At 45.6% G+C, this 70446-nt stretch overlaps 1 protein-coding gene across 1 annotated transcript; it reads left to right on the top strand.

The window, feature by feature from the left end:
* Positions 1 to 32528: 32528 nt before the first annotated feature.
* LOC129831650 (immunoglobulin superfamily member 10-like) lies at positions 32529 to 59354 on the top strand. The gene is made up of 10 exons (XM_055895006.1): positions 32529 to 32679; positions 33534 to 33815; positions 35659 to 35788; positions 41836 to 42226; positions 42367 to 43137; positions 43401 to 45293; positions 49470 to 51161; positions 51865 to 52765; positions 55733 to 56099; positions 56246 to 59354. The coding sequence occupies exons 2-10, from the start codon at positions 33613 to 33615 to the stop codon at positions 57794 to 57796; spliced, it is 7899 nt and encodes a 2632-aa protein (XP_055750981.1). The 5' UTR covers positions 32529 to 32679; positions 33534 to 33612; the 3' UTR covers positions 57797 to 59354.
* The last annotated feature ends 11092 nt before the right edge of the window (positions 59355 to 70446 follow it).

Here is a 70446-nt window from a genome sequence, read left to right as displayed (position 1 = left end):
ACTACCACACCTGTTCACATCTGTAATACACTACCACACCTGTTCACACCTGTAATACACTACCACACCTGTTCACACCTGTGATACACTACCACACCTGTTCACACCTGTAGTACACTACCACACCTGTTCACACCTGTAGTACACCAATACACCTGTTCACACCTGTAATACACCAATACACATGTTCACACCTGTACTACACTACCACACCTGTAATACACTACTACACCTGTTCACACCTGTAATACACCAATACACATGTTCACACCTGTAATACACTACCACATCTGTTCACACCTGTAATACACTACCACACCTGTTCACATCTGTAATACACCAATACACATGTTCACACCTGTAATACCCTACCACATCTGTTCACACCTGTAATACACTACCACACCTGTTCACACCTGTAATACACCAATACACATGTTCACACCTGTAATACACTACCACACCTGTTCACACCTGTAATACACCAATACACCTGTTCACACCTGTAATACACTACCACACCTGTTCACATCTGTAATACACCAATACACATGTTCACACCTGTAATACACTACCACATCTGTTCACACCTGTAATACACTACCACACCTGTTTACATCTGTAATACACTACCACACCTGTTCACACCTGTAATACAATACCACACCTGTTCACACCTGTAATACACTACCACACCAGTTCACACCTGTAATGCACTACCACACCAGCTCACACCTGTACTACACCAATACACATGTTCACACCTGTAATACACTACCACACCTGTTCACACCTGTAATACAATACCACACCTGTTCACACCTGTAATACACTACCACATCTGTTCACACCTGTAATGCACCAATACACGTGTTCACACCTGTAATACACTACCACACCTGTTCACACCTGCAATACACTACCACACCTGTTCACACCTGCAATACACTACCACACCTGTTCACACCTGTAATACAATACCACACCTGTTCACACCTGTTCACACCTGTAATACACTACCACACCTGTTCACACCTGTAATACACTACCACACCTGTTCACACCTGTAATACACTACCACACCTGTTCACATCTGTAATACACTACCACACCTGTTCACACCTGTAATACACCAATACACATGTTCACACCTGTAATACACTACCACACCTGTTCACATCTGTAATACACTACCACACCTGTTCACACCTGTAATACACTACCACACCTGTTCACACCTGTACTACACCAATACACATGTTCACACCTGTACTACACAAATACACATGTTCACACCTGTACTACACCAATACACCTGTTCACACCTGTAATACAATACCACACCTGTTCACACCTGTACTACACCAATACACCTGTTCACACCTGTAATACACTACCACACCTGTTCACACCTGTAATACACTACCACACCTGTTCACACCTGTAATACACTACCACACCTGTTCAAACCTGTAATACACTACCACACCTGTTCACACCTGTAATACACTACCAAACCTGTTCATATCTGTAATACACTAATACACCTGTTCACACCTGTAATACACTACCACACCTGTTCACACCTGTAATACACTACCACACCAGTTCACAACAGTACTACACCAATACACCTGTTCACACCTGTAATACACCAATACACCTGTTCACACCTGTAATACACTACCACACCTGTTCACACCTGTAATACACTACCACACCTGTTCACACCTGTAATACACTACCACACCAGTTCACACCTGTACTACACCAATACACATGTTCACACCTGTAATACACTACCACACCTGTTCATATCTGTAATACACTAATACACCTGTTCACACCTGTAATACACTACCACACCTGTTCACACCTGTAATACACTACCACAACTGTTCACACCTGTAATACACTACCACACCTGTTCACATCTGTAATACACTACCACATCTGTTCACACCTGTAATACACCAATACACATGTTCACACCTGTAATACACTACCACACCTGTTCACACCTGTAATACACCAATACACATGTTCACACCTGTAATACACTAATACACCTGTTCACACCTGTAATACACTACCACACCTGTTCACACCTGTAATACACTACCACACCTGTTCACACCTGTAATACACTACTACACCTGTTCACACCTGTAATACACTACTACACCTGTTCACATCTGTAATACACTACCACACCTATTCACACCTGTAATACAATACCACACCTGTTCACATCTGTAATACACTACCACACCTGTTCACACCTGTAATACACTACCACACATGTTCACACCTGTAATACACTAATACACCTGTTCACACCTGTAATACACTACCACACCTGTTCACACCTGTAATACACTACCACACCTGTTCTCATCTGTAATACACTACCCCACCTGTTCACACCTGTAATACACTACCACACCTGTTCACACCTGTAATACAATACCACACCTGTTCACATCTGTAATACACTACCACACCTGTTCACACCTGTAATACACTACCACACATGTTCACACCTGTAATACACTAATACACCTGTTCACACCTGTAATACACTACCACACCTGTTCACACCTGTAATACACTACCACACCTGTTCACATCTGTAATACACTACCACACCTGTTCACACCTGTAATACACTACCACACCTGTTCACATCTGTAATACACTACCACACCTGTTCACACCTGTAATACAATACCACACCTGTTCACACCTGTAATACACTACCACACCAGTTCACACCTGTAATGCACTACCACACCAGCTCACACCTGTACTACACCAATACACATGTTCACACCTGTAATACACTACCACACCTGTTCACACCTGTAATACAATACCACACCTGTTCACACCTGTAATACACTACCACATCTGTTCACACCTGTAATGCACCAATACACATGTTCACACCTGTAATACACTACCACACCTGTTCACACCTGCAATACACTACCACACCTGTTCACACCTGTAATACACTACCACACCTGTTCACACCTGTTCACACCTGTAATACACTACCACACCTGCTCACACCTGTAATACACTACCACACCTGTTCACACCTGTATACACCAATACACCTGTTCACATCTGTAATACACTACCACACCTGTTCACACCTGTAATACACTACCACACCTGTTCACACCTGTAATACACCAATACACATGTTCACACCTGTAATACACTACCACACCTGTTCACATCTGTAATACACTACCACACCTGTTCACACCTGTAATACACTACCACACCTGTTCACACCTGTACTACACCAATACACATGTTCACACCTGTACTACACAAATACACATGTTCACACCTGTACTACACCAATACACCTGTTCACACCTGTAATACAATACCACACCTGTTCACACCTGTACTACACCAATACACCTGTTCACACCTGTAATACACTACCACACCTGTTCACACCTGTAATACACTACCACACCTGTTCACACCTGTAATACACTACCACACCTGTTCAAACCTGTAATACACTACCACACCTGTTCACACCTGTAATACACTACCAAACCTGTTCATATCTGTAATACACTAATACACCTGTTCACACCTGTAATACACTACCACACCTGTTCACACCTGTAATACACTACCACAACTGTTCACACCTGTAATACACTACCACACCTGTTCACATCTGTAATACACTACCACATCTGTTCACACCTGTAATACACCAATACACCTGTGCAGAGTCATCTCCTTGAGTGTCTAACTAGGCATAGTAACCTCCTTGAATGTCTAACTAGGCAGAGTCACCTCCTTGAATGTCTAACTAGGCAGAGTCACCTCCTTGAATGTCTAACTAGGCAGAGTCACCTCCTTTAATGTCTAACTAGGCAGAGTCACCTCCTTGAATGTCTTACTAGGTGGAGTCACCTCCTTGAATGTCTAACTAGGCAGAGTCACCTCCTTGAATGTCTTACTAGGCAGAGTCACCTCCTTGAATGTCTAACTAGGCAGAGTCACCTCCTTGAATGTCTTACTAGGTGGAGTCACCTCCTTGAATGTCTAACTAGGCAGAGTCACCTCCTTGAATGTCTAACTAGGCAGAGTCACCTCCTTGAATGTCTTACTAGGCAGAGTCACCTCCTTTAATGTCTAACTAGGCAGAGTCACCTCCTTGAATGTCTAACTAGGCGGAGTCATCTCCTTTAATGTCTAACTAGGCAGAGTCACCTCCTTGAATGTCTAACTAGGCAGAGTCACCTCCTTGAATGTCTTACTAGGTGGAGTCACCTCCTTGAATGTCTAACTAGGCAGAGTCACCTCCTTGAATGTCTAACTAGGCAGAGTCACCTCCTTGAATGTCTTACTAGGCAGAGTCACCTCCTTTAATGTCTAACTAGGCAGAGTCACCTCCTTGAATGTCTAACTAGGCGGAGTCATCTCCTTTAATGTCTAACTAGGCAGAGTCACCTCCTTGAATGTCTTACTAGGCAGAGTCACCTCCTTGAATGTCTAACTAGGCGGAGTCACCTCCTTTAATGTCTAACTAGGCAGAGTCACCTCCTTGAATGTCTAACTAGGCAGAGTCACCTCCTTTAATGTCTAACTAGGCATAGTCACCTCCTTTAATGTCTTACTAGGCAGAGTCACCTCCTTGAATGTCTAACTAGGCAGAGTCACCTCCTTTAATGTCTAACTAGATAGAGTCACCTCCTTGAATGTCTTACTAGGTGGAGTCACCTCCTTGAATGTCTAACTAAGCAGAGTCACCTCCTTTAATGTCTAACTAGGCAGAGTCACCTCCTTGAATGTCTAACTAGGCAGAGTCACCTCCTTTAATGTCTTACTAGGCAGTCACCTCCTTGAATGTCTAACTAGGCAGAGTCACCTCCTTGAATGTCTTACTAGGCAGAGTCACCTCCTTTAATGTCTTACTAGGCAGAGTCACCTCCTTGAATGTCTAACCAGGCAAGGTCACCTCCTTGAATGTCTTACTAGGCAGAGTCACCTCCTTTAATGTCTTACTAGGTGGAGTCACCTCCTTGAATGTCTTACTAGGCAGAGTCACCTCCTTGAATGTCTAACCAGGCAAGGTCACCTCCTTTAATGTCTTACTAGGCAGAGTCACCTCCTTGAATGTCTAACCAGGCAAGGTCACCTCCTTTAATGTCTTACTAGGCAGAGTCACCTCCTTGAATGTCTTACTAGGCAGAGTCACCTCCTTTAATGTCTTACTAGGCAGAGTCACCTCCTTGAATGTCTAACCAGGCAAGGTCACCTCCTTGAATGTCTAACTAGGCAGAGTCACCTCCTTTAATGTCTAACTAAGCAGAGTCACCTCCTTTAATGTCTAACTAGGCAGAGTCACCTCCTTGAATGTCTAACTAGGCAGAGTCACCTCCTTTAATGTCTAACTAGGTGGAGTCATCTCCTTTCATGTCTTACTAGGTGGAGTCACCTCCTTTAATGTCTTACTAGGTGGAGTCACCTTCTTTAATTTCTTACTAATCGGAATCATCTCCTTGAATGTCTTACTAGGTGGAGCCATCTCCTTGAATGTCTTACTAGGTGGAGTCACCTCCTTTAATGTCTTACTAGGTGGAGTCACCTCCTTTAATTTCTTACTAGGCGGAATCATCTCCTTGAATGTCTAACTAGGTGGAGTCACCTCCTTTAATGTCTTACTAGGCAGAGTCACCTCCTTGAATGTCTTACTAGTGGGAGTCATCTCCTTGAATGTCTTACTGGGTGGAGTCACCTCCTTTAATGTCTTACTAGGTGGAGTCATCTCCTTGAATGTCTTACTAGGGGGAGTCATCTCCTTGAATGTCTTACTAGGTGGAGTCACCTCCTTTAATGTCTTACTAGGTGGAGTCATCTCCTTGAATGTCTTACTAGGTGGAGCCATCTCCTTGAATGTCTTACTAGGGGGAGTCATCTCCTTGAATGTCTTACTAGGTGGAGTCACCTCCTTTAATGTCTTACTAGGGGGAGTCATCTCCTTGAATGTCTTACTAGGTGGAGTCACCTCCTTTAATGTCTTACTAGGTGGAGTCATCTCCTTGAATGTCTTACTAGGTGGAGCCATCTCCTTGAATGTCTTACTAGGTGGAGTCACCTCCTTTAATGTCTTACTAGGTGGAGTCACCTCCTTTAATGTCTTACTAGGTGGAGTCATCTCCTTGAATGTCTTACTAGGTGGAGTCACCTCCTTTAATGTCTAACTAGGTGGAGTCACCTTGAATGTCTAAGATACACACTCCTTCTCTGCGGTTAGGCAGAAACAGTAGGTTCCTCTTACTGGTATTATCATGGCCCTGGGAGCCTCATGGGCTTGGACGTGTGTCTGTGTGTGTGTTGTGTGTTGTGTGTTGTGTGGTGTGTGGTGTGTGGTGTGTGGTGTGTGTGTGTGTGTGTGTGTGTGTGTGTGTGTGTGTGTGTGTGTGTGTGTGTGTGTGTGTGTGTGTGTGTGTGTGTGTGTGTGTGTGTGTGTGTGTGTGTGTGTGTGTGAGAGAGAGAGAGAGCGCGATAGGACTGTAATCAGTTGGTCTTCAGGGTGGGCCACTGTTCATCTGTTGACATGAACTCCTGTTGAGTTCCAGGTCCCTCATGGTCCTGGTTCCTCATTAACTGGTCTGCCTTCTCAAGAACAACTAGACGGTTACCTCTTGCGTCTCTCCTTTCTTACATTCATATTCCACAATAACATGTTTCAACAGAATATTAACTTTCTGCACTTCCCCTTTTCTCACTCAATCACTTTCCATATCACTCAGTAACTTTCCATATCACTCAGTAACTTTCCATATCACTCAATCACTTTCCATATCACTCAGTCAAGTTCCGTATCACTCAGTAACTTTCCATATCATTCAGTAACTTTCCATATCACTCGGTAACTTTCCATATCACTCAGTAACTTTCCATATCACTCAGTAACTTTCCATATCACTCAGTAACTTTCCATATCACTCAGTAACTTTCCATATCACTCAATCACTTTCCATATCACTCAGTCAAGTTCCATATCACTCAGTCAAGTTCCATATCACTCAGTAACTTTCCATATCACTCAGTAACTTTCCATATCACTCGGTAACTTTCCATATCACTCAGTAACTTTCCATATCACTCAATCACTTTCCATATCACTCAGTCAAGTTCCATATCACTCAGTAACTTTCCATATCACTCAGTAACTTTCCATATCACTCAGTAACTTTCCATATCACTCAGTCAAGTTCCATATCACTCAGTCAAGTTCCATATCACTCAGTAACTTTCCATATCACTCGGTAACTTTCCATATCACTCGGTAACTTTCCATATCACTCGGTAACTTTCCATATCACTCAGTAACTTTCCATATCACTCAGGAACTTTCCACACACAAAGTTCCTTTGACACTTCGCCTTACACCTAACGTATACAGTACAAGTGAAAAGTTTGGACACACCTACTCATTCAAGGGTTTTTCATAATTTTTACTATTTTCTACATTGTAGACTAAAAGTAAAGACATCAAAACAATGAAATAACACATATAGTAACCATGTAGTAACCAAAATATATGTATCATGTAGTAACCAAAATAGTGTCAAACAAATCAAAATAGATTTTAGATTTTAGATTCTTCAAAATAGCTACCCTTTGCCTTGATGACAGCTGTGCACACTTTTGGCATTCTCTCAACCAACTTCACCTGGAATGAACCTGTTCACACCTGTAATAGACTACCACACCTGTTCACATCTGTAATACACTAATACACCTGTTCACACCTGTAATACACCAATACACCTGTTCACACCTGTAATACACCAATACACCTGTTCACACCTGTAATACACTACCACACCTGTTCAAAGTTGGAATACACTCATACAACTGTTTACACCTGTAATATGCTAATACACCTGTTCACATCTGTGTCTTGAGACCAGCTAGTGCTCCTTTATAATCACACTGAGATGTACCACTCGTTACACTCAGCTGGGTAATCAAATCAAGCTTTATTTATACAGCCTATTTCAGACATGGAATGCAACGCAATGAATGTGGCCTTTTTCAACTATACTGGAGCTATGGTATCAATGTTTGCCCTTAATTTGCAATTAAAGTTATCAACTAAGTCATCACACGAGGAAGGCAGAATAGGTTGTGGAGTATTGTTCATACACTCAGTAAAATCTGTAGCAACTTTAGAGCTAAGATAGTGTTTCTTAATAATGCGTTCAGTGTTACCCTGTGCTATGGGTAAACAAGGTAGTCAAAAAATAAATTGTGGTGATCAGATAAAGCAAAATTAACGATAGAGGATACATCAATAGAAAGCCCCTTGGTAATAACCAGGTCCAGTAGAAAGCCCCTTGGTAATAACCAGGTCCAGAATATGGCCGTGGTTAGGGGTGGGCCCAGTAGAAAGCCCCTTGGTAATAACCAGGTCCAGAGTATGGCTGTGGTTATGGGTGGGCCCAGTAACATGTTGGATAAAGTCCATAGAGCTCAAAATATTCATAAAGTCAATGACATTGGAGTCAGTTTCTCTGTCAACATGAATATTAAAATCGCCCAAAACAATGATTGTATCATAGTTCTCAAGGACAATAGACAATAGTTCAGAGAAATCAGTAAAGGAAGTGGGGCAGTGTTTTGGTGGCCTATACAGGGTTATAGCCAGTACTGGTGGGCGGTGGCTGATTTTTAACATTATAGCATGATGCTCACAATACCCAAAGTCGGCAAAACGAAACGACCTTACAGCTGAGAATATTAGTGAAAATAGAGGCTGTCCCTCCACCCTTTTCCCCTTTTCTCAGTATGAAAAACTGTAGTCCAGGGGAGGCTTCAATAAGAGTGGCACTACAGTCTGATGACAGCCTCGCTTCAGTGACAAACATGCAATCAACTTTGTGCTCAGTAATCAGGTCATTCACAAGAAAAGTTTTACTTGTGATTGATCTAACATTTAAAAGTGTCATATTCAATGAGTGTGGGCCACTCTGCCCCGTGGGGCATCTGCCTCGAAAAACAACAAAATTATTAACATTACAAGGACGTTTTCTGACCGTCTCCAACCTATCAGAATGGCACGTTTTCTGACCGTCTCCAACCTATCAGAATGGCAGGAGATGACCGTCTCCAACCTATCAGAATGGCAGGAGATGACCGTCTCCAACCTAACAGAATGTCAGGAGATGACCGTCTCCAACCTATCAGAATGGCAGGAGATGACCGTCTCCAACCTATCAGAATGGCAGGAGATGACCGTCTCCAACCTATCAGAATGGCAGGAGATGACCGTCTCCAACCTATCAGAATGGCACGTTTTCTGACCGTCTCCAACCTATCAGAATGGCACGTTTTCTGACCGTCTCCAACCTATCAGAATGGCACGTTTTCTGACCGTCTCCAACCTATCAGAATGGCACGTTTTCTGACCGTCTCCAACCTATCAGAATGGCACGTTTTCTGACCGTCTCCAACCTATCAGAATGGCACGTTTTCTGACCGTCTCCAACCTATCAGAATGGCACGTTTTCTGACCGTCTCCAACCTATCAGAATGGCACGTTTTCTGACCGTCTCCAACCTATCAGAATGGCACGTTTTCTGACCGTCTCCAACCTATCAGAATGGCACGTTTTCTGACCGTCTCCAACCTATCAGAATGGCACGTTTTCTGACCGTCTCCAACCTATCAGAATGGCACGTTTTCTGACCGTCTCCAACCTATCAGAATGGCAGGAAAATGACCGGTTGGATGAACTCACTAGAAGGCGGAGGTAATGGAAGATAAATTAGGTTACTCACAATAACTATAATATTTCTAAAGTAGTTATGCTTTCCAAGTCCTCTGTCTGTCAGTCTGACAGTGAGGACTGGAGAACCAGACCCTGTCTGTCAGTCTCTAAAACAGTTTGATGTTGCTGGAAATAATCCTGGAACCCGAGCAGGGTGAATCCCGTCTCTTTTAAAAAGTGCTGGTTGCTCCTGCAGAAAATAGAAGTTGTCACAAACAGAAACATTCCTCTTGTTGCAGAGTTACTTCAGGTTCTCGTTCACGGCAAAGAGTACGGGAGGGGGCAAGAGATAATTATTATCTTCCCTGTGCTAGCAAGGGTGTTAAAAACTTCTTAAGGCTAGGCGTCCCGTTAGCTGGAAAACTTCTGGTGAAACTGGAATTCAAATAAATTAAAATACAAATTATGGATATTAAACATTTAGGAACATACAAGTGTCTTATATTGGTTAAAAGCTTAAACTGTTGTTAATCTAACTGCACTGTCCGATTTACAATAGGCTTTACAGTGAAAACACGCCATGCGATTGTTTGAGGACAGCGCCCCACATCAAAATATTTTTCCACCAGCACAGGTTTCATAAATTCACAAATAGCGATTAAATATTTACTTACTTTTTGAAAATCTTCCTCCGATTTGTCCTCTAAAAGGTCCCAGCTATAACATGTAGTGTCGTTTTGTTAGATAAAATCCTTCTTTATATCCCAAAAAGTCAGTTTAGTTGGCGCCATCGATTTGAGTAATCCACTCGTTCAACATGTAGTGAAAAAAATCCAAAAAGCTACCAGCAGGCCACATCTAATGACCTCCAGCAGGCCACAAATGTGCATGTGTCTGCTCAAACGGTCAGAAACAGACTCCATGAGGGTGGTATGAGGGCCCGACGTCCACAGGTGGGTGTTGTGCTTACAGCCCAACACCGTACAGGACGTTTGGCATTTGCCAGAGAACACGAAGATTGACAAATTTGCCACTGGCGCCCAGTGCTCTACACAGATGAAAGCAGGTTCACACTGAGCACATGAGCACATGTGACAGACGTGAGAGAGTCTGGAGACGCCGTGGAGAACGTTCTGCTGCCTGCAACATCCTCCAGCATGACCGGTTTGGCGGTGGGTCAGTCATGGTGTGGGGTGGCATTTCTTTGTGGGGCCGCACAGCCCTCCATGTGCTCGCCAGAGGTAGCCTGACTGCTATTAGGTACCGAGATGAGATCCTCAGACCCATTGTGAGACCATATGCTGACACATGCACATTTGTGGCCTGCTGGAGGTCATTTTGCAGGGCTCTGGCAGTGCACCTCCTTGCATAAAGGCGGAGGTAGCGGTCCTGCTGCTGGGTTGTTGCCCTCCTACGGCCTCCTCCACGTCTCCTGATGTACTGGCCTGTCTCCTGGTAGCGCCTCCATGCTCTGGACACTACGCTGACAGACACAGCAAACCTTTTTGCCACAGCTCGCATTGATGTGCCATCCTGGATGAACTGCACTACCTGAGCCACTTGTGTGGGTTGTAGACTCCGTCTCATGCTACCACTAGAGTGAAAGCACCGCCAGCATTCAAAAGTGACCAAAACATCAGCAAGGAAGCATAGGAACTGAGAAGTGGTCTGTGGTCACCACCTGCAGAACCATTCCTTTTTTGGGGTGTCTTACTAATTGCCTATAATTTCCACCTTTTGTCTATTCCATTTGCACAGCAGCATGTGACATTTATTGTCAATCAGTGTTGCTTCCTAAGTGGACAGTTTGATTTCACAGAAGTGTGATTGACTTGGTGTTACAATGTGTTGTTTAAGTGTTCCCTTTATTTTTTGGAGCAGTGTATTTTCTCTCTCTCTTTATTTGCCCTGCGATCTTATGTGGCATTTTAGTTTCAGAATCTGAACAGTTGGATTACATTAAGGTTGTACTAAGCAAATACACAACGACTGCAATAAAATACAACCATGAATCACTGGCCAAAATAATACCTCAATTACAGCTACTAATAAGTCTGCTTGTGTGTACATATTCATACTAGGCCACCATTAAAAAGCTTTAAAGGGAAAACAGGACATTAAAAAGTGCTTATATATAGGAAGAAAAAACCTCCACGTACAAGAAAATAATGTTGAGGACTAAAGAGAGGTGCTGTCTCCTGGAGGTTGATATTTATTTATCTATTCCTGGGCCTCCCAGCCAGGTTTCAACCAGCCTTATTCCTAGGCCTCCCAGCCAGCCCTATTCCTAGGCCTCCTAGCCAGCCCTATTCCTAGGCCTCCCAGCCAGGTTTCAGCCAGCCCTATTCCTAGGCCTCCCAGCCAGCCCTATTCCTAGGCCTCCCAGCCAGCCCTATTCCTAGGCTTCCCAGCCAGCACCTTTCCTAGGCCTCCCAGCCAGGTTTCAGCCAGCCCTATTCCTTGGCCTCCCAGACAGGTTTCAGCCAGCCCTATTCCTAGGCCTCCCAGCCAGGTTTCAGCCAGCCCTATTCCTAGGGCTCCCAGCCAGGTTTCAGCCAGCCCTATTCCTAGGCCTCCCAGCCAGGCCTCAGCCAGCCCTATTCCTGGGCCTCCCAGCCAGGCCTCAGCCAGCCCTATTCCTGGGCCTCCCAGCCAGGCCTCAGCCAGCCCTTAACCTGGGCCTCCCAGCCAGGCCTCAGCCAGCCAGAATTCTGCTCTCTGAAGGTTCAGTCGGGCCAACAGTGTGTTTGCTTACAGATTCCTCAAAGACTACCAGCCACCTGCGACTTTTAACAGCCGTCCTGCCCTGCACCTCCACAGCCCAGCCTGGCCAACAGACAGACACAAACACACACAGAATGAAGAGCAGCTTGATGTTCTGATTCACATGTGGACTTGGCAAGATGGTGTGGCCTGCGAGGTATGAGACAGACTCACTGGGGATTCGGTTTCGATGAACTGGCTCACAGGATTTGCTGTCATAAATGATGTGGTGAGCCAATGGCTGTCAATTAGAGGGATGGCTCAAAACATTTTGGGAAATTCCTTTCGAAAAAATTGTTTCTCAAAGTCCACCGAAATTCAGTCTGATATTCTCATCAACTGAGAATGAATGTGTATGATTGATCCCTGTTGATGTTGGGCTCTTTGTTCTTCTCCTCCTCCTGTTTTCCACTAGAATCTTTTGGTAATGGGGACCTGAAGCAACATCTTTTGGTAATGGGGGCCTGAAGCAACATCTTTTGGTAATGGGGGCCTGAAGCAACATCTTTTGGTAATGGGGGCCTGAAGCAACATCTTTTGGTAATGGGGGCCTGAAGCAAAATCTTTTGGTAATGGGGGCCTGACGCAACATCTTTTGGTAATGGGGGCCTGAAGCAACATCTTTTGGTAATGGTGGCCTGAAGCAACATCTTTTTGGTAATGGGGGCCTGAAGCAACATCTTTTGGTAATGGGGGCCTGAAGCAACATCTTTTGGTAATGGGGGCCTGAAGCAACATCTTTTAGGAAATGCATTTGTAGTGTTCCGTCATCTGGAGAAAAATAAAGGCCAAAAAGGAAACAGGTTATCTTCCAAAAGAGAGAAAGGAAACTGTTTATATTCCAAAAGAGAGAAAGGAAACAGGTTATATTCCAAAAGAGAGAAATGAAACAGGTTATATTCCAAAAGAGAGAAATTAAACAGGTTATATTCCAAAAGAGAGATAGGAAACAGGTTATATTCCAAAAGAGAGAAAGGAAACAGGTTATATTCCAAAAGAGAGAAATGAAACAGGTTATATTCCAAAAGAGAGCAATTAAACAGGTTATATTCCAAAAGAGAGAAATTAAACTGGTTTCCTCCCAAAAGAGAGAAATTTGTCAGAGCCCTTGGTTCTCTATGGTGTTGTAGGTCGGGGCGTGACTAGTGGGTGTTCTAGTCAATTATATTTCTATGTTTGGGTTTGAGTATGGTTCCCAATTAGAGGCAGCTGATTATCGTTGTCCCTAATTGGGGATCATACTTAAGGAGTCCCTGTACCACCTGCATTGTGGGATATTGTTTTTGTGTTAGTGTGACAAAATTAAATATGTTATCTCCCAAAGAAAGGGAGAGGTTCTCTCCATAATGAGAGATTGAGCCACACTGTGTCACCTTAGTTATCTATGTTTTCTTTATTATTTTGGTCAGGTCAGGGTGTGACGAGGGTGGGTATGATTTTATTACGGGTATGATTTTATTACGTTTGCAATCGCAACAAATAATCTGCTCAGACCCCAACCAAGGAGCATCAAAAGTCGTGCTATAAATTCTCAGACAACACAAAAATTCCTTGATGCCCTTCCAGACTCCTTCTGCCTACCCAAGGACGTCAGAGGACAAAAATCAGTTAACCACTTAACTGAGGAACTCAATTTAACCTTGCGCAATACCCTAGATGCAGTTGCACCCCTAAAAACGAAAAACATTTGTCATAAGAAACTAGCTCCCTGGTATACAGAAAATACCCGAGCTTTGAAGCAAGCTTCCAGGAAATTGGAACGGAAATGGCGCCACACAAAACTGGAAGTCTTCCGACTAGCTTGGAAAGACAGTACCGTGCAGTACCGAAGAGCCCTCACTGCTGCTCGATCATCCTACTTTTCCAACTTAATCGAGGAAAATAAGAACAATCCAAAATTTCTTTTTGATACTGTTGCAAAGCTAACTAAAAAGCAGCATTCCCCAAGAGAGGATGGCTTTCACTTCAGCAGTAATAAATTCATGAACTTCTTTGAGGAAAAGATCATGACCATTAGAAAGCAAATTACGGACTCCTCTTTGAATCTGCGTATTCCTCCAGGGCTTAGCTGTCCTGGATCTGCACAGCTCTGCGAGGGCCTGGGATCGGGAGAGACACTTAAGTGTTTTAGTACTATATCTCTTGACACAATGATGAAAATAATCATAGCCTCTAAACCTTCAAGCTGCATACTGGATCCTATTCCTACTAAACTGCTGAAGGAGCTGCTTCCTGTGCTTGGCCCTCCTATGTTGAACATAATAAACAGCTCTCTATCCACCGGATGTGTACCAAACTCACTAAAAGTGGCAGTGATAAAGCCCCTCTTGAAAAAGCCAAACCTTGACCCGGAAAATATAAAAAACTATCGGCCTATATCGAATCTTCCATTCCTCTCAAAAATTTTAGAAAAAGCTGTTGCGCAGCAACTCACTGCCTTTCTGAAGACAAACAATGTATACGAAATGCTTCAGTCTGGTTTTAGACCCCATCATAGCACTGAGACTGCACTTGTGAAGGTGGTAAATGACCTTTTAATGGCGTCAGACCGAGGCTCTGCATCTGTCCTCGTGCTACTAGACCTTAGTGCTGCCTTTGACACCATCGATCACCACATTATTTTGGAGAGACTGGAAACCCAAATTGGTCTACACGGACAAGTTCTGGCCTGGTTTAGATCTTACCTGTCGGAAAGATATCAGTTTGTCTCTGTGAATGGTCTGTCCTCTGACAAATCAACTGTACATTTCGGTGTTCCTCAAGGTTCCGTTTTAGGACCACTATTGTTTTCACTATATATTTTACCTCTTGGGGATGTTATTCGAAAACATAATGTTAACTTTCACTGCTATGCGGATGACACACAGCTGTACATTTCAATGAAACATGGTGAAGCCCCAAAATTGCCCTCGCTAGAAGCCTGTGTTTCAGACATAAGGAAGTGGATGGCTGAAAACTTTCTACTTTTAAACTCGGACAAAACAGAGATGCTTGTTCTAGGTCCCAAGAAACAAAGAGATCTTCTGTTAAATCTGACAATTCATCTTGATGGTTGTAAAGTCGTCTCAAATAAAACTGTGAAGGACCTCGGCGTTACTCTTGACCCTGATCTCTCTTTTGACGAACATATCAAGACTGTTTCAAGGACAGCTTTTTTCCATCTACGTAACATTGCAAAAATCTGAAATTTTCTGTCCAAAAATGATGCTGAAAAATTAATCCATGCATTTGTTACTTCTAGGTTAGACTACTGCAATGCTCTACTTTCCGGCTACCCGGATAAAGCACTAAATAAACTTCAGTTAGTGCTAAATACGGCTGCTAGAATCCTGACTAGAACCAAGAAATTTGATCATATTACTCCAGTGCTAGCTTCCCTACACTGGCTTCCCGTTAAGGCAAGGGCTGATTTCAAGGTTTTACTGTTAACCTATAAAGCGTTACATGGGCTTGCTCCTACCTATCTTTCCGAGTTGGTCCTGCCGTACATACCTACACGTACGCTACGGTCACAAGACGCAGGCCTCCTAATTGTCCCTAAAATTTCTAAGCAAACAGCTGGAGGCAGGGCTTTCTCCTATAGATCTCCATTTTTATGGAACAGTCTGCCTACCCATGTGAGAGACGCAGACTCGGTCTCAACCTTTAAGTCTTTACTGAAGACTTATCTCTTCAGTAGGTCATATGATTGAGTGTAGTTTGGCCCAGGAGTGTGAAGGTGAACGGAAAGGCTCTGGAGCAACGAACCGCCCTTGCTGTCTCTCCAGGGCCGGTTCCCCTCTCTCCACTGGGATTCTCTGCCTCTAACCCTGTTACTGGGGCTGAGTCACTGGCTTGCTGGTGCTCTTTCATGCTGTCCCTAGGAGGGGTGCGTCACTTGAGTGGGTTGAGTTACTGACGTGAACTTCCTGTCTGGGTTGGCGCCCCCCCTTGGTTGTGCTGTGGTGGAGACCTCTGTGGGCTATACTCGGCCTTGTCTCAGGATTGTAAGTTGGTGGTTGAGGATATCCCTCTAGTGGTGTGGGGGCTGTGCTTTGGCAGAGTGGGTGGGGTTATATCCTTCCTGTTTGGCCCTGTCCGGGGGTTTCTTCGGATGGGGCCACAGTGTCTCCTGACCGCTCCTGTCTCAGCCTCCAGTATTTATGCTGCAGTAGTTTATGTGTCGGGGGGCTAGGGTCAGTTGGTTATACCTGGAGTACTTCTCCTGTCTTATCCAGTGTCCTGTGTGAATTTAAGTATGCTCTCTCTAATTCTCTCGTTCTCTCTTTCTCTCTGAGAACCTGAGCCCTAGGACCATACGTCAGGACTACCGGGCATGCTGACACCTTGCTGTCCCCAGTCCGCCCGGCCTTGCTGCTATTCCAGTTTCAACTGTTTCTGCCTGCGGTTACGAAACCCCTACATGTCCCAGACCTGCTGTTTTCAACTCTTAATGATCGGCTATGAAAAGCCAACTGAGATTTATTCCTGATTATTATTTGACCATGCTTGTTATTTATGAACATTTTGAAAATCTTGGCTCTCTCTAATTTTCTCCTTCTCTCTTTCTCTCGGAGGACCTGAGCCCTAGGACCATACGTCGGGACTACCGGCCGTGGTGACTCCTTGCTGCCCCCAGTCCGCCTGGCCTTGCTGCTATTCCAGTTTCAACTCTTCTGCCTGCGGTTATGGAACCCCTACCTGTCCCAGACCTGCTGTTTTCAACTCTTAATGATCGGCTATGAAAGCCAACTGAGATTTATTCCTGATTATTATTTGACCATGCTTGTCATTTATGAACATTTTGAAAATCTTGTCTCTCTCTAATTTTCTCCTTCTCTCTTTCTTTCTCTCGGAGGACCTGGGCCCTAGGACCATGCGCCGGGACTGCCGCCCGTGGTGACTCCTTGCTGTCCCCAGTCCGCCTGACCTTGCTGCTATTCCAGTTTCAGCTGTTCTGCCTGCGGTTATGGAACCGCCACCTGTCCCAGACCTGTTGTTTTTCAACTCTTAATGATCAGCTATGAAAAGCCAACTGAAAATTATTCATGATTATTATTTGACCATGCTTGTCACTTATGAACATTTTTGAACATCTTGGCATAGTTCTGTTATAATCTCCACCCGGCACAGCCAGAAGAGGACTGGCCACCCCTCATAGCCTGGTTCCTCTCTAGGTTTCTTCCTAGGTTTTGGCCTTTCTAGGGAGTTTTTCCTAGCCACCGTGCTTCTACACCTGCATTCTAGCTGTTTGGGGTTTTAGGCTGGGTTTCTGTACAGCACTTCGAGATATTATCTGATGTATGAAGGGCTATATAAAAAAAAAATTGATTGATTGATTGATTGATTGTTTTGTATTGTCTAGGGTTTTTTGTATGTCTAGAGGTGTTGGTAAGTCTAGGCATATGTATGTCTATGGTGACCTGAATTGGTTCCCAATCAGAGGCAGCTGTTTATCGTTGACTCTGATTGGGGATCATATTTAGGTTGCCATTTTCCCTTTTGGTTTTGTGGGTTCTTGATCTATGTTTAGTTGCCTGTCTGCACTAGCCATATTAGCTTCACGGTTCATTTTGTTATTTTGTTTGTTTTGTTCAGTGTTCATTCTTTAAATAAAGAAGAATGTATGCTTATCACGCTGCTCCTTGGTCTCCTCCTTACGACGGCCGTGACACACTGAGCCATGTGATCAGAGAAATAAAGCTGAGATGAAGAGAGAGAAAGATGGCGCCATAGGGTAGGGCTGCCGTCTTATCGGCTCTTAACCAACCATGCTATTTTATTTGTTTTCTTGCGTTGTTCGTAACTTATTTTGTACGTAATGTTGCTGCTACCATCTTTTATGACCGAAAAGAGCTTCTGTACATCAGAACTGTGATTGCTCACCTCAAATTGGACGAGGAGTTCTTCTTCAATGAGTCGGACGCAAGGGATATACTATGGACACCCAACTAGGCCCAGATGCCCGTGATTCGCTGGAAAATGAAACGTAGGTTTTGCGGAAAGAGATCAGCCTCGGATCAGGCAACGAATGGCTAATCTGCCCTTGCCTTCCATTCTGCAATCTAACGTTCAATCGCTGGAAAATAAATAGGAAGAACTGAAAGCACGTAAAACTTACCAATGGGACATTAAAAACTGTAATATCTTATGTTTCACTGAGCCGTGGCTGAACGACGACATTAAGAACATACAGCTGGCGGTTTATACACTCTATCGGCAGGACAGAACAGCAGCCTCTGGTAAGACACGGGCGGGGGCTTGTGCATATTTGTAAACAACAGCTGGTGCACAATATCTAAGGAAGTCTCAGGGTTTTGCTCACCTGAGGTAGAGTATCTCATGATAAGCTGTAGACCACACTTTCTACCTAGAGAGTTTTCATCTGTATTTTTCATAGCTGTCTACATACCACCGCAGACCAAGACTGGCACTAAAACCGCACTCAATGAGATGTATTCCGCCATAAGCAAACAGGAAAATGCTCATCCAGAGGAGGCGCTCCTAGTGACGGTGGACTTTAATGCAGGGAAACTTAAGTAAGTTTTACCTAATTTCTATCAGCATGTTAAATGTGCAACCAGAGGGAAAAGAATTCTAGACCTCCTTTACTCCACTCACAGAGACGCGTACAAAGCTCTCCCTTGCCCTCCATTTGGCAAATCTGACCATAACTCTATCCTCCTAATTCCTGCTTACAAGCAAAAATTTAAGCAGGAAGCACCAGTGACTCGGTCTATAAAAAAGTGCTCAGGTGAAGCAGATGCTAAACTACAGGACTGCAAAATGTTCCGGGATTCTTCCCGATGGCATTGAAGAGTACACCACATCAGTCACTGGCTTCATCAATCAGTGCATCGAGGACATTGTCCCCACGTACATACCCCAACCAGAAGCCATGGATTACAGGCAACATTCGGACTGAGCTAAATGGTAGCGCTGCCGATTCAAGGAGCAGGACTCTAACACGGAAACTTATAAGAAATCCTGCTATGTCCTACGAAGAACCATCAAACAGGCAAAGCATCAATACAGGACTAAGATCGAATCGTACTGCACCGTCTCCGACGCTCGTTAGATGTGGCAGGGCTTGCAAACAATTACAGACTACAAAGGGAAGCACAGCTGAGAGCTGCCCAGTGACACGAGCCTACCAGATGAGCTAAATAACTTCTATGCTCGCTTTGAGGCAAGCAACACTGGAACATACATGAGATTATCAGCTGTTCCAGATGACTGTGTGATCACGCTCCCCGCAGCCAATGTGAGTAAGACCTTTAAACAGGTCAACATTCACAAGGCCGATAGGCCAGACGGATTACCAGGACATGTACTCCGAGCATGCGCTGACCAACTTGCAACTGTCTTCACTGACATTTTCAACCTGTCCCTGACTGAGTCTGTAATACCAACATGTTTCAAGCAGATCACCATAGTCACTGTGCCCAAGAACACGAAGGTTGCCTTCCTAAAACTACCGACCCGTAGCACTTACGTCTGTAGCCATGAAATGCTTTGAAAGGCTGGTCATGGCTCACATCAACACCATTATCCCAGAAACCCTAGATCCACTCCAATTTGCATACTGCTCCAACAGATCCACAGGTGATGCAATCTCTATTGCACTCCACACTGTCCTTTCCCACCTGGACAAAAGGAACACCTATGTGAGAATGCTATTCATTGACTACAATTCACCGTTCAACACCATAGTGCCCTCAAAGCTCATCACTAAGCTAAGGACCCTGGGACTAAACACCTCCGTCTGCAACTGGATCCTGGACTTACTGACGGGACGCCCCCAGGTGGTAAGGGTAGGCAACACCACATTTGCCACGCTGATCCTCAACACGGGGGCCCCTCAGGGGTGCGTGCTCAGTCCCCTCCTGTACTCCCTTTTCACTCATGACTGCATGGCCAGGCACGACTCCAACACCATTATTAAGTTTGCTGATGACACAACAGGGGTAGGCCAGATCACCGACAACGATGAGACTACCCCTCAACGTGAGCAAGACAAAGGAGCTGATCGTGGACTACAGGAAAAACAGGACCGAGCACTCCCCCATTCTCATCGACGGGGCTGTAGTGGAGCAGGTTGAGAGCGTCAAGTTCCTTGGCGTCCACATCACCAACAAACTAACATGGTCCAAGTACACCAAGACAGAAGTGAAGAGGGCACGACAAAACCTATTCCCCTCAGGAGACTGAAAAGATTTGGCATGGGTCCTCAGATCCTCTAAAGCTTTTACAGCTGCATCATCTTTAGCATCCTGACCGGTTGCGTCACCGCCTGGTATGACAACTGCTCGGCATCTGACAGCAAGACACCTCCCGGGTGGCGCAGTAGTCTAGGGCACTGCATCGCAGTGCTAGCTGCGCCACCAGAGTCTCTGGGTTCGTGCCCAGGCTGGGCTGGGTTCGCGCCCAGGCTCTGTCGCAGCCGGCCGCAACCGGGAGGTCCGTGGGGCGACGCACAATTGGCATAGCGTCGTCCGGGTTAGGGAGGGTTTGGCCGGTAGGGATATCCTTGTCTCAGTATGTAAAATGTAATAAAATGTATGCACTCTACTGTAAGTCGCTCTGGATAAGAGCGTCTGCTAAATGACTAAAATGTAAATGTAAAGACACTACAGAGGGTAATGCGTACGGCCCAGTACATCACCGGGGCCAAGCTTCCTGCCATCCAGGACCTCTATACCAGGCGATGTCAGAGGAAGTCCCTAAAAATGGTCAATGCCTCCAGCCACCCTAGTCATAGACTCTTCTCTCTGCTACTGCATGGCAAGCGGTACCGGAGCGCCAAGTGTAGGTTTAAGAGGCTTCTAAACAGCTTCTACCCCCAAGCCTTAAGATTGCTGAACAGCTAATCAAATGGCTACCCAGACTATTTGCGTTGACCCCCCCCCCCCGACATTGCTGCTACTCTCTGTCATTATCTATGCATAGCCACTTTAATAACTCTACCTACATGTACTTAATTACCTCAATTACCTCGACACTGGTGCCCCCCACACATTGACACATTGACTCTGTGTAACGGTAGCCCCTATATGTAGCCCCTTTATTGTTATTTACTGCTCTTCTTAAATATTTGTTATTCGTATCTCTTACATTCTTTAGGGATTTTCTTAAAACTGCATTGTTGGTTAAGGGCTTGTTAGTAAGCATTTCACATGTGACAAATACAATTTGATTTGATTTGATCGACTCTTCCATCCATCCCCCTCATGGACACACATACACTGAACAAAAAATGTAAACACAACATGTGACAATTTAAAAGATTTTACTAAGTTAAAGTTCATAAGGAAATCAGTCAATTAAAATTATTTAGATTTAAATTTATTCATTTGGCCCTAATCTATGGATTTCACGACTGGGAATACAGATATGCATCTGTTGGTCAAAGATACCTTTAAAAAAGAAAAGGTGTGGTAGTGGATCAGAAAACCAGTCAGTATCTGGTGTTTCCACCATTTGCCTCATGCAGTGCAACACATCTCCTTCACGTAGAGTTGATCAGGCTGTTGATTGTGGCCTGTGAAATGTTGTCCCACTCCTCTTCAATGGCTGTGTGAAGTTGCTGGATATTGGTGAGAACTGGAACACGCTGTACACGTACACGTCGATCCTGAGCATCCAGAACATGCTAAATGGGTTGCATGTCTGGTGAGTACGCAGGCCATGGAAGAACTGGGACATATTCAGCTTCCAGGAATTGTGTACAAATCCTTGCAACGTGGGACCGTGCATTATCATGCTGAATCATGGGTCACTCTGTTGACAACGTTGACATCAGCAAACGGCTTGTCTGCCATCGGCCCGGTACAGTTGAAACCCAGATTCATCTGTGAAAATCCATCTTTTCCAGGTTGCCAGTGGCCATAGAAGGTGAGCATTTACTCACTGATGTCAGTTACGACGCCGAACTGCAGTCAGGTCAAGACCCTGGTTGTCACGAATGTCGTCAGGAGAAGGAGAAGAGGACCAAAGTGCAGCGTGATAAGTATTCATAATACTTTTAATAAATATGAACACTGGAACAAAAACAACAAACCGACAAAACGAACAGTTCTGAAAGGTGCAACAAAAACACTGAACAGAAAATAACCACCCACAACTCAAAGTGAGAAAACAGGCTACCTAAGTATGGTTCTCAATCAGAGACAACAATTGACAGCTGCCTCTGATTGGGAACCATACCAGGCCAAACACATAGAAATAGAAAACATAGACATACAAACATAGAATGCCCACCCACATCACACCCTGACCAAACAAAAAATAGAAACATACAAAGCAATCTGTGGTCAGGGCGTGACACTGGTAAGGAAGACGATTACACAGATGAGCTTCCCTAACAGTTTGTGCAGAATTCTTTGGTCGTGGAAACCCACAGTTTCATCAGCTGTCCGGGTGGATGGTCTCAGACGTTCCCGCAGGTGAAGGAGATGGATGTGGAGGTCCTGGGTTGGGGTGTTTAAGCGTAGTCTGCGTTTTGAGGCCGGTTGGATGTACTGCCAAATTCACTAACACGACTTTGGAGTCGGCTTATGGTAGATAAATTAACATTAAATTATCTGGCAACAGTTCTGGTGGGCATTCCTGCAGTCAGCATGCCAATTGCATGCCCCCCTAAAACCTGAGACATATGTGGCCTTTTATTGTCCCCAGCACAAGGTGCACCTGTACAATGAATATACTGTTTAATTAGCTTATTGATATGCCGCACCTGTCAGCTAAATGGATTATTTTGGAAAATTAAGGATAGAAACTAATTTCTGCCAAAAATAAGCTTTTTGTGCGTATGGAACATTTCTGGGATGTTTTATTTCACCTCATGAAATATGGGACCAACACTTCACGTATTGAGTTCACATTTTTGTTCAGTGGACATGCATGTACCCACACACACATACAGTACACACATACACACACACGGGCGCGCACACACACACACGCACAGACAGAGTGTGTGTGTGTTGGAACTTGAGAAGTTCCTGCTGTGTGGGAATATGCTGACGAGCGGTAGTGAAGCTGGTCAGTGACGAGCGGTAGTGAAGCTGGTCAGTGACGAGCGGTAGTGAAGCTGGTCAGTGACGAGCGGTAGTGAAGCTGGTCAGTGACGAGCGGTAGTGAAGCTGGTCAGTGACGAGCGGTAGTGAAGCTGGTCAGTGACGAGCGGTAGTGAAGCTGGTCAGTGACGAGCTGTAATGAAGCTGGTCAGTGACGAGCGGTAGTGAAGCTGGTCAGTGACGAGCGGTAGTGAAGCTGGTCAGTGACGAGCTGTAATGAAGCTGGTCAGTGACGAGCGGTAGTGAAGCTGGTCAGTGACCAGCGGTAGTGAAGCTGGTCAGTGACGAGCTGTAGTGAAGCTGGTCAGTGACAAGCTGTAGTGAAGCTGGTCAGTTAACCTTGTGTCTTCATAGTTATCTGCAGACACATAGACATCTAAAGAAGCTTCTCAAATACGTGATACTTTGTCTCTCTCTCTCTCTCTCTCTCTCTCTCTCTCTGTCTCTCTGTCTCTCTCTCTCTCTCTGTCTCTCTCTTGCTCTCTCTCTCTCTCTCTCTCTCTCTCTCTCTCTCTCTCTGTCTCTCTCTCTCTCTCTCTCTCTCTCTCTCTCTCTCTCTCTCTCTCTCTCTCTCTCTCTCTCTCTCTATCTTGCTCTCTCTCTCTTCTCTCTCCATTCTGCTGCTTCTCCCTCTCTGCTTAATCACTGCTGTTTAATGCATACGTCCTGAAAGTCTGAAAGTGAAAGACGTATTGGATCATGCTCTGATTCGCCCAATTATCATCAGCCTAAGGAGACTCAGATTCAGTTTCTGGCCTGCTGCCTGAATAGGGTTTTATAGGGGGATAAGAATCACTGAGTAATTATGGTTAGCAACAAGATGAAACTTAAATATTTAGCAATAAAAGCCAGGCAAGCAAGCTGAAGCAGCTCAACTCCGTGACTGGTTTTCAGAATCAGAAAACCGATACCCATCTCACTGCCTCTGTCTACGGTTCAAATACATAGGTTTAGCAGTCAGAATGTCTTGGGTTGACCTCTGACCTAACACAGTTAGACTGATATTCAATCTGTTTCTCTCCCCAGTGTCTCCCCGGACCATTCAGAGAGGCGTGAGAAAACAGAAACTAATGTTCGCCAAAGGATAACTACAGGGTCAATGTGACTGTTGAGGATGCAGGTGTACAAACACATTGTTGCTGTTGGACTAGCGTGTCTGTTGCTTACTCAAGCCTCAATCCGTCTTCTTCTGTGGTCAAATAACTTGTAGTTACAACTACACTTAATTATGGGGAGTGTTGGGAGTAACAGTTACTTATCAAATTACTTTTATGAGTAACGGAGAACTTTGTCATATTTGGTAAAATTATTACAGTCACTATGTCAAACAACGCGTGTGTTACATCTCAGAATCATATCTCTACAGGGCGTGTGTTTCATCTCAGAATCATATCTCTACAGGGCGTGTGTTACATCTCAGAATCATATCTCTACAGGGCGTGTGTTTCATCTCAGAATCATATCTCTACAGGGCGTGTGTTACATCTCAGAATCATATCTCTACAGGGCGTGTGTTTCATCTCAGAATCATATCTCTACAGGGCGTGTGTTACATTTCAGAATCATATCTCTACAGGGCGTGTGTTTCATCTCAGAATCATATCTCTACAGGGCGTGTGTTACATCTCAGAATCATATCTCTACAGGGCGTGTGTTACATCTCAGAATCATATCTCTACAGGGCGTGTGTTTCGTCTCAGAATCATATCTCTACAGGGCGTGTGTTACATTACAGAATCATATCTCTACAGGGCGTGTGTTACATCTCAGAATCATATCTCTACAGGACGTGTGTTTCATTACAGAATCATATCTCTACAGGACGTGTGTTTCGTCTCAGAATCATATCTCTACAGGGCGTGTGTTTCGTCTCAGAATCATATCTCTACAGGGCGTGTGTTTCATCTCAGAATCATATCTCTACAGGGCGTGTGTTTCATCTCAGAATCATATCTCTACAGGGCGTGTGTTTCGTCTCAGAATCATATCTCTACAGGGCGTGTGTTACATTTCAGAATCATATCTCTACAGGGCGTGTGTTACATTTCAGAATCATATCTCTACAGGGCGTGTGTTACATTTCAGAATCATATCTCTACAGGGCGTGTCCATGATTCAATCTTGACTTGTTTCCTCATTTAGTTATCGAGCGAAGCCGGAGAAAGACTGTTTGGAGAAATGTCATTATAGCTGCTGTCAACAGAAATGTATAGAGGATGTAACCATTGCCATTGATCACTTTTGTGATAGCAAAGCCCATCCATACAGGACTTGTCCGTCTCGTGGCGAGTGAAAGAAACCAGGTTCTCTCTCAAAAGAGAGAATGGGAACAGGTTTTCTCCCTAATAACTATACATCTCTATAGGTCCGTATGTGAGGTCTAAAACCAGAACTAGTCGCTTGAGTGAAAGACTTTAAATGAAAATAAATCTGTACAGATGTTTGGTTTACAGTATTTACTTGCAGATAAAGCAGCCCATATGATAGTGCAGCAGGTGTAGACTAGAACAGGAAATCACACCCCCCCCCCACCCCAGACGAAAGGAGAAGCTAGTGATCGAACCTGAGTTACTATAGTAACCTATCTCTGGTACTGTGAAGGATCGCCTTACTCCCTCCATTGTCAGTCAAAACAAACGGTGTGATTTATGGGGGGGGTTTATAAAAAAAAACGCTAAGTAATGTAACTAGTAATATAATGTATTACTTTCTACACAAAGTAGTATTGTAAAGTAACATGTTACTTTTGTTAAATGTAACGAGTAAAAGTTACTTTTTCAAGTAACTAATCCCAACACTGAATATGGATATTTCATTGCTGAACATGACTTTACCACAGCCCAGTGATGTGATGAGACAGCGAACCCACAGACAAGCTATAGTGCCAAATGAGGTGAATTAGACTCACTAGACGTGTTGCCAGTTGTCAAAGCCATGTATTTAATAACTGGCTCTGCCCGTGCTGTCTTTCGCTGGTCATCAGATTACCAGAGCTACATCAGGACCTGCCAGACTCTCCCTTTACCTTGACCTGCCAGACTCTCCCTTTGTCAGGACCTGCCAGACTCTCCCTTTATTAGGACCTGCCAGACTCTCCCTTTATCAGGACCTGCCAGACTCTCCCTTTACCTTGACCTGCCAGACTCTCCCTTTGTCAGGACCTGCCAGACTCTCCCTTTACCTTGACCTGCCAGACTCTCCCTTTGTCAGGACCTGCCAGACTCTCCCTTTATCAGGACCTGCCAGACTCTCCCTTTATCAGGACCTGCCAGACTCTCCCTTTACCACGACCTGCCAGACTCTCCCTTTACCTTGACGTGCCAGACTCTTCCTTTACCTTGACCTGCCAGACTCTCCCTGTATCAGGACCTGCCAGACTCTCCCTTTATCAGGACCTGCCAGAATCTCCCTTTACCTTGACCTGCCAGACTCTCCCTTTATCAGAACCTGCCAGACTCTCCCTTAATCAGGGCCTGCCACTCTCCCTTTATCCGGACCTGCCAAACTCTCCCTTCATCAGGACCTGCCAGACTCTCCCTTGACATGCCAGACTCTCCCTTTATCAGGACCTGCCAGATTCTCCCTTGACCTGCCAGACTCTCCCTTTATCTGGAACTGCCAGACTCTCCCTTTATCAGGACCTGCCAGACTCTCCCTTTATCAGGAACTGCCAGACTCTCCCTTTATCTGGAACTGCCAGACTCTCCCTTTATCTGGAACTGCCAGACTCTCCCTTTATCAGGAACTGCCAGACTCTCCCTTTATCTGGAACTGCCAGACTCTCCCTTTATCTGGAACTGCCAGACTCTCCCTTTATCAGGACCTGCCAGACTCTCCCTTTATCAGGACCTGCCAGACTCTCCCTTTATCAGGAACTGCCAGACTCTCCCTTTACCTTGTTGTGTGTCCATTCCCTGGCTGTATCCCAAATACAATGATGTCACTTACTGTATTTCCACGGTTTGCACCTTTGGCTGGGACTACCTCCCTCTTCCTTTGAGACTATTGGTGGTGTTTGATCGGATTGTTGTTTGCAGTTTGGGTTGTGTTTGTGTCTCACTTCCCACTACAGTGGAGTGTTGTGTCAGCGACGTTGCGGTGAGTAGCAGGGAGAGAGACATGATGATGGTGTTGAACACACATGGTAGGTAGTGTGTTTGAGCTGTGGATGTTTACTCTGGTTAACTTTCTTCACCAGGTCACCCAAATCAAATGCAATTTTATGTATCACATGCTCTGAAAAAAACAGGTATATACCTTACCGTGAAATGCTTACTTACAAGCCCTTAACCAACAATGCAGTTCAAGAAATAGAGTTAAGAAAGTATTTACTAAATAAACTAAATTAGAATTTTTTTTTTTTTTTTTAAGTCACACAATAAAATAACAATGACGAGGTTATATACAGGGGGTACCGGTACAGAGTCAATGTATGGGGTTACAGGCTAGTCGAGGTAATTTGTACATGTAGGTAGAGGTAAAATGACTATGCATAGATAATAAACAGTGAGTAGCAGCAGTGGGATGGGGGGGTGTCAATGTAAATATTGTTCATCAGTCTTATGGCTTGGGGATAGAAGCTGTTAACGAGCCTTTTGGTCCTAGACTTGACGCTCCGGTACCGTTTGCCGTGCGGTAGTAGAGAGAACAGTCTATGACTGGGGTGACTGGAGTCTTTGATAATTTGTTGGGCCTTCCTCTGACACCGCCTAGTATATAGGTTCTGGATGGCAGAAAGCCTGGCCCCAGTGATGTACTGGGCCGTACGCACTACCCTCTATAACACCTTGCGGTCAGATGCCGAGCAGTTGCCATACCAGGTGGTGATGCAACCCGTCAGGATGCTCTCGATGGTGCAGCTGTAGAACTTTTTGAGGATCTGAGGACCCATGCCAAATCTTTTCAGTCTCCTGAGGGGGAAAAGGTGTTGTCATGTCCTCTTCACAACAGTCTTGGTGTGTTTGGACCATAATAGTTTGTTGGTGATGTGGACACCAAGGAACTTGAAACTCTCGGCTCGCTCCAATACAGCCCGTCGATGTTAATTGGGGCGTGCTCGGCCAGCCTTTTCCTGTGGTCCATGATCAGCTCCTTTGTCTTGTTCACGTTGAGGGAGAGGTTGTTGTCCTGGCACCACACTGCCAGGTCTCTGACCTCCTCCCTATAGGCTGTCTCATCGTTGTCGGAGATCAGGCCTACCACTGTTGTGTCGTCAGCAAACTTAATGATGGTGTTGGAGTCGTCTTTGGCCACACAGTCATGGGTGAACAGGGAATACAGGAGGGGACTAAGCACGCACCCCTGAGGGGCCCCCCTGTTGAGGATCAGCGTGGCAGATGTGTTGATGCCTACCCTTACCACCTGTGGGCGGCTCGTCAGGAAGTCCAGGATCCAGTTGCAAAGGGAGGTGTGTAGTCTCAGGGTCCTTAGCTTAGTGATGAGCTTCGAGGGCACAATGGTGTTGAACACTGAGCTGTAGTCAATGAACAGCATTCTCACATAGGTGTTCCTTTTGTCCAGGTGGGAAAGGCCAGTGTGGAGTGCGATTGATGTTGGAAACAAACAAAACCCATGCAAATTCCTCATCAACAACAGACAGAGAAACAGAGAGACTGACATGGCAGACTCATTACACAGAGAAACAGAGAGACTGACATGGCAGACTCATTAGACAAAGAAACAGAGACTGACATGGCAGACTCATTACACAGAGAAACAGAGAGATTGACATGGCAGACAGACACATTACACGGAGAAACAGAGAGACTGACATGGCCGACAGACACATTATACAGAGAAACAGAGAGACGGACATGGCAGACAGACTAAACGTAGACCTAATAGTTCATCCAGGAACATTATGGAACAATGATTGCTGATGAAGATTTATTCAAAAGTGCATTACAGTGGTTGGAAATACAATGACATTCAAAAGGAAGCAAACAATTAGTTGGAGAACCTTATGTCATCATTTTGATGTCACCAGATTGACTTTAGATTCAGTATAACGTTAGCTAGCTAGCTAAGATTGAGGGGAGGCCACCGGATTTTAGTTTGCTAACGTTAGCATTGCTAGTTATTTTTGACAAACTTTTCTAGCTAATGACAACATTGCCATCTGTCTAAAGTAAATTTGGCGACATGATAATGCTGGAAAAGTTGTTTCCTGCTCAATATTTGACTACTTTAGCAACATCATTGTATTTCCAGGCACTATTACACTATTAGACGAAACAGTAGTTATTCTCCGTCCAGAATGGCTGGGCTTACAGTGCCTTGCAAAAGTATTCATTCCCCTTGGTGTTTTTTCTATTTTGTTGCATTACAACCGGTAATTTAAATTGATTTTTATTTGGATTTCATGTAATGTGAAATTTAAAAAATATCTTGTTTCAATTTTTTTAAATTAAAAATAAAAATGGAAAAGTGTTGCGTGCATATGTATTCACCCCCTTTGCTACGAAGCCCCTAAATAAGATCTGGTGCAACCAATTACCTTAATAATTAGTTAAATAAAGTCCACCTGTGTGCAATCTGTCACATGATCTCAATATATGTACACCTGTTCTGAAAGGCCCCTGCAACACCACTAAGCAAGGGACACCACCAAGCAAGCGGCACCATGAAGACCAAGGAGCTCTCCAAACTGGTCAGGGACAAAGTTGTGAAGTACCGATCAGGGTTGGGTTATAAAAAAACATCTGAAACTTTGAACATCCCACAGAGCACCGTTAAATCCATTATTAAAAAATAGAAAGAATATGGCACCACAACAAACCTGTCAAGAGAGGGCTGCCCACCAAAACTCACAGACCAGGCAAGGAGGGCATTAATCAGATAGGCAACAAAGAGACCAAAGATAACCCCGAAGGAGCTGCAAAGCCCCACAGCGGAGATCGGAGTATCTGTCCATAGGACCTCTTTAAGCCGTACACTCCACAGAGTTGGGCTTTACGAAAGAGTGGCCAGAAAAAAGCCATTGCATAAAGACAAAAATAAGAAAACATGCTTGGTGTTTGCCAAAAGTCATGTGGGAGACTCCCTAAACATATGGAAGAAGGTACTCTGGTAAAATTGAGCTTTTTGACCATCAAGGAAAATGCTATGTCTGGCGCAAACCCAAGACCTCTCATCACCCCGAGAATACCATCCCTACAGTGAAGCATGGTGGTGGCAGAATCATGCTGTGGGGATGTTTTTCATCGGCAGGGACTGGGAAACTGGTCAGAAATGAAGGAATGATGGATGGCGCAAAATACAGGGAAATTGTTGAAGGAAACCTGTTTCAGTCTTCCAGAGATTTAAGACTGGGACGGAGGTTCGCCTTCCAGCAGGACGATGACCCTAAGCATACTGCTAAAGCAACACTTGAGTGGTTTAAGGGGAAACATTTAAATTGTCTTGGAGTGGCCTAGTCAAAGCCCAGACCTCAATCCAATTGAGAATCTGTGGTATGACTTAAAGATTGCTGTACACCAGCGGAACCCATCCAACTTGAAGGAGCTGGAGCTGTTTTGCCTTGAAGAATGGGAAAAAATCCCAGTGGCTAGAAGTGCCAAGCCTATAGAGACATACCCCAAGAGACTTGCAGCTGTAATTACTGCAAAAGGTGGCTCTACAAAGTATTGACTTGGGGGGGGGGGGGGGGGGGTGAATAGTTATGCATGCATAACTAGATATGTATCACCACTTTAGGGCACCACAGATAGATGGCAGCATGAGAACATTCATAACAACGACACGACTGAGTCACGGAGGTGCAACCTATCAGTATAATTAAATGAATGAAGAAACAAAGATCATGAACTCTACTGTAATTACAGGCTAAAGTTTGTGTTGTTGTTTTTTTACCGAGGACCACAATGAAAAAATACACGTATATTAATATGACACAAATCAATTGGTAAAGCTGTTCATAGTCTAGTAATCATTATAACCATAGGAATCAATGTTTGAAGCCAATTAGATGAATGTAGAACAGATTGGAAACGGAATGGTTTATTATAGTGGGAGTGTCATTTTCGTACAATTGAGCCAGTGTGACAGAACGGTTCATACATAAAACATTCTCCATTCAGGCTGCAAAGATATCGGTTTCCTCCTTTACTCGATTTAATTGCAAGAAAGTGGAAGAAGAAAAAAAACGGGTAAAATATGCGTACTTTCTTTATGAAACATTTTCCACCGCAACCATCCCGGATGTTGTGTATTGCGTTCAGCCAATCACGTTGCAGCAATCCGTTTTTTTTTCACCACTGCATCCTGATTGGCTGAACACGATACGCAACATCCTGGACTAGCATTAGCATTGTGATGGAAAGCCTATTTCCTCTGCTTGTCTGCCTTTTGGCCAATAACTATGGCTCTGCAAGCAGTATAAAGGAAGTCAGTAGTAGTTTTGCGAGTCAACGCTTACTAGCATTTACACAATGACTGACAGTGTACAAGCACAGTAGCAACGCAAAGGAGAGTGGAGTTGCCCCCTACAAGCATTTCGCTACACCCGCAATAACATCTGCTAAACACGTGTACGTGACCAATAAAACTTGATTTTGAGATGCTGAACTTGGGTCAGGTTTGCATTTTCCCATTTAAACATCGTCTTCAATTTCGCAGACGCTCTTCTACAGAGAAACTTACGTGAGCAATTTAGGTTTTAAATGCGTTGCTCAAGGGCACATTGACAGATTTGTCACCCTGCGGTAGGCTCGGGGATTCAAACCAGCAAACTTTCGGGTTACAGGCCCATGCTCTTAACCACTCCTAACCACCAGGCTGCGTGTCCCCACTTCTGGTTAAGGATATTGGAGAGGGGGGGGGGGGGGGGCTGATCCTAGATCTGTACCTTGGGAAATCTTCGCCCCGGAGCGGGGGAGGCAAGGGTGGGTGGAAGCTAGACATGAGCACTCAGACCATTCATCCTCCAGAACTCACAGTTGCCTGTGTTTCAGACAGACAGGAGCGGTCTTGTAACGGGAATGGCTTGCAACCAGAAGGATTTCTCCTACGACTGGCTTCTAGGATCCAACACTATAACTAAATAACGTATTTACGTGACTCAAGGATTTTGGATTCATTTCTGCTTTGACACAGGTAAGTGCGGTGAAGTGTGGAGAACTTTTAATTGGATGACAGACTACAACATGGTAATTAGAAACACAGTGTTTTGAATTTGAAGTATAATATTATTACATATCAGTTTTTTATTGCCTCTAGAAAATATTTCTGAACGTAGAAGAAAAGCTCAAATCAAACATGGAAATAAATAAATAAATAAACAACTAATCTAAACATGATGTTAATTGGTGACTTTAGATAACTTCATTTATGGAACAAGGTGTTTCATTAGCATGGACCTCATAGTGTATTTAAAAAAATCAGTTTCAGAGGTGAAGTGTTGATGGTGTTTAGGAAAGGAGCACCACGAATGGGATTATTAGACTACAACACTGTAGTACCCTGTCGACTTTACGCACAACCTTTCTCTCTGTGCATTGGGAAAGATTAGAATTCACATTTTTATCTAATATGTAGATATTTTTTTATATGACTCTCAATGACTTTATTTCGATCCCTGTTATCAGAACCAAGGACTTATTATATTATCTACATTGATTTAGCAATTGTGCATATATTGCATATATTGTTTAAAAAACTATTTCTGTTGAATCATCATTGCTTTGTGTTTGCCAACTTAAAACTATGGACACTTTCTCTCTCTCTCTCTCTCTCTCGCTCTCTCTCTCTCTCTCTCTCTCTCTCTCTCTCTCTCTCTCTCTCTCTCTCTCTCTTTCTCTCTTTCTCTCTCTTTCTCTCTCTCTCTCTACCCATCTCTCATTTTATTTGTATTTCACGTTCTCTTTGACACATAATACACTGCATTCTTTGCACATATGAAAAGAGTCCTTCTTTAAACTAATCAACCAACCCCTGTGTCTCTCCAACAGGTTGACATTCATTAATGAGAGGAGAAGAACCCGAGCCACGCAGTGTGTGACTGAGTGTGAAGCGCTCTCCCTCTCCAGAATGAGTGTGTGTACCGACTGCCCCTCATACCTGCGGCGGTGGCTGCTGACGGCTGTGTTTGTCTTGGTCGCTCTGCTACCAATAACCAGCGGCTGCCCCAAGTCGTGCGCGTGCTACGTTCCCACCGAAGTGCACTGTACCTTCAGATATCTGACCGCAATACCAGGCCAGATCCAGACGGCTGTGGAAAGAATTAACCTAGGGTGAGAGTCAGACTCTCTCTCTCTCCGCTCTCTCTCTCCCTCCACTCTCTCTCTGTTCTCTCTCCGCTCTCTTTTTCAATGTTTATTAAAAGGGCTTTATTGGCATGGGAAACATATGTTTACATAGTCAGAGCAAGTGAAATAGATAATAAACATAATTAAAATAAACATAAAAAAATGAACAGTAAACATTACACTGAAAAAAGTTTCATAGGAATATAGACATTTCAAATGTCATTTTATGGCTATATACAGTGTTAAAAATTATGTGCAAATAGTTATGGGTTGTATTGACAGTGGTGTTTGTTCTTCACTGGTTGCCCTTTTCTTGTGGCAACAGGTCACAAATATTGCTGCTGTGATATTTCACCCAGTAGATATTTACCAAAATTTGATTTGTTTTCAAATTCTTTGTGGATCTGTGTAATCTGAGTGAAATATGTGTCTCTAATATGGTCATACATTTGGCAGGAGGTTAGGAAGTGCAGCTCAGTTTCCACCTCATTTTGTGGGCAGTGTGCACATAGCCTGTCTTCTCTTGAGAGTCAGGTCTGTCTACGGCTGACCTTTCTCAATAGCAAGGCTATGCTCTCTGAGTCTGTACATAGTCAAAGCTTTCCTTAATGTTGGGTCAGTCACAGTGGTCAGGTATTCTGCCACTGTGTACTCTCTGTTTAGGGCCAAATAACATTCAACTTTGACCTGTTTTTTGGTAAAATCTTTCCAATGTGTCAAGTAATTATCTTTTTGTTTTCTCATGATTTGGTTGGGTCTAATTGTGTTGTTGTCCTGGGGCTCTGTGGGGTCTGTTTGTGTTTGTGAACAGAGCCCCAGGACCAGCTTGCTTAGGGGACTCTTCTCCAGGTTCATCTCTCTGTAGGTGAGGACTCTGTGGGGTGTGTTTTGTGTTTGTGAACAGAGCCCCAGGACCAGCTTGCTTAGGGGACTCTTCTCCAGGTTCATCTCTCTGTAGGTGATGGCTTTGTTATGGAAGGTTTGGGAATCACTTCCTTTTAGGTGGATGTAGAATTTAACGGCTCTTTTCTGGATTTTGATCATTAGCGGGTTTCGGCCTCATTCTGCTCTGAATGCATTATTTGGTGTTTTACGTTGTACATGGAGGATATTTTAGCATAATTCTGCATGCAGTCTCAATTTGATGTTCGACCCATTTTGTGAATTCTTGGTTGGTGAGCTCACCCCAGACCTCACAACCATAAAGGGCAATGGGTTCTATAACGGATTCAAGTATTTTTAGCCAGATGCTAATTGGGATGTCAAATTTTATGTTCCTTTCGATGATGTAGAAGGGCCTTCTTGCCTTGTCTCTCAGATCGTTCACAGCTTTGTGGAAGTTACCTTTGGTGCTGATGTTTAGGCCGAGGTATGTATAGTTGTTTTATGTGCTCTAGGGCAAGCAACGGTGTCTAGATTGCATTTGTATTTGTGGTCCTGGACTTTTTTTGGAACACCATTATTTTTTGTCTTACTGGGATTTACTGTCAAGGATCAGGTCTGACAGAATCTGTGCAGAAGATCTAGGTGCTGCTGTAGGCCCTCCTTGTTTGGGACAGATCTAGGTGCTGCTGTAGGCCCTCCTTGGTTGGGGACAGACGCACCAGATCATCAGAAAACAGTAGACATTTGACTTCAGATTCTAGTAGGGTGAGGCCGGATCTCTCTCTCTCCGATCTCTCTTTTTCTCTCTCCCAGTCTCTGTTTTCTCCCCCTCTATGAATGCACATACAATATATTTTAGTTATATATTAGACCGTTGATGTAACATTTTGAGAAAGAATAAATGATTCACTGTTAGATGGTTTTCCCACTTTTCTGTCTTCAGGTATAACAGTATAACCGCATTGAAGGAGAATGATCTGTCTGGGTTGGAATACCTGGAGCTGTTGATGCTCCACAGCAACACCATCCACAGCATCGCTGACAGGGCCTTTCAAGACCTCAAGTCCTTACAGGTATACGTACAGCACTGTCATAAACACCTGTCGATATACAGGTAATGGAAACATGTGAGTAAATGAGGGATACTAAGTATATTGAAAGCAGGTGCTTTCACACAGGTGTGGATCCTGAGTTATAATCAAGCAATTAACATCCCATCATGCTTAGGGTCATGTATTGAATGGGTCATACATTTTTTAGCAGGCCATTCTTTTGGACATTATTGTCGCATGTCTATGCCCCCATAATATGACAATGCCCCCATCCACAGGGCACAAGCGGTCACTGGTTAGCTGAGCCTGAAAACGATGTACAGTGCCTTCAGAAAGTATTTGTACCCTTGAATTATTCCATATTCTGTTGTGTTACAGCATGAATTCAAAGTTTATTAAATATATGTTTACACACAATTTCCCCAGAATGACAAAGGGGCCCCACAAGGGCGTGTGCTCCGACCCCTCCTGTACTCCCTGTTTTTAGATATTTTTGCTAATGTATTGAAAATTAAATACAGAAATGTCTCATTTACATAAGTATTCACAACCCTGAGTCAATACTTTATACAAGCACCTTCGGCAGCAATATCAGCTGTGTCTTTCTGACTAAGTCTCTAAGAGATTTCCACACCCGGATTGTGCAACATTTGCCCATTATTATTATGTGTCAAGCCCTGTCAAATGTGTTGTTGATGTAACGGGTGTCGCCGGAAGAACGCATTCTTTGAATTCCACATAATTTATTGACGAAATGAAACTTTGGAAAAGAAAAAAACAATAAAGAAAACAACGACCGAACAGCTTCGTTGTTCAAACTATCTGCACGCAAACAAAGATCCCACACAGAAGGAGGGAAAAGGGTTGCCTAAGTATGATCCCCAATCAGAGACAACGATAGACAGCTGCACACAAACAAAGATCCCACACAGAAGGAGGGAAAAGGGCTGCCTAAGTATGATCCCCAATCAGAGACAACGATAGACAGCTGCCTCTGATTGGGAACCTGTAACGTTCGTCTTGTGGTGAATGAACGGACCAAGGCGCAGCAGGTGAGGAATACATACTAATTTATTTAAATGACAGACGAAAACACTGACAAAACACTAGAACAAACTACAAAACAATAAACGAAGGCAACAGACCTGAAACAAACAAACTTACATATAGACGAAGAACGCACGAACAGGAACAGACTACCTAAAACGAACGAACAAACGAAACAGTCCCATGTGGTAAACACAGACACAGGAACAATCACCCACAAACAAACAGTGAGAACAACCTACCTTAATATGGCTCTCAATCAGAGGAAACGACACACACCTCCCTCTAATTGAGAACCATACCAGGCAAACCATTAACCCAACATAGAAAACACATAACATAGACTACCCACCCCAACTCACGCCCTGACCAATTAAACACATACAAAACAACAGAAAACAGGTCAGGAACGTGACAAACCCCCCCCCCTCAAGGTGCGAACTCCGGGCGCACCCCTAAAACTCAAGGGGAGGGTCTGGGTGGGCATCTGTCCGCGGTGGCGGCTCCGGCGGTGGACGAGGACACCACTCCACCACTGTCTTTGTCCCCCTCCTTAGCGTCCTTTGAGTGGCGACCCTCGCCCCCGACCATGGTCCAGGAACCTTCACCAACGCCCCTCTAAAATAGAGGAGACAACTCAGGACAGAGAGGTAGCTCAGGACAAAGAGGTAGCGCAGGACAAAGAGGTAGCTCAGGACAGAGGGACAACTCAGGACGAATGGCAGCTCCGGACTGAATGGCAGCTCCGGACTGAGTGGCAGCTCCGGACTGAATGGCCGCTCCGGACTGAGTGGCCGCTCCGGACTGGGTGGCAGCTCCGGACTGGGTGGCCGCTCCGGACTGGGTGGCCGCTCCGGACTGGGTGGCCGCTCCGGACTGGGTGGCCGCTCCGGACTGAATGGCCGCTCCGGACTGAGTGGCCGCTCCGGACTGAATGGCCGCTCCGGACTGAGTGGCAGCTCCGGACTGGGTGGCAGCTCCGGACTGGGTGGCAGCTCATGACTGTAGGGCAGCTCATGACTGTAGGGCAGCTCATGACTGGAGGGCAGCTCATGACTGGAGGGCAGCTCATGACTGGAGGGCAGCTCATGACTGGAGGGCAGCTCATGACTGTAGGGCAGCTCATGACTATAGGGCAGCTCATGACTATAGGGCAGCTCATGACTGTAGGGCAGCTCTGGCAGCTCCTGACTGGCTGGCGGCTCTGGCAGCTCCTGACTGGCTGGCGGCTCTGGCAGCTACTGACTGGCTGGCGGCTCTGGCAGCTCCTGACTGGCTGGCGGCTCTGGCAGCTCCTGACTGGCTGGCGGCTCTGGCGGCTCCTGACTGGCTGGCGGCTCTGGCGGCTCCTGACTGACGGAAGGCTCTGGCGGCTCCTGACTGACGGACGGCTCTAGCGGCTCCTGACTGACGGACGGCTCTAATGGCTCGTGGCAGACGGACGGCTCAGATGGCGCTGGGCAGACAGATGGCTCAGACGGCGCTGGGCAGACAGATGGCTCAGACGGCGCTGGGCAGACGGATGGCTCAGACGGCGCTGGGCAGACGGATGGCTCAGACGGCGCTGGGCAGACGGATGGCTCAGACGGCGCTGGGCAGACGGATGGCTCAGACGGCGCTGGGCAGACGGATGGCTCAGACGGCGCTGGGCAGACGAATGGCTCAGACGGCGGTGGGCAGACAGGCAGCTCAGACGGTGCTGGGCAGACGAGCAGTGCAGGCAGCTCAGACGGCGCTGGGCAGACGAGCAGTGCAGGCAGATCAGACGGCGCTGAGCAGACGAGCAGTACAGGCGGCGTTGGGCAGACGGCCGACTCTGACCTGCTGAGGCGCACAGTAGGCCTGGTGCGTGGTGCCGGAACTGGTGGTACCGGACTGGAGACACGCACCTCAAGGCTAGTGCAGGGAGCAGGAACAGGGCACACTGGACTCTCGATGCGCACTATAGGCCTGGTGCGTGGTCCCGGAACTGGAGGTACCGGGCTGAGGGCACGCACCTCAGGGCGAGTGCGGGGAGAAGGAACAGTGCGTACAGGGCTCTGGAGACGCACAGGAGGCTTGGTGCGTTGTGCCGGAACTGGTGGTACCGAGCTGGAGACACGCACCACAGGGAGAGTGCGTGGAGGAGGAACAGGGCTCTGGAGACGCACTGGAAGCCTGGTGCGTGGTGTAGGCACTGGTGGTACTGGGCTGGGGCCACGCACCATAAGGCGAGTGCGGGGTGCTGGAACTGGAGGTACTGGGCTGGGGCGGGAAGGTGGTGCCGGATATACCGGACCGTGCAGGCGTACCGGCTCCCTTGAGCACTGAGCCTGCCCAACCTTACCTGGTTGAATGCTCCCCGTAGCCCGTCCAGTGCGGGGAGGTGGAATAACCCGCACTGGGCTGTGTTGGCGAACCGGGGACACCATGCGTAAGGCTGGTGCCATGTACGCCGGCCCGAGGAGACGTACTGGAGGCCAGATATGTAGAGCCGGCTTCATGGCACTTGGCTCAATGCTCACTCTAGCCCGCCCAGTGCGGGGAGGTGGAATAACCCGCACCGGGCTATGATGATGCAGGCATACCCATAAAATCAAATCACATTTTATTGGTCGCATAGACACATGTTGCGGGTGTAGTGAAATGGCTGTGTTCCTAGCTTCAACAGTGCAGTAGTATCTAACAATACACAACAATACTCACAAATCTAAGAAAGTAAAAGAATGGAAATAAGAAATATAGAAAAATTGTGTCAATGTCGCAGTCCAATGTGGATGGGGGCGTGCTCCCTCTGTTGTCTCCTGAAGTCCATGATCAGTTCCTTCATTTTGTTGACGTTGAGTGTGAGGTTATTTTCCTGACACCACTCCGCCAGGGCCCTCACCTCCTCCCAGTAGGCCATCTCGTCGCTGTTGGTAATCAAGTCTACCACTGTAGTGTCATCTGCAAACTTGATGATTGAGTTGGAGGCGTGCGTGGCCACGCAGTCGTGGGTGAACAGTGAGTACAGGAGGGGACTGAGCACGCACCCTTGTGGGGCCCCTGTGTTGAGGATCAGGATAGTGGAGGTGTTGTTGCCTACCTACCTTCATCACCTGGGGGAGGCCCGTCAGGAAGTCCAGGACCCAGTTGCACCTACCACTATGCTTGAAAATATGGAAAGTGATACTGAGTAAAGTGTTGTATTGGATTATCCCCAAACTTTGTATTCAGGACAAAAAGGAAATTGCTTCGCCACATTTTCTGCAATATTACTTTCTTTTTTTTTTGCAAACAGGATGCATGTTTTGGAATATTTGTATTCTGTACAGGCTTTCTTCTTTTCACTCTGTCAATTAGGTTAGTATTGTGGAGTAACTACAATGTTGTTGATTCATCCTCAGTTTTCTATCACTGCCATTAAACTCTGTAACTGTTTTAAAGTCACCATTGGCATCATGGTGAAATCCATGAGTGGTTTTCTTTCTCTCCGGCAACTGAGTTAGGAAGGACGCCTGTATCTTTGTAATGACTGGGTGTATTGATACACCATCCAAAGTGTATTAATTACTTCACCATGCTCAAAAGGATATTCAAAGTCAGATTTGTTTTATTTTTTACCCATCTACTAATAAGTGCCCTTCTTAGCATTGGAAAACCTCCCTGGTCGTTATGGTTGAATCTGTGTTTGAAATGCACTGTTCGACTGAGGGACCTTACAGATAATTGTATGTGTGGGGTACAGAGATGAGGTAGTCATTAAAAATAGCATGTTAAACACTATTTATTGTACACAGAGTGATTCCATGCAACTTATTATGTGACTTGTTAAGCACATGTTTACTCCTGAACGTATTTATGGTTGCCATAACAAAGAGATTGAATACTTATTGACTCAAGACATTTCCGCTTTTCATTTTTTATAAATTTGTAACAATTTTGAAAAACATAATTCCACTTTGACATTATTGGATGATTGTGTGTAGGCCAGTGAATTTTTTTAAAATCAATTTTAAATTCAGGCTGAAACAACAAAATGTGGAAAAAGTCAAGGGGTGTGAATACTTTCTGAAGACACTGTATATCATATGCTATGGCCGTCTCAGTCACCAGATCTCAACCCAATTGAACACTTATTGGAGATTCTGGGGAGGCGCCTGAGACAGCATTTTCCACCACCGTCAACAAAACATCAAATTATGGAATTATGATGTCACATCCCTCCAGCAGAGTTCCGGACACTTGTAGAATCTATGCCGAGGTATTCTGATCTGGCTGGTGTCCCAAAGTCATATTAACACACTATATGTTGGTGTTTCCTTTATTACCCGTATATATATACACCACTTAGAAGACATTTTGTATCCAAAGCCACACCCGCATAATTTTTGCACAAATTGGTGGTCCCGGGAATCGAACCCTCTATCCCAGCATTGAAAGCACCATGCTCTACCAACTGAGCTACAAAGGATCGTTTATGTGTTTCATACGTTGACTCATTTGATTCACATTTGCTCATATCCATATTGGCAGACTAGACAATGATTTTGTTAAATGTATAACCCTACTCCATTCATAACCTCATATAATTTCTTGACAGAGTAGACTTTTTCCCCCCAAGCTAGTGGAGCCAAAGAACTAAGCATGCTAAGACATTAATAAATACAAGTTCTTCCTTCCAGTAACATCTTTCAAATCCAAGTGTAATTCATCTTGTAAAATATATCACCAAATAAACAGCTGTGTCTTTTGTCCGTGGTGTTCATATTTTATTCCAAAGACGTTTGTAGGCCCTGAGGGTTAACTGAGAAAAAGGATTATAAAAGGCCTTGGAAATGCATCACTCTACAACTGCTTTGAGTTACTCTTATTGAAAAAACATTCACAACAGCTGACTTCTGGAAGTGCTCCCAGGCAGAATGACCTCACATCACCTCTGGCCCGGATTATTTTTACAACACTGTTTTTCCTCAAACACTGTTTTTCCTCAAACACGTTAGCCGTGGTACACTCTCGCTCCAGGGGTCTCTATGTATGACTATTAAATGATGTTCCTTCAGGTCCTGAAGATGAGCTACAACAGAGTGAAGGAGATCAACAAGGACACCTTCCAAGGCCTGGAGGGCCTGGTACGACTCCACATGGACCACAACCTCATCGAGTTCATCAACCCGGAGGCGTTCTACGGTCTGACCACGTTACAGCTGGTCCACCTGGAGGGCAACCTGCTCCAGCAGCTTCACCCGGATACCTTCATCACGCTGAGGCACAGCCAGGTGTTCAAGGTGTCCTCCGTTAGGAACATCCACCTGTCTGACAACCTCCTCGCCAGCCTCCCCAAAGACATCTTTACTGGCTGCTCCCAGCTGGAGAACATCTATCTCCATGGCAACCCCTGGTCCTGTGACTGTCGCATGGCTTGGTTCCCAGAGTGGGCGGAGATAAATTCAGGTAATGTTACATTAGAGTTCTGTCTGCAACATTCTGATTGTTTGATTTAACTTTGGCAGTTACTGTACATAAAAAAAAGATCATAAGGGAATGGTTGGATTAAAACTACGTATCGATTCAGTAATGACCTTGTTTTCCAGGTGTGCTGAAATGCAAGCGAGACAGGAAGTATGCCAGAGGTGAAGCCTGTCCCGTCTGTGAGACCCCTTCTCCCATTCGAGGCAGGAGCCTAACCCAGCTTCCCCATGACTCCTTCACCTGTACCAAACCCTGGATCCACCCCCATCTGAAGCAGAGGAACGTCAGCCTGGACGAGGGGGATTACACCCCAGTCTCCCCCCGGGACTTCATCGCTCCCGTCGGATCCCTGCAGATGAACCTGACAGATCAGTTCCACAATGACGCTAGCCTTACCTGCACAGTCCAGAGACCGTCAGCCATGGAGAACCTGACTCTAACCCAGGTGGAGGAGGGGGAGAAGAACGTGACCATGCTGTCCACCACCATCTCTACATGGCTGGTCTGTAATATTGACTATGAACACATCCAACAGCTCTGGCGCATCCTGGCTACGTACAGTGACGTTCCCATGAGGCTAGAGAGAGGGTTGATGCTCTCCAGGACCCCAGATATGATCTACAAGTACACCCAGATCAGACCAATGGAGGGACGTGATGAAATCCACACAGATATCGAAGCTGAGATTAAGGCTTCACCCGCATGGTTGATGCAGGGAGAGGTCAACTTTCAGCTGGACCGTACCACGACCACATTCTCCACTCTGCACATTAAGTACAGGTCAGTGGTTAACCTGCGTGTAGAGAACACAGTGTCGCAGACGAGGGACCGTTACAGCTGGACCATCATCAAACGAGACAACCAGACTCAGACTGAGCACTCTGTCCTCATAGGTGGGTGTTGGGCAGAGATAGAGCCCCCATACAATGCTTGTTGATGCTTGTTGAAAAGGGCTACATCAAAGCAATGCATGGTTAAAATGTGTCTTGTTCATGACTGAGCACTCTGTCCTCATAGGTGGGTCCTACAGGACACATTGTGTTGTGGATGAGCAGAAATGTGTCCATATAATGTATGTAACATACTCTCAGAGCTACAATATAGCAATGTACATTATAAAATCAATTTATTAATGTGATTCTTGTTGTAATTACAGGTGGGGTGGTGGAGCTCAACTGCCAGACTTTGGGGGAGCCAAAGCCCTCTGTAGAGTGGATCTTATCGGACGGCAGTAAGGTACGGGCGCCCTACTCCAGCGAGGACCGCAGGATAGTGATCACCGTTGATGGGAGGCTCACCCTGAGAGGAACGGACACCTCAGACACTGGGCTTTACCGCTGCATCGCCACTAACTACCTGGACGCAGACGTGCTCAGCTTCCGGGTCACCGTACTGTCTCCCGATGTGGAGGAAGTGGAGGTCAACGGAGTCAAGCTCTCACGGCCACTGGGCCAGAGCCTGGTTCTAGACTGTGGGTCCGCAGGCAGCCCTGATGCCTCGGTCCAGTGGATTCTACCTGACCACACAGTCCTGGATAAATCCTATGGGAACAGGAAGCTCTATAGGAACGGGACTCTAGGAATAAAAGATCTGACCTCCAGAGACCGGGGGTTTTACAGGTGTCTCAGTGCTAACTACCTGGGGGTGGACCTGCTGACGTCCCAGGTGACTGTCACTGGGGAGGGGTACAGGAAGGTGACGGTGGTGGATAGAGAGGGGTCAGGGGTGGAACCTGGGGTTGAGTTTGAGGTTGACGGGGGCATAGAGGAGAGGGAGGATTCCCACAGTGAGATCCCTTCCTCCAGCGCTTCTGACAGAACCATCAAGGAGTCCAGGACCATCACATCAGATAGGCCGTACCCCAGACTCAGGTCCTCCTCTCAGGGCAGAGGATCAGGTGGCTCAGGGGTGAGGTTGAGGGGCCCAGCCAGCAGTAGACGCATATGGAGCAACAGGAGGGTCTTTGATCAAGCCTCCAGGAAAGTAGACCCTCAGAGATTTGCAGAGTTCATGAAGAAGGCTCAAGGTGGTTCAACAACGAAGACAGAGAGGGAGAAAGAAAAAGGAGTTTCTGAGACTGACATGTCTGCGGACGGGGATGCTGGATCTGGGAAGGGTCTGTCTCATGAAGACGGACTCGTTGTTTTACCAAGCACCGTCATACCAACCCCAGATACTCCAGATGAAAGAAAGATGAGTGTAACTGCAAGCATAGAGAACGTAAACAATCAGAACAGTGAAACCAGTTTCATGACAACCATGGAGATCCCAGATGACATTCGAACTAGTTTCACTGTAACAACAGAAAACACTGACAGAGTGACGACAGAGTCATACAGCCGGTCAGACGCCACACCCATCGAGTCCACATTCACCCACGGCCCCGACATCACAGGGATAATCAGTGAAACTCAGAGTGAGGCAGTCACACCATACATTCCCAGTATCAGTAGGTCTAGTGGAACTAGTGGGTCTAGCGGTGAGTCGTACGCTCTGGAGAGGAACACGACGGTACCCCTGAGGCTACCCGTCACTCTCCGCCTCACCGTGACCGACACCACAGACGAGACCCAGATCCTATTCTCCGGAGAAGCACCTGCAGAATCGGAGACCTCCACCGGGGCGGCACGATCGCTCGTCGCCGACCCCAACGTCACCCCCATGATGGACAGTCCCAGATCACCCCCAAGAGGGCCTGAGATCCACACAGCCACTGACCCAGACAGCCAGACCACCTTCACTGCAGTCACCACCACCGAGAGAGAGCAGGATGAGATCACCTTCCACACCACCCAGAGGATCAAGTCCCCCCGTCTGCCTGCAGGCTCCACTATCATCTCCCGCCAGCAGATCCACATCATCCCCCCTATGAAGGGCCGAGGAGGAGGAAGAGGAGGGGGCCGGAGGAGGAACCCTCCAGGCAGGAGGAGGTTCATCAAGCCCAACCGAATCACAGACATCCAGTCCATCCTGAACAAACTCAAACAGCCCACCACGCTGAAGAAGCAAGGCAACAACACAGTACACTACACTATGGAGCTGACCACAGGTACGTTATGTCATGTTGTTCAAATAGGATATGTAGTTTCTACACTATGGAGCTGACCACAGGCACGTTATGTCATGTTGTTGAAATAGGATATGTAGTTTCTACACCATGGAGCTGACCACAGGCACGTTATGTCATGATGTTGAAATAGGATATGTAGTTTCTACACCATAGCTCTGACCACAGGTACGTTATCCCAAATGAGAAAAAATGTGGTATATTTTAATATATTACAAGTATTCTAAAGTATACCTAAATATACAACAAATGTAAATAATATATTTCAAATGCGAGATGTACTTTTCTGGTATATCTTAAGTATACTATAAATATATACTGAACAAAAAATATAAACGCAACATGGAACAATTTCACCGATTTTACTGAGTTACAGTTCATATAAGGAAATCACTTAATTGAAATAAATAAATTAGGTCCTAATCTATGGATTTCACATGACTGGGCAGTGGCCCAGCCATTGGTGGTCCTGGGATGGCATAGGCCCACCCACTGGGGAATCAGCCAACCAGAATGAAATTTTCCACACAAAAGTGCTTTATAACAGACAGAAATACTACTCCTCAGTTTCATCAGCTTGTCAGGGTGGCTGGTCCCAGACAAAGGTGAAGAAGCTGGATGTGCAGGTCCTGGGCGGCAGTTGTGAGGCCGGTTGGGCGTACTGCCAACTCTAAAACGACGTTGGAGGTGGCTTATGGTAGAGAAATTAACATTCAATTCTCTGGCAACAGCTCTGGTGGACATTCCTGCAGTCAGCATACCAATTGCACATTCCTTCAAAACGTGTGACATCTGTGGCATTGTGTAGTGTGACAAAACGGCACATTTTAGAGTGTCCTTTTATTGTCCCCAGCACAAGGTGCACCTGTGTAATGATCATGCTGTTTAATCAGCTTCTTGATATGCCATACCTGTCAGGTGGATGAATTATCTTTGCAAAGGAGAAATGCTCACTAACAGGGATATAAACACATTTGTGCACAAAATCTGAGAGAAAAACTTTTTTTGTGCGTATGGAACATTTCTGGGATCTTTTATTTCAGCTCATGAAACATGGGAACAAACACTTTGCATGTTGGGATTACATTTTTGATCAGTATACTATCATCACACTTCAATACACTTATTCAAAGTGTATTATAAATCAGTGGTGGGCCGTCAGGGCCTGCAAGGCCTTCTCTGCTGGCCTAAACATCATCAGAATATAATTTTTTTTTTATATATATTTTCCCACAAATATGTATTAAATTATTCCCCAGAGTAAGAGTTATACTCTTCATTTCATAGCTTTCCTCTTGGTTGCACTGCTTCCAGCCCCAGGTTGAGATTTGGAGGGCTGGTCTTTATGTTAGATCTTTTATCCAATCATATTCAGCCATCATGTGTTGCCAGGGGTCTAAAATCTGCCCTCAGGCCTTCAGAATCAACAGTGCAGGCGCTTGTAGCCTATAGTGAATGGAAATGAAAATTTAGTGTCAACCAATCAGCTTTAGAGTTGGCTATTGTACGCCTGCTGGCTGGCTCCAGTGTTACACAGGAGCCAGCTAGCAGGCGTAGTGCGTTCACGTCTTTTGATTGGATTACCAATATTGAGAGGCAGGTCCTATGGGCAGGTCTATGCAGATCTAGGAAACTGAATTTGATAAACGAATTAATTCGCGTACTACTAAGCTGTTTTTTCAACCCACAATGGCGGAAGGAGGAGAAGATATCGATTTGGTCGAGGATATAATTATAACGCCATTCTCAAGACGAACTTTTCAAGAAAAGTTAGACATTGTAAGGAGAGGTCGCCCGACGCCACAAAGCCTGTCACAGGCGGGAAAGGGCTTCATTCGCTCGCCACTTTCAAAGTTTCAACTACGAGCGCTGTCAATGGCTCACAGGCTCCTTGGCTCCGAGAAGCACTGCAAACTGTACTGCTGGGAATGCCTATTATTTGCAAGTGATCGCTTTGGTGTTTGGAGCCACACTGGCTTTGCAAACTTAAGTTGTCTAACCAAGGCAGCAACGAGACACCAAAGTACGGCTGGGCACTTACAAGCAATGGTGCTTTTGAAAACTTTTGGGGACACCGGAGTGGATCTACAGCTCAAAGAACAAGCGCGCAGGGCACCGAGCTGCACAATGAAAAGGTAAAGGGAAATATTGAAGAGACTCATTGATTGTGTCATGTTTTTGGGTAAACACTGTTTACCCAAAAATGTCAATTTGTCAATTTCAAGGTGACGCAACGCCTGGTTATACTGCATTTCTGTCTAAATGTATAGTGTCTAGAGCCATGGCATCATAATGATGGTAATAAGAGGTGGATTAATTCGGGTGGGACTGTGTAGTACCTCACTGAAGGCCCAGGCCCCAGGCCCAGCGTTTCTGTCTAAATGTATAGTGTCTAGAGCCATGGCATCATAATGATGGTAATAAGAGGTGGATTAATTCGGGTGGGACTGTGTAGTACCTCACTGAAGGCCCCAGGCCCACGGCACGCCACTGCTATAAATTAATTGCTTTTCAGTCTTTTAGTGTACTATGTGTTCACTATCATTAAACTTAAACACACTCATTAAAACTGTACTTCAATTTCAAACACGTTAAATGCATTTTTGTATTTTAATTTAAAATACACTTGGAGTTGTTTTTAAGTTGAAGCACCGATTTAAAAAAAAATGAAACTGCTTGTAAGTGATCATTAGTATACAGCTATTAGTATACAGCTATTAGTATACAGCTATTAGTATACAGCTATTAGTATACAGCTATTAATATACAGCTGTAAGGTACAGCGCTTGTATTTCTTCACATTTTGTTGTGTTAGAAATTGATTTAATTGTAATTTCTTGCCAACAATGAACTCAAAATACTCTGTAATGTCAAAGTGAGAAATAAATCTAAATAAATAGTAAGATTAATACAAATATATATATATTATATATATATATATATATATATATATATATATATATATATATAAAGATAACTAAAGTATAGTCGTTGCATAAGTATTCAGCCCCTTTGTTTAGTTAAGTATACATTAGTTCAGGAGTAAAACGTGGCTTAACTAATTACACATGGACTCACTCTGTGTGAAACAATAGGGGTTTAATGACTAACCCTTCCTCATAAAGAGAGGGCAGTGATTGGTTGATGGGTAACAATATCAAATCAGACATTGAATATCTCTTTACGCATGGTCATTTTAATAATTATGCTGTGGATTATGTATTAAACCACCCAGACACATCAAAGATATACAGTCGTACTCCTGAACTGAGCTGCAGGACTGGAATGAAACTTCTCAGGGATAAAGGGTTAATGTTGCGCAATCCAGGTGTGGAAAGCTTTCAGAAACTTACCCAGGAAGACTCACCAATCTAATCACTGCCAGAAGTGTTTCTAGAATGTATTGACTCAGGGAGCTGAATAGTTATGCAACAACTATATTTTAGTTATTTAAATGTCTATCAATCTTTACAAAATGTAAAATAAAATCTTTGCGTAGATTGTTGACAAAAAAAATTAAAAGGAAATCAATTTTAATCCCACTTTGTAACGATAACATTTTAAGAAATCCAATGGGTATAAAGACTTTTGCACCGTAGTTTCAGTGGCAATAATGAGTTTTGAAATACTTTCTTAATTCCAGTTCAGAAGAGTGCAGAGAAAGTTGACAATGATAACGATTGTTTATTCCACATAAGGTAGCATGCACAGCTGAGGAAAATGCTTCCTGAGACTATACTTTTTCATAACTCAAGTAAATATACTTAAGTATACTTTCAAAAAAGTATATTTAAGATAAATGTCCACAAAATATATTAAATTATACTTTCAAAAAAGTATATTTAACTTAAATGTCCACAAAATATATTAAAGTATACTTCCAAAAACGCATTTGCAAAATGTTTTGCATATTACCCAGCATCCTTTTCTGCAGTTGAAGAATTGACATTAAAATGTATTTAAAATGTATTTTTTTATATACTTAAATATAGTTATACTTGTCATGTTGTTCAAATATGTTATGTCGTTTCTTGTCTTTGATGTCCACATTATCTTTGTTGGTGAGACTCCTGAGCTTTTTAGGAACAGCCAAAAGATGATGATGATGATGATGATGATGATGATGATGATTCATTGTTATTGTTGTTGCTATTTCAGACTGTGACTGTGATGAGGATGGGAAGAAGAAGACAAGTGGTCAGCGGATCGTCACACCCACAACATCGCCTAAATCATCGCCTTTAGTCTCTAGCTCCTCTCTAGGAAGAACAGAGAGGCCTATCTCTACAACACTGGACACTCCCACCACCACATACTCAACAGAAGCCCCCACCACCACCACCCAGCCCACCTCCACTCACTCTCAGTCCAGAGGTGAGGTATCCATAACCTCCTCTGATGCCCCAGAGTCTGACCCAACACACGACCCTATGACGAGCACAACAGATGAACCAACAACCTCCACCATCACAACCACAACCGCCTCCAAGGTCGTCCGTGGTAAGATCAACTGGGACAGGCTGTTTGGGAACAGGGCGAGGCAGAAGGAGAAACTCAACGGGCTACGTAAACCAGCCAGGCCCTCCACCAGCACAGAGGGTTCAACAACGGTCCAACCCACCACCACCGCAACTACAACTACAACCGCACTGCCCACCCAGCGGTCTCTGGCTGAACCTGTGACCGAGTCACCGTCTAGAGCAGGTAAACACCCAGAGACCCCAGAGAGCTCATCAGACGATGACTATGGAGATTCATCGCCTGACTCTGAGGCATCGACCACATCCCAGCCTGGCACTAGCCGTGGAACTACAACCCCAGCCTGGCACTACAGGTACTCCAACACCACAGAGTCTTCCCCAGACACCAAGACTATCGCTACTCCACCCACAGAAAAACCTGCCCCAAGAGAAGATACAGATGAGGCCTCGTCCTCTGGGTCTGAATCCGGAGGGTCAGGGGGGTACCTTTCCCGTAGATTTGGGGGAAACCGGAGACCGAATGGAGGGTCAGGGGGCAGGAGGCCTTTCAGGGGCAGGTGGCCTTTCAGAAAAACCATAACAACTACCGAAGCGCCCAGCACCACCATGGAAACAACAGAGATCACCATGGAAACCACCACATATCCCACACGGACCGTCTCCGTCTCCAAGCCCCTGTACACGCCCTCCAGGGAATCAGAAAGGTCTGCAGTGACTGTGTCCACTGACTTGACCTCCGTGGGAGAAACCACCACAGACTACGACTCATACGAAGATGAGAACTGGACAGACGAGATGGGGTCCACCACTAACCGTCCACGAGCCTATACTTCCACCACCAGGCCCAGAATGACTTCCAACACACCTCATCCAACCACCACCTCAAGGCCTTACACGACATCATCAACCCGCGTCCAGACTAACACCGACCCCATCAGAGTGAACACCAACATCAGGCTCCCGTCAGGGAGAGATAGTCGTTACCAGATCACACAGAGACCCATGATCAGGAGAACCAGGCCAACGGTGTCCAGTAAAAGGGCCAGACCAAGCCCAGACAAGACCCTGACTTTTGACACACTGACTGTTCTGGAAGCAGAGCAAGGGCACACCAATGGCCCCTACAGTAGCAAGGACATAGACAATGCCATCTCTAACACCTATACCCACATCACCGGCTATGATACAACAACCGCTAACATTGTGGGCTTTGAGCCATCTACCAAGGACATGCTCACCAAGCCCAGGATTGTGGGAGGCAACGCGGCTAGCTTCACTGTCCTGTCCAACTCAGACGCCTTCCTGCCCTGTGAAGCCGCGGGCAGCCCTGAACCCACCATCAGCTGGAAACGCTTCTCTTCAAGCATGGGTAAAAGGGTATAGATATTTAGCATGTTATAAAACTACTTTGGAATGAAGTTGTACTGAAGTTATAATGTATTTACATATTCTCTCTCACTCCCTCTATCTTGCTCTCTTTCTCCCCCCTCTCTAATACTCTCTCTCTCTCTCTCTCTCTCTCTCTCTCTTTCTCTTTCTCTCCCCCCTCTCTATTACTATCTCTCTCTTTCTCCCCCCTCTCTATTACTCTCTCTCTCTCTCTGTTTTTCTCTCTCTCTCTCTGTTTTTCTCCCTCTCCCTCTCTCTCTCTCTCTCTCTCTTTCTCCCTCTCTCTCTCTCTCTCTCTCTCTTTCTCCCCTCTCTCTCTCTCTCTCTCTCTTTCTCCCCTCTCTCTCTCTCTCTCTCTCTCTCTCTCTCTCTCTCTCTCTCTCTCTCTCTCTCTCTCTCTCTCTCTCTCTCTCTCTCTCTCTCTCTCTCTCTCTCTCTCTCTCTCTCTCTCTCTCTCTCTCTCTCTCTCTATCTCTCTCTCTCTCTCTCTCTCTCTCTCTCTCTCTCTCCTCTCTCTCTCCTCTCTCTCTCTCTCTCTCTCTCTCTCTCTCTCTCTCTCTCTCTCTCTCTCTCTCTCTCTCTCTCTCTCTCTCTCTCCTCTCTCTCTCTCTCTCTCTCTCTCTCTCTCTCTCTCTCTCTCTCTCTCTCTCTCTCTCTCTCTCCTGTTCCTCCCTTCCTTTCAGGAAGCACAATGACCATCAAGGGCAAGATAGGCAAGTTTGAGGTGTTCCAGAACGGCACTCTGTCCATCCAGAACGCCAACATCAAAGACCGTGGCCAGTACCTCTGCCTGGCCGAGAACGACCAGGGGTCGGACAAGCTCCTGGTCACCCTGTCCGTAGTGGCCTACCCCTCACGCATCCTGGAGCCCAAGGTACGGGAGATAAAGTCCCACTCAGGGAAGACAGTGGAGATGAAGTGCAAGGCGGAGGGCCGCCCCACCCCTCTAGTCTCCTGGATCCTGGCTAACCGCACCCAAGTCAGGGGCCACAACTCGGACCCCAGAGTGTCAGTGACCCCAGAGGGTACTCTGCTCATCAAGCATGTGTCTGTGTATGACCGGGGCCACTACAAGTGCATCGCCAGTAACCCAGCAGGAGCCGACACTGCCACTGTCAGACTGCAGGTGGTGGCAGCACCTCCTGGTATCCTGGAGGCCAAACGACAGCAGGTCCAGGCCGGTGTGGGTCAGAGCCTGTGGTTACCCTGTACAGTTCAGGGTAGCCCCCAGCCCACCGTACACTGGGTCCTCTATGATGGGATGGCGGTGCTGCCCCTGAAGCCCTCTGTGGACCCCAGGGTGTCTGTGTTCGCCAACGGGACGCTCCACCTGACTGATACGGCCGCCACGGACAGTGGGAAGTACGAGTGCATCGTCACCAGTTCTACAGGGTCAGAGCGCAGGGTGGTGACGCTGACTGTGGAGAAGAAGGAGATGGCTCCTGAGATTGTTGAGGCGTCACACCGCAGGACGGTGCTGTCGTATGGGGACCAGCTGAGGCTGAACTGCTCGGCCACCGGGGACCCTAAACCCAGGATCATCTGGAGACTGCCGTCCAAGGCTGTGGTGGACCAGTGGCACAGGTAATGAGGACATGATCTGTAATATATACGTAATCACGCAGTCTATTCAGAGACGTACAGGTACAATCACACGCCAGCAGGTCAACATACACACATATTGAAATGTATCCAGGTTCTCTGTGCTACAACACAGCTGTTTAAACACACCAAAAGAGTTATATTTACATCATTTAGCAGACGCTCTTATCCAGAGCGACTTACAAATTGGATATATATACATTTAACCAGGCAAGTCTGTTAAGAACAAATCCTTATTTTCAATGAGGGCCTAGGAACAGTGGGTTAACTGCCTTGTTCAGGGGCAGAACGACAGATTTTTACCTTGTCAGCTCGGGGATTTGAACTTGCAACCTTTCGGTTACTAGTCCAACGCTCTAACCACTAGGCTACCTGCCGCCCCAGTTCATCATTATAACTTCTCCTCAAATCATTTCGATGTGTTTCCAGTAGAGAGAGCTAAAACTGGGGTTTTCCAGAGAGATGAATCGTGCCTCTTCAGTACTAGTTTAATAAGTTAGTCCATCCATACACTGAGCACCTAAGTTTGAAAATGTACAGAAACGTGGATTGAAAACAGAGACTTCAAAAAATAAAGCCAGAAGCCTCCTGAGTGGCGCAGCGGTCTAAGAAACTGCGTCGCCGTGTTAGCTGCGGTGCAGCTGTCCTTGTCCGCGCACTAGCGACTCCTGTGGCGGGCCGGGTCACCAAGTCCGACACATTGGCGCGGCTGGTTTCCGAGTTAAGTGGGCGTTGTGTCAAGAAGCAGTGCAGCTTGGTTGGGTTGTGTTTCGGAGGCCAATTGGATACCACGAAATTGGGGTGAAAAAGGGGTAAAAAAATAATAAACTAAAGTTTTTAAATGAAAAAGCCAGTCTCGGAATCTGACCTGCCAGGCTGAACACATCATGCAGAGACATGTAAAGACTTGCTCTGTTATTTGTAGAGTCAGAAATACACTACGTGACCAAAAGTATGTGGACACCTGCATGTTGAACATCTCATTCTAAAATCATGGGCATTCATATGGAGTTGGTCCCCCCTTTGCTACCGTAACAGCCTCCACTCTTCTGGGAAGGCTTTCCAATAGATGTTGGAAAATTGCTGCGGGGACTTGCTGCCATTCAGCCACAAGAGCATTAGTGAGGTCTGGCACTATTGTTGGGTGATTAGGCCAGGCTCGCAGTCGGTGTTCCAATTCATCACAACAGTGTTCAATGGGGTTGAGGTCAGAGCTCTGTGTAGGGCAGTCAAGTTCTTCCACACCGATCTCCACAAACCATTTCTGTATGGACCTCGCTTTGTGCACGGGGGCATTTTCATGCTGAAACAGGAAAGGGCCTTCGCCAAACTGTTGCCACAAAGTTGGAAGCACAAATCGTCCAGAATGTCATTGTATGGTGTAGCACTAAGATTTCCTTTCAGTGGAACTAAGGGGCCTAACCGAGATTTTGCATCCTCCAAACCCAGATTAGTCCGTTGGACTGCCAGATGGTGAAGCGTGATTCATCACTACAGATACGCGTTTCCACTGCTCCATAGTCCAATGGCAGCAAGCTTTACACCACTCCAGCCGATGCTTGGCATTGATCATGGTGATCTTAGGCTTGTATGCGGCTGCTCGGCCATGGAAACCCAGTTCATGAAGATCCCACTGAACATTTATTGTGCTAACATTCTTTCCGGAGGCAGTTTGGAACTCGGTAGAGAGTGTTGCAACCGAGAACAGACAATTTTTACGGGCTACGCGCCCGTTCTGTGAGCTTGTGTGGCCTACCACTTCGCGACTGAGCCGTTGTTGCTCCTAGACGTTTCCACTTCACAATAACAGCACTTACAGTTGACCGGGGCAGCTCTAGCAGGGCAGAAATTTGTTCGGCAGCATCTGATCTAAAGCTACATGTTAATGTAATCTCTCCTTGGCCTTTTTTGTACTCGAGACATTTACCCCAAATGTAAATTATTTTTTATGGACTTTAGAAAACGGTAACAGTATTACATGAAGCATCTTGCATATATTTTGTTTCGCTCAGAAAGATGGCAGGAATATGAGCATTTGTGATTTCAGACTTTTATGTCATGATACTTATTTTTTTCATAACAAATAACAAATAAGTATCATAACAAAAAAGTCTGAAATCACAAATGCTCATATTCCTGCCATCTTTCTGAGCGATACAAAATATATGCAAGATGCTTCATGTAATACTGTTACCATTTTCTAAAGTCCATAGAAAATAATTTACATTTGGGGTAAATGTCTCGAGTACAAAAAAGGCACTGCCATTTGTTATTCAAAATATGACTTCCCAGCCTTCTGCATGCATTTCTAAAATTACTTCTTTTTTTTATATACAAATGCTATAAAATTTATATACAAAATTGTTTATATACAAATGCTTATATTGTAAAATCAATAGGAAGTAATATCATATAAAGCAACATTCTTTCTCTATTCAACAATTTTCAATTTGTTGTTATCTACAAATGACGACACACTGAATCTTCGTTTGGGTATTGGTTAGACTACAATTAGGGTGTGGAAATGTTAAGATTATTTTGCTCTTCACTCGTAGTCAGTTAGTATCCTCCTCCCGGCCGGTCACGTTGTACAGCGCCATATGTTCCTAACGGAAACCCTGAGGGTTTTGTTTTTCTTGGAATAGAAACACAATAATATTAATCAAAGTAATTAAGCTACATTTCTTAAAATCAATCCCATATACTATGTTCTTACAAAAAAAGGTTTTAAATTCTCTAATACAGCCAATATAAAAAACAGTCAAATGCTTCTCAAAGATGGCCTCTGGGGGTCAAACTAGAACTAACTAGCATTAATGGTAACAATGGCTGACACTTAAATAACGTGCCATAGAATTCTGCGGCAGCCCGCAAGCTGTGCTGTAGTACGAAGTAACTTTTAAAGAAAGAGCCAATCTACCTAATTATTTTTCACAACTCTTCATCCAGGATGGGAAACAGGATCCAGGTCCTGGACAACGGTACCCTGGTCATAGACTCTGTGAGTGACAAGGACACTGGGGACTACCTGTGTGTGGCGCGCAGCAAGGTGGGAGACGACCTCCAGCTCATGAAGGTCACTGTGTCCATGAAGCCAGCCAAGATCGAGCCCAAGACGTACAGCAAGAAGCAGGTCCCCTACGGCAACGACCTGAAGGTGGACTGCAAAGCGTCCGGAGCTCCGGAGCCAGAGATCTCCTGGGGCCTACCGGACGGCACCATGGTCAACAGCGCCCTGCAGGCAGACAGCAGCAGTGGAGGGGGACGCGCACGTCGATACATCCTGTTTGATAATGGCACGCTTTATCTCAACGAGGTGTGAAATCTACCTGAACACTTATTAGTTAATGCAAGGAATAATGGGCTGTATTCAATGTTGCTAACTCAACGTTGCTAGATGTATTTCTTCTCTGTCTTTGTAGTCCTCTGACTCCGATCTGCTGGTACTGTGTCTGTCTACAGGTGGGCATGGCGGAGGAGGGAGACTACACGTGCTACGCCGAGAACCAGCTGGGCAAGGACGAGATGCACGTACACATCACCGTGGTGACTGCAGCGCCACGGATACGGACGCCCAGCCGGACCTACGCCCAAGTGAAGCCTGGAGGTGACATCCGCTTCGACTGCGAGGCCACGGGCGAGCCCAAGCCCAAAATCCTGTGGATGCTCCCTACCAACGACATGATCGCAGCCTCCAACGAACGCTACCTGATGCACGTCAACGGGTCTCTCGATATCCGGGACGTTAAGCTTAGGGATGCTGGTGAGTACGTGTGCATGGCTCGCAACACCGCCGGGGATGACAGCAAGGTTTACAAGCTGGATATTGACGGAAACCCTCCGGTGATCAACGGCTACTACCAGAACAGGACCGTGGTGAAAGACACGGCTGCTAAGTACTCCAGGAAGTTCATAGACTGCAAGGCCGCTGGAGACCCACCTCCGAAGATCACCTGGATCATGCCGGATAACATCTTCCTGAATGCTCCGTATTTTGGCAGCAGAATTATCGTCCACCACAACGGAACGCTGGAATTCCGGAACGTCCGTCCGACGGACATGGCGGAGTTCATCTGCATGGCAAGGAACGACGGAGGGGAGGCGGTGATGGTGGTACAGCTGGAGGTCACTGACATGCTCCGACGGCCCATCTTCAAGAACCCCTTCAACGAGAAGGTGGTGACCCGCATGGGCAAGACCACGGTGCTGAACTGTTCTGCAGATGGTCACCCCACACCAGAGATCATCTGGCTGCTGCCTAATGGGACCCGCTTCACTGGCAGCCCCGACCGGGGCTTGCGCCAACACATAGGCAACGACGGAACCTTCGTCATCTACAACCCCACGAAGGAGGATGCTGGGAAGTACCGCTGTGCCGCTAAGAACTCGGTGGGCTACATTGAGAAACTGATAGTTCTGGAGGTGGGCCAGAAACCTTTAATCCTCACCAGGCCCAGAGGGATCATACGCAGTGTGTCTGGGGACCCTCTGTTCCTCCACTGCCTGGCTGATGGCAGCCCCAGCCCCAGCATCTACTGGACCATCCCTGGTGGCCACACCCTGGTCAGGCCGCAGGTCCATGGACGCCACCAGCTGATGGAGAACGGGACCCTGGTTGTCAGGGACACCACCCTCCACGACCGGGGAAACTACGTGTGTCGGGTAGGGAACGACGCAGGCGAGGCGGTTCTCACAGTGCCGGTCATCATCATCGCCTACCCTCCCCGCATCACCGCGGGACCCCCTCCCACCGTGAGGGTGGTGGCGGGGGCGCTCATCCAACTCAACTGTGCCGTCATCGGGATCCCAAAGCCAGAGATTACCTGGGAGCTGCCTGACCACTCTGTGCTCTCCACGGCGGGGAAAGGGCGGCCCACGGGCAGCGAGCTGCTCCACCCACAGGGCACGCTGATCATCCAGAGACCCACCACAGCAGATTCTGGCACCTATAAGTGCCTGGCCAAAAACCATCTTGGCACGGACTCACGGGTCACGTATATGCGTGTGCTGTGAGGACCAACGCTGACTGAAGGGGAATATAAAAACCCTGGACTATAAACTCTAAACAGACACAGAAACTTCACAGTGTGTCCTATAATGTACAATGTCAGGAAAGACTATTTTCCCCATGTGGACTTGTGAAGAGCCGGGTTTGTGGAATAGTTTGACCACGGTACAGCTCACATCAATCAGCCCAGTAGCAGAACCGGATTATTGAGAGGAGGAGGAGGGAAAGGAGGAGGGAACAAAAAGAAATGGAAACTGTACAGAAGAGGATCTGTTCTTTCCCAGAAAGACGGACTAGCTATTATTCTTTCTGTAACATAGTCAGAGGTCTGGAAACCCACCACTGGCTCTCTATTGTTTTGTTTTTTAAGGGTCTAGAGACTGTGTCTGACAGTGAGGTTCCATGTTTTTAAAGGGTCTAGAGACTGGGTCTGACAGTGAGGTTACATGTTTTTAAAGGGTCTAGAGACTAGGTCTGACAGTGAGGTTCCATGTTTTTAAAGGGTCTAGAGACTAGGTCTGACAGTGAGGTTACATGTTTTTAAAGGGTATAGAGACTGGGTCTGACAGTGAGGTTCCATGTTTTTAAAGGGTATAGAGGCTGGGTCTGACAGTGAGGTTCCATGTTTTTAAAGGGTCTAGAGACTAGGTCTGACAGTGAGGTTACATGTTTTTAAAGGGTATAGAGACTGGGTCTGACAGTGAGGTTCCATGTTTTTAAAGGGTATAGAGGCTGGGTCTGACAGTGAGGTTCCATGTTTTTAAAGGGTCTAGAGACTAGGTCTGACAGTGAGGTTACATGTTTTTAAAGGGTATAGAGGCTGGGTCTGACAGTGAGGTTACATGTTTTTAAAGGGTATAGAGGCTGGGTCTGACAGTGAGGTTCCATGTTTTTAAAGGGTCTAGAGACTAGGTCTGACAGTGAGGTTCCATGTTGACAGTTCTGACCCAACACTATACTGTTACAGCCTATTGAGAGAGAGGAAGACAGAGAAACTCACTCACTATGTTCCCTCTGGACACTGCCTCGATGTTTATGTCTCTTTTTGGGTTGTTTAGTGACGGATTTGCTGCAATGACACAGAGAGAGAGAGAGAGAGAAAAAAATAACTATTATGAGAATGTTTCCACCTATTCTGACTTCACTGCTTGTTTATATACGAGCAGTATATTTTTATGGACTGACAAATATATATTTCTCATATACATTCTACACTGGATTATCATACAGTTGTTCGTAATACATTTCTCACATTTCCAAATGTTGATCTTTTTTGAATGAGCTTTGGTTAGTTTGTGATGTTATTCTCTATCTCTCCTATCGTGGTTTGATAGTGCTTGGGTATTAATACCAACTTTTATGGATGTGAAATTATAATTTACACAGTATTCAGTGGCATTATATGAACTGTCTCTCAACGTAAATACAATTATGCATTATTGGTTTTATGTAATAATATATTTATGCCTTTTGTAGCTAATAACGACTTTGTGGAAATTAATTGGTGCTTAGGTGTAAATGAATGGTACCCGGGAGATGAAATTAAACCAAAGATGGAACGTGTTTCTTGTCCTGTATTTTGTCCTGTTTCGTCCAATGTGAAGCTAATTGAGCTGACTGAAGCAACGTGGTTGAGTTGTTTTGAGTTGTGTTCAAGGGGTCAATGCAGAGCACTTTCTAAGAATATAGCTCCCAGAGGTCCACGTAGATCGAATAGGTTCTTCAGCCACTATGAGGTTGGAGACTCTGGGTTTTGTCCCAAAGCAGTTTTTTGGTGCTCACTGTTTGGAGGTAATTAGGAGGGAGGGGTCATTAGGAACAGCACCTCTGTTCCCTGTAGAGGAGGGAGGGGTCATTAGGAACAGCACCTCTGTTCCCTGTAGAGGAGGGAGGGGTCATTAGGAAGAGCACCTCTGTTCCCTGTAGAGGGGGAGGGATCATTTGGAACAGGACCTTTGTTCCCTGCAGAGGAGGGAGGTGGAGGTGATTAGTAACAGCACCTCTATTCCCTGTAGAGGAGGGGGGTGGAGGTTAGTAGGAAGTGCCCCTCTGTTCCCTGCAGACGAGGTGGAGGTGATTAGGAACAGCACCTCTGTTCCCTTTAGAGGAGGGAGGTGGAGATCATTAGGAAAATCACCTCTGTTCCCTTTAGAGGAGGGAGGTGGAGGTCATTAGGAACAGCACCTCTGTTCCCTTTAGAGGAGGGAGGTGGAGGTCATTAGGAACAGCACCTCTGTTCCCTTTAGAGGAGGGAGGTGGAGATCATTAGGAACAGCACCTCTGTTCCCTTTAGAGGAGGGAGGTGGAGGTCATTGGGAACAGCACCTCTGTTCCCTGTAGAGGAGGGAGGTGGAGGTCATTAGGAACAGCACCTCTGTTCCCTGTAGAGGAGGGGAGTGGGGGGGGGGTTATTGTGGCGTCTGGTTTACACTCCCAAGCTCTATAGCTTCTCTCCCTACGCTGGGATGCTCCAGAGGGACATCAGATCCTGCAACATACTCTGTTTTTCTGAGACTTGTCTTTCTTCCGACATCCAGACTGATTATATACAACCAGCGGGTTTTTACAGTTTTCTAGCAGATAGGAAGTAGGCTCTCTCTGCCAAGAACAAAGGTGGTGGGTTCTGCTTTATGCCCAACAGCACATGGTGCGACGAAGAAAACGTACAGGAACCTGAGAGGTTCTGCTCCCCCGACGTGTTGCTCTTTTTACCTTCCCGAGAGAATTCTCAGGGATTATCGACGTGGCTGTGTGAATCCCGCCTCAGACCGACACCAAAATGGCTCTCAAAGATCTTCATTGTTGTATTTCAATAGACCCTGAACAAACTGGAGACTGCATTCTCGGAGGCAGAGTTCATTGTTGCGGGGGACTTTAACAAAAGTAATTTGAGAACCGTGCTCCCAGATTATTACCAACACATTGATTGTCTAACTTGTGGAAATTCTACTCTTGACCACTGCTACACGTCTTTTCGACACGGGTTTAAGGCCCTCTCCCGTCCTTCTTTCGGGCAAATCCGACCATGACTCCATCTTTCTTCTTCCCGCCTACAAACAAAAACTCAAAAGGGAAGTTCCGGTGGTCAGGTCTGTACAGCGTTGAATTGATGCTCCGAGACTGTTTTGATCACGTGGGCTGGAATATGTTCCGGGTTGCCTCGGGAGACCACATCAATGAATACGCCAACTCAGTCACTGGATTGCTAAAATAATAGCATAGGGCCTGGGTCTGAACTCCTCCCTATGTAACTGGGTCCTGGACTTCCTGATGGGCCCCTTAGGCACTGATTCTTAACATGGGGGCCCCACAAGGGTGCGTCTCCTCCTGTTCTTCCTGTATTTTTGGTATTTTATTAGGATCCCCATTAGCTGTTATAAAAGCAGCAGCTACTCTTCCTGGGGTCCACACAAAACATGAAACATGACATAATACAGAACATTAATAGACAAGAACAGCTCAAGGACAGAACTACATACATTTTCTTTAAAGGCACACGTAGCCTACGTATCAATGCATACACACAAACTATCTAGGTCCAATAGGGGAGAGGCGTTGTGCCGTGAGGTGTTGCTTTATCTGTTTTTTGAAACCAGGTTTGCTAGCAACCTGCTAGCAATATGAGATGTAATAGAGTTCCATGCAATAATTTCTCTATGTACCCACGACTGCGTGGTCTCACACAGCTCCAACTCAATTCTCATGTTCAGTGATGACACGACATTCCTGATCACCAACAATGACCAGACAGCCTACAGGGAGGGAGGGAGGCACTCTGACTGCGTGGTGCCAGGTAAACAACCTCTCCCTCAATGTCAGCAAAATAAAGGAGCTCATTGTGGACTTCAGGAGGAACCAGACTGGACACGCCCCCATCCACGTCAACGAGGCCGCCGTGGAGACGGTCAATAACTTCAAATTCCTCATCGTACACATCTCCGAGTAGCTGAAATGGTCTAACCACACTGACACCGTGGTGAAGAAAGCACGACAGCAACTCTTCAACCTCAGGATGCTGAAGGAATTCAGTCTGTCCCCGAGGACCTCCTCACAGTGTTCTACAGGAGCACCGTCGAGAGCGTACTGTCGGGCTGCATCGCAGTCTGGTACGTCAACTCCACCGTCCGCGGACCGCAAGGCTCTTCAGAGGGCCGAAACGCACCATTGGGTGCACACTGCCTGCCCTCCGGGACACCTACAACACCAGCTGTCTCAGGAAGGCCAAGAAGATCATCAGACACCCCGTTAATAAACACCCCCTGTTCTTCCTGCTTCGATCACTCAGACACAGGCAGTACTCTATGTATATCATTGATTATTTGTTATTAATAATAATTTGTATTGTTTTTATTTCACTTGGTCAATTCCCCCCCACCCCCTCAACTGTCATGCTGTTCCCACTCTGGTCAATTCCCCCCCACCGCCTCAACAAGCTTTTTCTCTGCCGCCAACCCAATAGACATTTATTTATTCATCACTGCTAGAGTTAGGATGTTTATAGTGTTATTTATATTCATATTGTATATTTATATCCATATTGTATATTTATATTCATATTGTATATTTATATTCATATTGTATGTTTATATTCATATTGTATATTTATATCCATTATGTATATTTATATTCATATTGTATATTTATATTCATATTGTACATTTATATTCATATTGTACATTTATATTCATATTGTATTTTTATATTTATTTTGTATATTTTTATTTATATTGTTGTTGTTTTTTATGACCATGTTAATGATTTATTTCACATAGTCCGGCATGTTAGAGCCTAAGATGTACACTGCAGTCACACCTCCAACCCTGTACATGTGACTATTAAACACTGTACCCTGCAGTCACACCTCCAACCCTGTACATGTGACTATTAAACACTGTACCCTGCAGTCACACCTCAACCCTGTACATGTGACTATTAAACACTGTACATGTGACTATTAAACACTGTAGCCTGCAGTCACACCTCCAACCCTGTACATGTGACTATTAAACACTGTACCCTGCAGTCACACCTCCAACCCTGTACATGTGACTATTAAACACTGTACCCTGCAGTCACACCTCCAACCCTGTACATGTGACTATTAAACACTGTACCCTGCAGTCACACCTCTAACCCTGTACATGTGACTATTAAACACTGTACCCTGCAGTCACACCTCTAACCCTGTACATGTGACTATTAAACACTGTACCCTGCAATCACACCTCCAACCCTGTACATGTGACTATTAAACACTGTACCCTACAGTCACACCTCCAACCCTGTACATGTGACTATTAAACACTGTACTCTACAGTCACACCTCTAACCCTGTACATGTGACTATTAAACACTGTACATGTGACTAGTAAACACTGTACCCTACAGTCACACCTCCAACCCTGTACATGTGACTATTAAACACTGTACCCTGCAGTCACACCTCTACCCTGTACATGTGACTATTAAACACTGTACATGTGACTATTAAACACTGTACCCTGCAGTCACACCTCCAACCCTGTACATGTGACTATTAAACACTGTACCCTGCAGTCACACCTCCAACCCTGTACATGTGACTATTAAACACTGTACCCTGCAGTCACACCTCCAACCCTGTACATGTGACTATTAAACACTGCACCCTGCAGTCACACCTCTAACCCTGTACATGTGACTATTAAACACTGTACTCTACAGTCACACCTCCAACCCTGTACATGTGACTATTAAACACTGTACTCTACAGTCACACCTCTAACCCTGTACATGTGACTATTAAACACTGTACTCTACAGTCACACCTCCAACCCTGTACATGTGACTATTAAACACTGTACTCTACAGTCACACCTCCAACCCTGTACATGTGACTATTAAACACTGTACCCTGCAGTCACACCTCTAACCCTGTACATGTGACTATTAAACACTGTACTCTACAGTCACACCTCCAACCCTGTACATGTGACTATTAAACACTGTACCCTGCAGTCACACCTCCAACCCTGTACATGTGACTATTAAACACTGTACCCTGCAGTCACACCTCCAACCCTGTACATGTGACTATTAAACACTGTACCCTGCAGTCACACCTCCAACCCTGTACATGTGACTATTAAACACTGTACCCTGCAGTCACACCTCTAACCCTGTACATGTGACTATTAAACACTGTACTCTACAGTCACACCTCCAACCCTGTACATGTGACTATTAAACACTGTACTCTACAGTCACACCTCCAACCCTGTACATGTGACTATTAAACACTGTACCCTGCAGTCACACCTCCAACCCTGTACATGTGACTATTAAACACTGTACCCTGCAGTCACACCTCCAACCCTGTACATGTGACTATTAAACACTGTACTCTACAGTCACACCTCAACCCTGTACATGTGACTATGAAACACTTTGAATCTCTGAATCTCAATCTTTGAATCACTGACTAAAATGTTTCCCTTTGTCTAGCTAGCTGGATTGCTCCCTTTTGGAAAAATGGGTCAAAGCAGAGGGGTTACAAGGCTTTACAAATGGAAACTATTTCAGAGTAAAGTGGAGCAATTAAGGGTAACTTTTAATGATACTCATTTAAAACTTCACAGCTTCCGTTGACTTCAGTTTGACCTCAACTCGAATGCCTTCACAACAGTCAACAAACAGGAACATTTGGGGGGGGGGGGTCATACCATGAATCATTTAGCTATTTGATTTAGAATTTTAGGACCCCTGTAGGTATAAAAATAGAGTATACAAAAATGTACAAGAATGTTTTGATAAAATATAGAATTTGGCCTTTCTACTTTAGCTCAAAAAAATGCATTGAACAACACATAACATAAAAGGCAATAAAGACAGTCATAAGGAATAATGGTTTAAAGTGTTTTTCCTATATCTAGGAGATATAACACAGCTTATGAAGTGTTTGTGTTTTTGCACAAAAATGTAACATCTGTTTTTGGTTTGAACTTAACTACCTTTACACTGTACTTTCATATATATTAAATATTTATTTATATTTAAACCGGTACCGATTACCTTCAGACAAGTCCAAAGACACTTGTGAGGTTTGTTGAGCTAAACAGAGAACACCATTGTGTTTGTGATAGTCCACCCTTTCCATAGAGGGGTCATAATAATGAATGTAGATCAAACTGTTCGGAAGTTAACAACGTTTTCGTGAGAAGACCAATTTTTCGGGATGTCTCAGGGTCTGACAAACACCACTCTGGCTCTGTCACCTTTCACCTCAGATGGGATGTCTCCTGGTCTGACAAACACCACTCTGGCTCTGTCACCTTTCACCTCAGATGGGATGTCTCCTGCTCTGACAAACACCACTCTGGCTCTGTCACCTTTCACCTCAGATGGGATGTCTCCTGGTCTGACAAACACCACTCTGGCTCTGTCACCTTTCACCTCAGATGGGATGTCTCCTGGTCTGACAAACACCCCTCTAGCTCTGTCACCTTTCACCTCAGATGGGATGTCTCATGGTCTGACTGACACCACTCTGGCTCTGTCACCTTTCACCTCAGATGGGATGTCTCATGGTCTGACAAACACCACTCTGGCTCTGTCACCTTTCACCTCAGGTGGGATGTCTCCTGGTATGACAAACACCACTCTGGCTCTGTCACCTTTCACCTCAGATGAGATGTCTCCTGGTCTGAGTGACACCACTCTAGCTCTGTCACCTTTCACCTCAGATGCGAAAGTGCGACATCGATGGACGGTTTGGGTTGAGACGCATCCAATGCATCTATATGATTTTGATGGGGATTATTTTATTATGTTAATTAGATTTACGCACCGGTGCGTTAATCGACTCTTGGCGGCTAATTCACCATGACTGTGGTTCCCTTGAAAGGATACTTCGTGATTTTGGCAACGAGGCAGTTTATCTACTTCCCCAGAGTCAGATGTGGATACCATTTCTATGTCTCTGTGTCCAGTATGAAGCTAGTTTCGCTAGCCAAGCCTAACTAGCATTAGCGCAATGACTGGAAGTCTATGGTATCTACTAGCATATATAATGCGTATTCATAGAGGACCTCACTGGTTGGTGCGGAAGTGAGGAGGTTAAAAAAATGACATCTATAGAGTATTTTCCATAGCCAGTCTAGAGCAGTGAGATATGTCAGTTAATGGGGATGGGGCAATAGGGAATTCTCCTCTATAACCTTTGGAATGTGAGCCACTGCTCTGTGCTCTGGAGAAACTTATTGTATGTCTGTGCGAGAGGACAATCAAACACAGTTAACTGGTTAGATGGCATCTGCAACAAAATATCCATGTCTTATGTGGTACCACATTGTTGAAGTCCATTCATCATTCATTCAATCAAATGCCCACATATCATGTTGGTAAGTAACCTTGTATGAGCCTTGGCTTAGTGTCATAGGAGCAGGAGTCCATCTCCTGTTTCTGTAGCTTGATGTACATTTACATTTACATTTAAGTCATTTAGCAGACGCTCTTATCCAGAGCGACTTACAAATTGGTGCATTCACCTTATGACATCCGTACAACTACACCCCCTGGACAGGACTCTAGTCTATCGCAGGGCCTCACCCCCTGGACAGGACTCTAGTCTATCGCAGGGCCTCACCCCATGGACAGGACTCTAGTCTATCGCAGGGCCTCACCCCATGGACAGGACTCTAGTCTATCGCAGGGCCTCACCCCATGGACAGGACTCTAGTCTATCGCAGGGCCTCACCCCCTGGACAGGACTCTAGTCTATCGCAGGGCCTTACCCCATGGACAGGACTCTAGTCTATCGCAGGGCCTCACCCCCTGGACAGGACTCTAGTCTATCGCAGGGCCTCACCCCATGGACAGGACTCTAGTCTATCGCAGGGCCTCACCCCCTGGACAGGACTCTAGTCTATCGCAGGGCCTTACCCCATGGACAGGACTCTAGTCTATCGCAGGGCCTCACCCCCTGGACAGGACTCTAGTCTATCGCAGGGCCTTACCCCATGGACAGGACTCATGACTAAAGAAGACTAGTCAAATTGACTCCTTCAAAAAAACACCAATGACTTTGTTTATCAATTTTTGTCATTTAAGTTGAAATTACACCACCTGTTGAGCTTCTATTCTAGGTGCAACCCTGTCTCCATCTCCCCTGTCCCCATCTCCCCTGTCCCCATCTCCCCTGTCCCCATCTCCCCTGTCCCGATCTCCCCTGTCCCTATCTCCCCTGTCCCCATCTCCCCTGTCCCCATCTCCCCTGTCCCCATCTCCCCTGTCCCCATCTCCCCTGTCCCCATCTCCCCTGTCCCGATCTCCCCTGTCCCGATCTCCCCTGTCCCTATCTCCCCTGTCCCCATCTCCCCTGTCCCCATCTCCCCTGTCCCCATCTCCCCTGTCCCCATCTCCCCTGTCCCCATCTCCCCTGTCCCCATCTCCCCTGTCCCCTGTCCCCCTGTCCCTCCCCCTCCCCTGTCCCCAACCCCCATCTCCCCTGTCCCCATCTCCCCTGTCCCCATCTCCCCTGTCCCCATCTCCCCATCTCCCCTGTCCCCATCTCCCCTGTCCCCATCTCCCCTGTCCCCATCTCCCCTGTCCCCATCTCCCCTGTCCCCTGTCCCCCTGTCCCTCCCCCTCCCCTGTCCCCAACCCCCATCTCCCCTGTCCCCATCTCCCCTGTCCCCATCTCCCCTGTCCCCATCTCCCCTGTCCCCATCTCCCCTGTCCCTAACCCAGCCTTCCATCTGAGAGGTCTATCTCCAGCGCAGGGCACAGCAGGGGTCCTGGTCCCAGGGATTGCACATCAGAAGGAAGATGGAACCTGTTTGGCCTCTCTGTAGCAGCCCTCCTGTGTTAGAACAGCACTGTTGATGTTCTATCCTGCTCTCTGACTGAAGGCCCAAGTCCCTCTGACGACTAAAGACCTGCCCACCAAACAACCCCTCACCCCACCATACCTCAACTCAACCCCTGTAACGTATACGCTGGGAGTCATGAAGCAGGTGAAGAAGGTGAGTTTAATAATGAGAATAAGGCAGATAAACAAAACAGGAGAAGCGTACTGAATGTGAACATAACCAATACTGCCTGAAGACGGAGGCTACTGAGGGCTAAATAAAGGGGAAGTAATCAAGGTACTGATGAAGTCCAGGTGTGAATAACGATGGGGAGCAGATGTGTGCAATGATGGGGAACAGGTGTGCGTAATGATGGTTGCCAGGACCGGCAGTAATTAGTAGACAGGCGACGTCAAGCACCGGAGAGAGTGAATGGTGGGGAGTTGTAAATGGTAAGTACATTTATTAACCCTCCGGTGGACCCTAAAGGGCCCCACAAAATGGGGTCTCAGATTCCGGCAGAGACGGCTGAGCGGGAGGTTTCTGGTGGGTAGCTAGACGCAATCACCAGGATGGAACACGGGAGCCTCATTGCGGTGACAATCCTCCAGATTTTGTATGGTTTGGAGTAAGATTATGAAAATTAAGAAAATGGTTAAGGAATGAGTAGAGGGTTAAAAAAAAAATCTTCATGGCTAGATGGTAATATAAACTCTCAGATAAAATACAGTCTTCTCATCTCTTCCACTGTGAGTATAGAGGCCCCCATCCAAGACCTCCTCTCATCTCTAACTCATTGTCACTTAAAACTTCTTATGGCTGCAGGGGGCGTTACTGAGTAGCCAGCTAAATCGTGCCCATTTCAAACGGCCTCGTACTCAATTCTTGCTCGTACAATATGCATATTATTATTATTATTGGATAGAAAACACTCTCTAGTTTCTATAGCCGTTGGAATTTTGTCTCTGAGTGAAACAGAACTCCTTCTACAGCACTTTTCCTGACAGGGAGTGAGATTTCAGAAATCTTGGCCCCTGATCTGGGGTCAGTTTTAAGGTCCCTGTAAATGCTATGAGGATACAAACACTGCTGACGTCTTCCCCTGGATGTCAGTACGTGGTGACGCTTTGAATGGAGTCGATTGCGCAATCAGGGCCTGTATAAAAGAGCACAAGGTGGAAGTAGCTTCCTTTTCTTCCTGCGCCTGACGCACGATGGACGTCGGACTGGCTCTCTTTCCAAGCTGTTGTTTAGCCAGTAATATTTCTCCGGTCATGTTTTTACTCGTTATAGGTGTTAAAAACATCATACGGTAGTTAATTTAAACCGTTTTATAGCAATTAATATCCGTTTAGTGCGATTTTGAGGCATTCCTTTGTCATGCACTTTGAACCGCTGGGCACGTTTCCAGTACATGCCGAACGTTAGTGGCCATTTCGACAGGGCAAGAGGACACCTTTCGACCAAAAGACGATTCAACCGGAGAAAGGATTCATTGCCCAAGATTCTGATGGAAGATCAGCTCATAGTAAGAACTATTTATGATGATAAATCGTTGTTCTGTAGAAAAATGTTAAACGCATATTCCGGCATTTTTTTTGTTGTAGCTTCACTTGGCCAACCCTGTATTGCACAGTAAGGATAATTTTAGAAATGTAATTCAGCGATTGCATTAAGAACTAATTTGTCTTTCGATTCCTGTCAACACTGTATTTTTTAGTCAAGTTTATGATTAGTTATCGATTAGACTAGGTCACTCTCAAAGATGGCGCACGACATTTTCAGACCAGTTTAGCTACTATTCTCATTGTATAACCACGATTTTTCTGGCTAAATATGCACATTTTCGAACAAACTCTATATGTATGTTGTAATATGATGTTATGGGAGTGTCATCGGAAGAATTCTGAGAAGGTTAGTGAAAAAATTAATATATTTTGGCGATGATAACGATATCGCTCTCTTTGGCTTGAATCAATGCTCGGGTAACGTTTGCATATGTGGTATGCTAATATAACGATTTATTGTGTTTTCGCTGTAAAACACTTAGAAAATCTGAAATGTTGTCTGAATTCACAGGATCTGTGTCTTTCCATTGCTATGCGCTGTGTATTTTTAAGAAATGTTTTATGATGAGTAAATTGGTAATACACGTTGCTCTCTGTAGTAATTCTAGTCGCTTTGGTGAGATTTGTGATGGTGGCTGCAATGGCAAACTATGATTTATACCTGAAATATGCACATTTTTCTAAAAAAAACTATGCTATACAATAAATATGTTATCAGACTGTCATCTGATGAGGTTTTGTCTTGGTTAGTGGCTATCAATATCTTTATTTGGTCGAATTGGTGATAGCTACTGGTGGAGAGAAAAAATGGTGGACTAAGAAAAATGGTGTCTTTTGCTAACGTGGTTAGCTAATAGATTTACATATTTTGTCTTCCCTGTAAAACATTTTAAAAATCGGACATGTTGGCTTGATTCACAAGATGTGTACCTTTCATATGCTGTATTGGACTTGTTAATGTGTGAAAGTTAAATATAAAAAAAAAATAGATTTTGAATTTCGCGCCCTGCACTTTGAGCTGGATGTTGTCATAGGTGTACCGGTGTCGGGCTGCAGCCATTACTCTAATCAGCTTGACTCCTTTGAAGTTCAGTCAGTTTCCACAAAGCAGAATGTTTGATGTTTGTCCTGCACTTGGTCCACTTCACGGGAGCCTGGGGGGGTTGTTATGGCAGCCGGTCTGTCAGGCCGTGCTATTCCACTGTCCCAAACGTTGCTGACACATGCCTGAACTTACTATGCCTGGATAAGTATTTTACA

The sequence above is a fragment of the Salvelinus fontinalis genome, chromosome 33 (assembly GCF_029448725.1).
Source record: "Salvelinus fontinalis isolate EN_2023a chromosome 33, ASM2944872v1, whole genome shotgun sequence".
NCBI lineage: Eukaryota > Metazoa > Chordata > Actinopteri > Salmoniformes > Salmonidae > Salvelinus > Salvelinus fontinalis.
The sequence above is the reverse complement of the archived record's forward strand: the minus strand, read 5'-3'. Positions and strand labels throughout refer to the sequence as shown.

What these genes read in the sequence shown, in the direction of transcription:
- LOC129831650 (XM_055895006.1), top strand. Translation starts at nt 33,613, where the DNA reads ATGAGTGTGTGTACCGACTGCCCCTCATACCTGCGGCGGTGGCTGCTG. An exon ending in GTGGGCGGAGATAAATTCAG is followed by an intron (nt 42,227 to 42,366) that starts GTAATGTTACAT and finishes CTTGTTTTCCAG; the next exon opens with GTGTGCTGAAATGCAAGCGA. An exon ending in TGAGCACTCTGTCCTCATAG is followed by an intron (nt 43,138 to 43,400) that starts GTGGGTGTTGGG and finishes TTGTAATTACAG; the next exon opens with GTGGGGTGGTGGAGCTCAAC.